Source organism: Papaver somniferum, chromosome 9 (assembly GCF_003573695.1).
Source record: "Papaver somniferum cultivar HN1 chromosome 9, ASM357369v1, whole genome shotgun sequence".
Classification (NCBI taxonomy): domain Eukaryota; kingdom Viridiplantae; phylum Streptophyta; class Magnoliopsida; order Ranunculales; family Papaveraceae; genus Papaver; species Papaver somniferum.
Genome location: NC_039366.1, coordinates 73,325,146 through 73,397,234, shown reverse-complemented (window position 1 = coordinate 73,397,234; position 72,089 = coordinate 73,325,146). Strand labels below are relative to the sequence as shown.

Below are 72,089 nucleotides of genomic sequence, written 5' to 3'. Positions count from 1 at the left end.
TCCATGGAAGCTTCTCTGCTTCTCTGCAAATTATCTCCTCCCCCTCCTCCTTCTGATGAATTCTTAAAAGTTGAAGAAGATGGAAACAAAAGATTCATATCTTTAGCTGAAGTCTGTGAGCCACTATACATCACTACTGCTAGTACTACTAAAACCTTCTCAGTTGATGTGAAACTAGTTGAAAGGATAAAGAAGAAAGATTAGGGATCTTCAACTTTAGCTTTTCTCAACCCAAATCGAATAAAATCTTATCAAAAAGCTTCATTAAAAGTAAAACAGAACAATTCTCTAGATCAAAAACCCATTTTTAACAAAAACCCATAAAAACTATTTCTTCATTTCTAAGTTTTCCCAAAACTTTAAAAAGAAAAATTCCTCTATCCTCCTCTCTCCTTTTTCTCCACCACCATTAAAACAGAGTTCAAATTCACTTGTTATCTTCTTCAAAAACAAGATATATACCCAATCAATCAATCAAAACAACAATATCTTTGAGCCCCAAACGTTATCATCAGCTCTGTCTCTCCTAAAACTCAGCTTCAAAGAGATATAATTTTACCAGAAGAACAAAAACACCAATCTTTTTTCTTCCTTTCTGTTTGTCTCTACTCTCTTTTCTCTATTGTATTTTCTCTACAGACCACCGAAATCAAGGAACAGTATTTTTAGTGTATTAATTTATAAGAATAGAGAGAGAAAGTTGACGACCGTTGTATAAATCTGGTTGGTTATGGTGGATAGAAAAAAAAGCCTACTCCGTCTGTGAAATCCGGCCAATCAGCAATCGCACAAACACTACCAAGCTTTTATATAAATATCCTTAGTTTCCTCCTCTTATTACTGTAATACCACTACGTTTGTCTATGAAGAAGACGTCATAATTGATATGGCCAAAATGACCTAGGAAATAACCTGTTAATTTCTGTGCTTGTATTTGGGCAATGTTTATTTTTATCTATTTTGGGAATAAACAAAGGTTTTTTAACTTCTCTCTTCTTAAACCATGAACAGAAATGAAAAAGTGTAACACAAACGTGAAACCACTTCACCGAAAGATTTGGGTTTTAGCTGAGCCGACACCTCACAAAAAAAAAAAACTTGCCACCAGAGCAATCGGCAGGATTAGGGCTGCACAACGGGTAGGGTGGGTAGGATATGGCATATACCCGCCACCCTACCCGTTTACTGGCGGTTAAGAAAATCTTTACCCGCAACCCTACCCGCCAAATAATGGATAGGGTAGGATACGGTTAAAAAACTGGCGGGTAGGGTAGGGTTGGCGGGTATGGGTAGGGTAGGGTTGGCGGGTATGGGTAGAGTATGTGCACCCCTAGGTAGGGTGGGTAGGATATGGCCTATACCCGCCACCCTACCCGTTTACTGGCGGTTAAGAAAATCTTTACCCGCCACCCTACCCGCCAAATAGTGGATAGGGTAGGATACGGTTAAAAAACTGGCGGGTAGGGTAGGGTTGGCGGGTATGGATAGGGTATGTGCACCCCTAGGCAGGATGCATGGAGCACCGATATTGTTACAGGGACACTGATGCCGAGATATTACAAAACCGACATGTAACCTGCACCGCGATCGATTAGGATATTTGATTTGGTGTGGTGGGACTCGTCGAGATACATTAAACTTTTTTTTTCTGTTAATAAAACTGGAACGTAACCATGCTGCGCACGGGGTTCAATGAGAATGTTTGATTTAGTGAGGATACGTCGAAATTAATCGTCGTACATACCTTCACAGTATCAGATCGCGATCCTTAATCTCGTAATATAATATCAGGTCTCCGGTGGTGTGGAGTTAAGGTTTTTTGATTATCTTCTAAGTCGGTCGAGATTAATGGAGGTTAGAAGAAAATCGAAGAGAGAATAGTGTGAGCTATAATATCAATTGATCAGAATGAGCTTGTTTACATTGTCAGTTTCTGGCTATTTATACATGATATGAACACGAGAATTACATGTAGATAACTAAGCACGTAACAGCTTGGACTTAATAGTCTCCCGCCTTGTGCCTGTCTTGACCTGGGACGGATCTTCATTATGACTACCCATCTTTTTAGGCCTCCACTCAACTGATAGCATAGAGAATCTTCTTAGCTGTGCACCAAGACTCAGGTCTTCCGCGTCTAACTCCGTGTCTCTGTTTTGTTTGGTCGGTTGTGGCTCGATTCTTGGACATCTGGTCCAGTTCTTCGACTTTTGACCTTGAGTCTTATTTCGTGTCTCAATTGTATTACTATTCAGTTATCAGTTTTCAGGTAGATGATATATTTTGTCATCTACATAATCGCCCCCAGTTTAAGTAACGTAAGCTCGTAGACTTCTTTTATTAAACTTTAGTCCATTTTTGCTTTAATAGCTCATAGATCTACTTAATAGATCAAAGCTTTCTTTGTCGAACTGTGACAGTTCGATTTATTTCAGCTTACAACTAGTATTCTTAGTAGCTCATAGCTTTCTGTGCCGAGCTGTGTCTGTCTGTTTCTTAAGTTGGATGGGCACTTGTGCGTTTCTTCAAGTGTTACCTCCCCTTTGAATTAACTCGAATGGGACTCCCCCCTTTTTTAGTTATTCCTGGGAATTCTGAATTTTTCTAAGTTATACACCTTTCCTCGTTTCCATTCAAAATCCAATTACCTTTTCAAAAATACTATAAATCTGATCTTATATGATCAATATTATGTCTTGTCATGCCAGACTAGGTATTTTATACCGCCTTAAAGACTTCATTGCTTTCTGCAACTTTGTAACATGCCTTGCTATTAAGTAGTTGAAAAAGCGGGGGTCTAACAACCACACCCAATATTTCGATTAGCAATATGTATGGACTAACTCCAATATACTTTTAAGAGAATCAACTAGACAGTCAGACTCAATCTTAATAAAAGTATATCAAAGAGTTATATCTCTCTTTCTTGATCCAATGCTTACTCAAGCAAATAGAAATCTGCGAGTCTAATTGAATACAAGAGAAATCACTTGAACGGTACCAAAGACCAATGATCAGGTATCAATCAATTTAAATCAATAACCGAAGGTTGGATTTCCCAATTGATTGATTCAAACGCACAACCTGTGATATTTCAATTATACAACAAAATATAATGCGGAAAAGAAATAACACAGACACCGGAAGTTTTGTTAACGAGGAAACCACAAATGCAGAAAAACTCCGGGACCTAGTCCAGATTGAACACACATTGTATTAAGCCGCTACAGACACTAGCCTACTACAAACTAACTTCGGCCTGGACTGTAGTTGAACCCCAATCAATCTCACATTGATCCAAGGTATTGTTGCGCTCCTACGTCTCTGATCCCAGCATGATACTACGCACTTGATTTCCTTAGCTGATCTCACGCACAACTAAGAGTTGCTACGACCCAAAGTCGAAGACTTTAATAAACAAATCTGTATCACACAGAAAAGTCTACGGTAATAGATAAATCTGTCTCCCACAGAAATACCTACGAGTTTTTGTTCCATCTTTTGATAAATCAAGGTGAACAGGAACCAATTGATAAACCAGACTTATATTCCCGAAGAACAACTTAGTATTATCAATCACCTCACAATAATCTAAATCGTATGATGGCAAAACTAGATATTGTGGAATCACAAACGATCAGACGAAGATGTTTGTGACTACTTTTATATCTTGCCTATCGGAGAAAAAAATCTCAAGTCAATCCTTACGATTGTACTTAGTACGATAGAAACAGCAAGATCAGATCACACAACTACGAGAAAGTAGTATCGGTATGGCTTCACAATCCCAATGAAGTCTTCAAGTCGTTAACCTACAGGGTCTCGATAGAAAACTAAGGTTAAAGGAGAATCAACTCTAGCTAATACAACTAGTATCACACAGGAGGTGTGGGGATTAGGTTTCCCAGTTGCTAGAGTTCTCCCTTATATAGTCTTTCAAATCGGGGTTTGCAATCAATGTTAGATTAGTAACAAAGCATTCAATATTCAGCGTTAGATGAAAACCTTATTAGATTCAAACTAATATCTTTCAACCGTTAGATCGAAACTTAGCTTGTTACACACAAATGAAATGCACGTTTGTGTAGACATACCCAAACTTGTACATCTAGTTGGTTCAACAGTAGTTAACCAAATGGTTAGCCATAATCATATTAACCATATTCTTCTTTACCACAACTAGTTCAAATGACTCAAATGAACTAGTTAGAGAGTTGTTCAATTGCTTTGATCTTTATAATAGACACAATTGAAACCAAAACGATTTGATTCACTCGAATCGATTCATGAACTTTATAGCCACGGTTTTCAAACTTGCATTCCTTAGTTTATATAAGTTTAAGTTCACGAATAATCGTTTTTAGAAAATAACCAACTTAAGTACGCGGACTTAAGTACCCGGAATAAGTTTGTAAATAGTTCACAAACTCCAGCAGATTTTCTCGGGAAGAGAACGCATACTTTGGTTCAAGGAATAATGACTTATACATTTATGAGTTATCATACAATGCTTATATCCAACAATGGTTATATAATCTAAACTCTCATTTCAATCAGTGAAACATTCTTAGAGGATGTTATATAGTTGTTGTTCACAAACCATTTTTCGTCAAAGCCATTTTCAAGTGATTGAGACTTAACATGATTTCGTCGCTAGTAAAGATGAACTTAGCCAAAGCGAAAGCTTACCAACACATATTTCGAGAAATAGATAAGCGAGATAAACTCGGCTCGAAATAGCAAATGTGTATAATCAAAGTCTATATAGCAAAACGACTTTTGTCTCAAGATAGGAGATAGAGTAGATAGAATTTTGAGTGATAGATAAGTTCAAGTCTCCACAGACCTTTTAGTCGATGAAGTTCCACCAGTTTCTTGAGTAGTTCTTCGTCTTTGTATGATGATCGCCATGGAGTCTTGAGCTCAACTACACTTTTTATCCTAGTCCGAGACTTAGCTAATAGTAGACTAGAAATCAAGACTTATAGTTTGATCACTAACATTGACAAACATGCTTGAGATAGCAACGCATGCGAGTTCGACCGAGCAGTTCTTTAACAATCTCCCTGAAAAAGTGGGGGTACAACAACCACACCCAACAATTCGATTAGCAATCTGTATGGACAAACTCCGATATACTTTCTAGAGAATCAACTAGACAGTCAGAATCAATCTAGATAAAAAGTATATCAAAGAGTTTATATCTCAATCTCTCTATTTGATCTTTACTCAAGCAAATAGAAATCTGCGAGTCTTTATCAAAGAGAGATAACTTGGATGGTAACAAAGACCAATATCCAAGTGTCAATCAATTTAAATCAACAACCAAGAGGTCGGATATTCTAATTGATTGAATAACGCACAACCTGTGATATTTCAATTATATAAACAAATATAATGCGGAATAGAAATAACACAGACACCAGAATTTTGTTAACGAGGAAACCGCAAATGCAGAATAACCCCGGGACCTAGTCCAGATTGAACACACACTGTTTTAAGCCGCTACATACACTAGCCTACTCCAAATTAACTTCGGTCTGGACTGTAGTTCAACCCCAATCCATCTCACACTGATCCAAGGTACATTTATGCTCCTACGTCTCTGATCCCAGCATGATGCTATGTACTTGATTCCCTTAGCTGATCTCACCCACAACTAAGAGTTGGTACGACCCAAAGTCGAAGATTTTAATAAACAAATTTGTATCACACAGAAAAGTCTACGGTAATAGATAAATCCTTCTCCCACGAATATACCTACGAGTTTTGTTCCGTCTTTTGATAAATCAAGGTGAACATGAACCAATTGATAAACCGGACTTATATTCCCGAAGAACAACCTAGTATTATCAATCACCTCACAATAATCCTAATCGACGCAGCGAAAAAAGATATTGTGGAATCACAAACGATGAGACGAAGTGTTTGTGATTACTTTTCTATCTTGCCTATCGGAGATATAAATCTCAAGCCAATTATTACAATTGTACTCGTAACGATAGAAGATGCAATATCAGATCACACAACTACAAGAAAAGTAGTATCGGTCTGCCTTCACAATCTCAATGAAGTCTTTAAGTCATTAACCTGGTTTTAGAAGAAGAAACCAAAGTTTAAGGGAGAATCGACTCTAGATATGCAACTAGTATCACACGTAAGGTGTAGGGATTAGGTTTCCCAATTGCTAGAGTTCTCCCTTATATAGTCTTTCAAATCAGGGTTTGCAATCAATGTTAGCTTGGTAACAAAGCATTCAACATTCACCGTTAGATGAAAACCTGATTAGATTCAAGCTAATATTTCTCAACAGTTGGATCGAAAACTTAGCTTGTTACACACACATGAAATGTTTGGGTTTATGTAGCCGTTCCTAAACATTAACATTTGTTGGTTCAACAATAGTTAACCAAACGGTTAGCCATATGATCACATTCATATCCACCATATTCTTCTTCACCATAACTAGTTCAAATGACTCAAATGAACTAGTTAGAGAGTTGTTCAATTGCTTAGATCTTTTGTAACTACACAAGACACAATCGATGCAAAAACGTTTTGATTCACTCAAATCGGTTCATGAACTTTATAGCCACGGTTTGCAAAAGCATTCCTTAGTTTATATAAACATGAGTTCAAGAACAACCGATTTTAGATATAACCTGCTCAAGTTCGCGGACTTAAACTCACGGAAGGAGTTCACAAACTCCAGCAGAAATTCTCGGATCGAGAACTTCCGCCAGTTCGCGGACTTGGCTCACGCTACATTCCGTTTCTCTTGATCAACAAAGTTCGCAAACTTTGGTTCAAGGAATAAGGACTTATACATATATGTGTTTTCACAACAATGCTTATATCCTACCAATAGTTATGTAATCTGAACTCTCATTTCAATCATTGAAACATTCTCAGAGGACGTTATACAGCCGTTATTCAAAGACCATTTTTCGTCAGAGCAATTTCTAAAGTGATTGAAACATAACATGACATTCATCACTAGGTAAAGATGAATTTGGCTAAAGTGAAAGCTTACCAACACATATTTCGAGAAATAGATAGGCGAGTTACACTCGGCTCGAAATAGCAGTCTATATATCAAAACGACTTTATCTCAAGAGTAGGGGATAGAGTAGATAGACTTTTGAGTGACATATAAGTTCAAGTCTCCACATACCTTTTAGTCGATGAAGATCCACCAGTTCCTTGAGTAGTCCTTCGTCTTATATGATGATTGCCATGGAGTCTTGAGCTCAACTACACTTTCTATCCTAGTCTGAGACCTTTAGCTATATAGGCTAGAAATCAAGACTTATAGTTTTGACCACTAAAATTGACAAACATGCTTGAGATAGCAACGCATGCAAGTTCGACCGAGCAATGCTCTAACAATCTCCCCGTTTGTCAATTTTAGTGGCAAAACTATTAATACATATAGAATACAGAAAACAAATAAATTAACTTTTGTAGCTCCTATTCCACATGTCTAATCTTCAACATTACTTGAAATCTTTGTCACTTCCAAGTACTCCAATGATCCCAAAGGTTTAAGTTTAGCATCATCGTTGTTGAAAATCCGTAGCTATAACAACAAGAAAACAAAAGTTCTTAATCATTGTTATACAGTGTCATAGTATCATTACAAAGCGTCAAATTCCAATTGTATCACAACTTCAACAACAATACTATGGTGATATGTATCACTCCCCCTTAATCAATACTCCATATCACATGGAAACCACTCTCCCTTACATAATGATCCGAAAACTATATGTATTTGTAGTGTAAACTACATATTAATTCTCCCCCTTTTTGTCAATAAAATTGGCAAAGGTATGAAAACTAGTGGGATCCTAATGAAATTTCCATAGAGACATTTCATGACCAAAAGCAAGCACATATCAACTTTTTAGATGCCATCATATAGTCGAAGCTAAATGCACTTGTTAGAGCATAGCTCGGTCGACCTCGCATGCGTTGCTATCTCAAGCATATTTGTCAATGTTAATGATCAAAACTATGAGTCTTGATTTCTAGCCTACATAGGTAAGTCTCATACTAGGATAGAAAAGTGTAGTTGAGCTCAAGGACTTCATGGAGATTCATCATACAACGACGAAGATCTACTCAAGGAACCGTGGAACTTCATCAACAAAAAGGTATGTGGAGACTTGAACTTATCTATCACTCAAAAGTCTATCTCTTCTATCTCCTACTTCATATGAGACAAAAGTCGTATGCTATATAGACTGGATCATACACATTTGATATTTCGAGCCAAGTATATCTCGTCTATCTATATCTCGAAATCATGTGTTGGTAAAGCGTTTTGCTTTGATCAAGTTTATCTTTACCTAGTGACGAAAGTCATGAAAAGTTTCAATTACTTTGAGAATTGCTCTGACGCGAAACGGTCTGTGGATAACGGATATATAACGTCCTCTAAGAATGTCTCAATGATTGGAATTAGAGTTTAGATTACATAACCATGTATTCCTTAATCCGAAGTTTTCGAACTTTGTTGATTGAGAGAAACCGGAGGAATTGGCTTTGCCAAGTCCGCGAACCCAGTCCGCGAACTGACGGAAGTTCTTGTACCGAGAATTTCTGCTGGGATTTTCCAAAAACTCGTTTGCGTGTAAGTCTGCGAACTCAGTCCGCGAACTGGCGAAAGACTCTTTGCCGAGATTTTCTGCTGAGTTTGGAAAACTCCACCGGTTGTCTTAAGTCCGCGAACTTGTTTGTGAGCTTAAGAGGTTATGATCTAAATATGTGCTCTGAACATGAAACTTAAATTACTAAGGAATGCTTTATGAAAACCGTGGCTATAAAGTTCATGAGCCGATTCAATCGAATCGAATCATCTTTGTTTCAATTGTGTCTTGTGTAGTTACATAAGATCTCATAGCAATTGTACAACTCTCTAACTAGTTCATTTGAGTCAATTGAACTAGTTATGGTGAAGAAGAACAAGGTTAATATGAAATGCTCATATGGTTAACCTTTTGGGTTACTATGTTGAACCAACATACACGTACACGTTTGGGCATGGTTTTCTCAAACCCAGTAAACGTCTACCCAAGTGTGTGTGACAATCTAAGTTTTCGATCTAACGGTTGAGAAATATTAGCTTGAATATAAATCAGGTTTTCATCTAACGGTGAATATGGATTTCTTTGTAACTAAGGAAAATCCCTGATTTGAAGGCTATATAAAGGAGACATCTAGCATTGTGCAAAACTAATCCCCACACGTCTGTGTGATACTAGTGCGCTCGCTAGAGTCGATTCTCCATTAACCTTTGGTTTTCTTCTCTAAAACCAGGTTAACGACTTAAAGACTTCATTGGGATTGTGAAGCCAGACCGATACTACTTTTATCATAGTTGTGTGATCTGATCTTGCATCTTCTATCGTACGAGTACAATCTTTGATTGTCTTGAGATCGTGAGAGTTCTCCGATAGGAAAGATAAAGAAGTCACAAACATCTTCGTCTCACTGTTTGTGATTCCTCGACAAACCTCCTGTGTAGTCAGGAAGGATTGTAGAGAGGTGATTGATTAATCTAGGCTGTTCTTCGGGAATATAAGACCGGATTATCAATTGGTTCCTGTTCACCTTGATTTCATATCTTAATACGGAACAAAACCTAGGGTTTATCTGTGGGAGACAGATTTATCCTTTGATCTGTATGAGACAGATTTGTTTATTATCAAGTCTGCGATTTTGGGTTGCAGCAACTCTTGGTTGTGGGTGAGATCGGCTAAGGGAATCAAGTGCGCAGTATCCTGCTGGGATCAGAGGCGTAAGAGTACAACTGTACCTTGGATCGGTGGGAGACTGATTGAAATTTAACTATAGTCCAGTCCGAAGTTGGCTTGTAGTGGGCTAGTGTCTGTAGCGGCTTAATACAATGTGTATTCAATCTGGACTAGGTCCCGAGGTTTTTCTGCATTTGCGGTTTCCTCGTTAACAAAACTTATGGTGTTTGTATTATTTCTTTCCCGCATTATATTTTATATAATTGAAATAATACAGGTTGTGCGTTCATGATCATCAATTGGAAATCCAACCTTTGGTTGTTGATTGATATTGATTTATCCTTGGACATTGGTCTTTGGTACCGTCCAAGTTATTCCTTGTATTTTATAAAGACTCGCTATTGATTTTAGCTTGAGTAAAAATCAAATCAAGAGAGAGATATTAACTCCTTGAGATACTTTTATCTAGATTGAGTCTGACTGTCTAGTTGATTCTATAGCAAAGTATTTCGGAGTTAGTCCATACAGATTGCTAAGCGAAATATTGGGTGGTGTTGCTAGACCCCCACTTTTTCAATTGGTATCAGAGCAGTCAAACACGTTTAAGACCTAACAAGTCCGTGTTTGTAGCGATCTGACTCTATGGACAGAGGTGTTATCTCTATTAACGTACCACCAATCTTCGATGGATCCAATTACTTATGGTGGAAAATTGCTATGCGAGCTTTTCTTCAATCGCGTGATTTTCAATCATGGGTGTATGTTGTTAATGGCTATGATGTTCCCGTTGTGGCAGTCGGTTATGTAAACGTTCCCAAACCTATTGGTGAATACACCACTGTTGAGATAACTGCTGCAAAGCAAAATTCCAACGGTTTGAATGCTATCATACATGCCATTACCCCAAATCTTCAGCATCATGTGACAAACTGCACTAGATCTAAAGATACTTGGGATATCTTAGAAACCGTATTTGAAGGCAACTCCAGTGAAAAGGATGCTAGGCTTCAAAACCTTAATTCCGACTGGGAGAACCTTCGTATGGAAGATGAAGAAACATTTGATAAGTTTAATCACAAAGTGTCTGAAATTGTTAATGCATCTTTTGCATTGGGTAAGACTATTCCTGAAAATGACATTGTGATGAAAATTCTCAGATCGCTGCCATCTAGATACGAGTCTAAGAAGCATGCCATCGTTGAGGGGAATAACCTTGATAATCTTTCCAGAAACACCTTGGTTGGAAAGCTTAAGATCTTTGACCATGAGCATACATCCAAAGTCGGTAAGGATGTTGCCTTTAAAGCACAGAAGAACACTAAATTACTGGTCAAAGGTAAGAGTGTACATGTCTCTGAGGATGATCAATCTGAGGATGATTTTTCGGATGAAGATCTTGACAAATCAGTCTCCTTGATCACAAGACATTTTAGGGATCTTCTGTTGAAGAAAAGTAAACGGTTTTCAAGAGACAAACCTAAGTCATCAGACAAACCTCACGGTCGCGTACCTCCTAAAAACAGGGATGCTGACGAGGCTGATGACGAGGACGTGCCTCAGTGCTTTAAGTGTAAGGGTTTTGGCCATTTTGTTAACGAATGCCCAAATCGTAGATAATACACTGGGAAAAAAGGTCTAGCTGTAACACTTGATTGATGGAATTTTATATAGTGGTAAATAGAGTTGTCGTTCACTCGGACTTGATGGATTGATTTTAAGAATTAATAAACTAAACTAAAAGAAAAAATATACACAAAATATTATCACAGGATGAAGAGGGACCGAGACTCGGGATTCCACTACTTTTCATGTTCATGGGATTCATAAATTTATCCAAGACATTTATAGCTCAAAACAAAAGAAACAATGACTCTATTCTTTTCCAAAGTAGATTTCGTAAAACATCAATTGTAAATTACAAGCACAATGTATCTAAAGCACCTAAGACTAAGCATACACTATATAACAAGATAACAATTGATTAATAGAAATCATAAATCATTTAAAATCGGTGCAAAAAGTAAATAAGGAATTAATTAAATTACCCCAAGGATGAAATCCAGCTTCCTCCGTTGTCCCAGTGATGGGTTTTAGCTCATTAGGTTGGAAACACACTCAAAATATGGATTCATAGCTCAAAAAGGTGTTACAAAGGTGAAAAGGATAAAAAGCAGCGAGTTTGCAACGCCGACAGACTGTTACAGACTCACTGTCACAACTGTTACAAAGAACTATTGCTTCTTGGGGTCGCAGAAGAACTATCGTTTAAAGATACAAAATGTGACGGTTAAGAAAGACAGTCCTAGTTGGTTTAATGTTCTTCGTTCTCTTCCTTCAATGGCAGTAGCAGAGACAAGCTCTGCAACTTTAATTTCTCACCCTTTTTCGTCCCCTAACTCTTCATCCTCTCTCTATGAGTCCTGTATCACCCTTATATACTATCAGGATCACCAAAATCACTGTAATAACTCCCGAATCCTCCTCCAAAACTCTGCCATACACGGAAATATATTCTTGCCTTTTTCTTCTCCTGCACGCGTTTCACAGCTGGTAAATCTTCTTAATTATCTCTGTCGCCTTCTGAATGGTTGTTAGAGTCATCCTAGCATGCGCAAACTCGGTCCAACTCAAGCAAATCCCGTAAATATCTCCATCCATGACGTGCTCCCTGTCTGACAAGATTACGTGAAATCTTCCCATTTAGTCGAATTGAAAGCACTTACCAATCTTGTTGTGACATAACAGGCTGGTACATATCCAAATCAAGAGAAAAATCCGACCAAATCTCCATGAGTTTAATGGATAATATCCTCCCATACACGTACGCCCCTGTCCTCTTCAACACTAGTTAACTGGCCAAATTCAAGCGATCCAGAGACCCATACCAAGCCTGTTAGGATAATTCAAGTCTTCCCGAAGAATATCAGCCATTGAATCTCCTTCTAGCACGCTAAAAAGTCCAACCCTAATTCTGCCTGCGTCTGAATTATTTTCCCGCCAATTTTGAAATTCAAAATGTAGATGATGACCTCCCCCTAACAGAGACGGGGGTGCGAATAGTAGTTGGCCAACTGAGGTGCCCCTTAGACAAATCTGGACGTCCGTATAGCAACTGTACTTTGAGGGTTCCCCGAGCAACTTTTCGAGCCGAATTTTCCAAAAATGCCTACAAACACATAAAACACCAAAATTAGTACAAAATCGAGTGCCAACAATATATAGTATTGAGAACAAATTAGACACAAAATGTGTCTATCAAATACCCCCAAACTTATTATTTGCTAGTCCTCGAGCAAAACTAATGAAAAATAAAACCGAGTTAATCTCGGGAGGGTTTACCAGAGGTGTACCCACAAAACCATGACTTCTAATTGGTCACAAGTATCCAAAGAGCTATGAGGACATACATATTCTCAACATATCTCCAAGTAACTAGAATGCCAGAGAAATTAAAGGTGCCAGCTCTAAAGCCGACTAAAGAAAAGGGGAGACACATCCGCAACACTGCTAGATAAAGGGATATCCGCTACACAGCTAGATAAACATTGTAAGATGCGTCCGTTGATTTATAGCTGGATAAGATTAGGAGAGAGATAAAAATGAGAGGGACATCTGCTACACAACTGGACTAATTACGTGTGATGAGTTAAACCAGTGCTAGAAAGATCTTGTGCCAGATTGAAAGCAGTCTAACAAAGCAACCAAATGTATCTTTCTTCGACTCTCTCATAGTGCTCAGTAGAAATGACGTCTTCTTCGGTCTTTAACTGTTGATGATAAACTATCGAACCTCATAGAACCTTGACAATTAACTCTTCTCTTCGATTTCTTGCTTGACTTAAAAATTTCTACTTCCTTATGGCCTTATTGAACAAAGAAAACGTAATGATGACTTTTTTTTTATTTTCTTTTTCTTTTTCTTTTTCTTCATTTTTTTTCTATTTTCTTTTTATTTTTTTTTTCTTCTTTTTTTTTCATCTCATTTTTTTTGACACAAAAATTACAAGACAAAAATTTACATGGCCATGAGAGAAGGACTTTAAAAACTTGGATCTTCACAACTTGTGATGTCTTGGTATCATGAATTCCAACAACTTATATCATTTTCTCTTATAACTTCTTGTAACTAAGTCTTCAACTTTGATTTTTGAATTATTCTTTTCTATTGTTGCTTCTAAACCTTAAACGTCTTCAACTTTTTTCATAGATTTTGATGTCGCTCCGCTTGTTAATGATGATAAGTTTCTACTGAGAGAGAGTCGTAATCCAGTAACTAAGACTACATTGTGAGATTGATTTGTCTTTCTGGCATTTCCTGACCTACTTGCCTTTCCATCATGGATGGTTAGGTCCATCACGGTTACCCACTAAAAGGAACAAGTTCTCTCCTGAATTTCAAAGATCTCAATGTCTTTTTCTCTAATGTCTCAAAAGATTGTTATCTCTAGCATCCCAATTTCTATCTTTTCGGTGAGAAACAATATGTAAACTTAGCTAACCGGATACTATGTGACGCTAGAAGTTTCAAAAATGCGACTAAAAAGTTTCTCCCATACCCCCAAACTTAAATCTAACATTGTCCTTAATGTTCTAAAGATGAAATTAAAAGCATGAACAAGGAGAAACTGTTACCAATTGAACCAAAAGAGATAAGGAAAGATATTACCTTGTCGCATGAATATTGGGTTACCTTATAGAGTTAGTCACCTTATGAATATTGGGTTACCTTCTTCTCCCAAGAAGTGCTAAGTTTAAAGTCTTCAGCCAGACAAAGAAAGGATTAGTCACCTTATAGAATCATAAAGTAATAGCCGGAATAACTGCGGATCACCAAAACCAAATATGGCTATCACAAGTAGAAGGAATCTGCAACATGCCAAGAAAATAAACGGATAAAGCACGCCCTTGTCTAGTTTCCTGTTTAAGACAACTACATCTAACTGTGGTTCAGGTTCAGTTCTATAACTGGGTCTAGATAAAATATTTTCATGGACTGCATTTCCTCATAAGTTAGATCTGAATGTTCAGGTTCTAGAGTCTGGAAATACTCAACTAAGAATTTAGAAGCACATAAAATTAACCTGAATAACTGGGGAACCTCTAAGTCAATCAAATTTGACTTACGCAGCTGACCACAATGAGAGTGGTGGTGTTCCTTAAACAAATTTGTCGACCCTAATCTCCTAAAGTAATTAGGTTTAGTCTCAAAACTCAATAACTGACAATTTCAAATTCAAACGTTCCCACAATTGGAATAAAAGTTTTTGGTGGGAAAACAAAATCAATCTGGGTATCATAGCCTGGGTCAACCACATCAACCAGAGGATGGGTTTCTAACAACTGAAATTCCTTATGGACAACATGAGGTTCGGGAAAAAGTGTATGAAGATATTCTTGTAAAATGGTTGAGGCATATATGTTAAGTCCCAAGTGAGGGACCTTTCTAAGAGTTAAAGCACATGGATAATAATCACCCCTAAACTTAGAGTTTTCAGTATCTCTAGAAAGACTAGTCACAACTTTCCTAATTTCAAGGTCATCAGATTCCTGAAAATGGTCAATTGATTCTTCTAAGTCGGGTTCATCCTCACTCATCTCATCGAGTTCATTTTATTTTTCTAATTCTAATGTTTCTAAATCGCTAGACTCTAAATCAATATTCTCAGAATAAACTCGTTCCTCAAGACTATCATTGGCTTCGTAAAAAGGAAATATTACATCGTCTAAAACGGGGATACTTCTAGTCAAATCCTCATCCTTTTGAATAGGTGAATAATTATTAAAATTATTTGGATTTGAACCAGAAATATTACTGTCATTATAAAGCTCAATTGGGGTAACAAATTCCTGATCACTATGCCTGAAAACTTCAGATTCTTCATCAACACTATCCACATCATAATCATTATAATAATATAAAAATGGTTGAACCTCATCTAAACAAGTAGTGTTACCAATTCTAACCTCGTGATCTTGATTATGTGAATAACTATGTTCATTCTCAAGGGTATTATTGGATACACTATATTGGCAATTCAAGTTATTTCGAGCAATACTTTCGTTCGTATCTAACTCAAGTCTACGTGTCGACTCAGCTATCCTCTCAAGGGTCTCTTCCAAAGAAAGTTCCCTTAGTGTTGGATCTAAGTTTTGATTTAATCTATTGAGGATATCTTCTAAAGATTCAGTTGTTGTTGCAGTCCTTTCGTCCATAACTACGTTATTCACCTCAGCTAACTTATAAGTCGATTCAGCTAACTTACGTGTCGACTCAGCTAAATCCCTGAGGGACTCTTCTAGATAAGGAATAGGAACAGAAGGATCATAAAAAGGACTACTTTTCAAAAGTTTGATTGTATCCTCTAGAGACGAATAACTATTACTATAATTTTCTTGCTCGAATGACCGATGCACGTGTGGATAATAGTTGGGCTCACCATGGTATGACCCATAACCTTGAAAAGGTTGGCGTTCCCAACCACTATTTACACTATGGTCATAAAAAAAGTGATGTCCATATTGTTCAGTTTGATATTCATATTCATTGTGATGGCTATTATAATACCAGTTTGACATCCTAACTGCAAGGGAATTCTACACAAGCACAAACAAGGATGACTCGACCACAACAAGCCTATTTTATTTAGCAAACAAAAAGCATGATGACTCTCATAAATTGTTTCTAGACCAGCTTCTAATCCTTCGAAAGGGAATTCGTTACAATATGAGCAAACCCTTCTGGAATCAATCCGAGTTAAAGTAAGTTGAGTAGAGGCAAGGGAAGCTCAGTGGAGCTTTGATACCCAAGACGTCACCGACATTACAAGGCGGCGCAGTCACGCATTCAACTCACAGAAACCATCATGAACTTCGAAGTATGCTTAAAATAGTAACCAATATTTTTCGAATGACTTTCCTATTAAGCTCGTTACCCTATCGGTCTCGTTCTAATCAGTATTTTAAGGCTTAGGTTCGCGTAGGTTACGTGTTCCTAAGGCGGGCAAGAAGGAAACGGTTATGAAATCCGAGTCCTTATCTTGATTTGGCAAGGCCTTGCCCTTTACTAGAAAATTAAATCCCATTTCAGGTCCTCAACATATATGCATACAAAATCATCCAGTAAACCCGCTGACAGGGGATTCGCGGGTGTTTAGAATTCTTACTTCCCGTTCCAGACTGGGGATGAACCGTTGAAGTCGACTCGGGCCACGACTCCTATGTCATGTACGAACCCGAGGGGCCGAGGCGATATCGTAATCGCCGTCCTTCTCTGCACAAAGTTTATATTTAAAACTAACCTTCCGTAGGGTTTTAAAAAAAAAATAAAGTCCCAAAGTTCAATGTCCGAAAGAAAAGAAAAAATAAATGTCCAAAAATAAAATATTACAAAAATAAAAACCTTAATTACATTTTCTAAAAAAAATAAAATAAAATAATATACGAAATCTTCTTCTTCACTCCTTTTGGATTCCTCTTTTCTTTCCTTCTTTGGCTTCGCTTTTGTTTTCAGCACTTTCTCCCTTTTTCTTTAGCTCAACTCCGAATCTGAAAACAAATAAGAAATACCAAAAGGCGTAAAAAAGAACAAAAATAATAAAAATAAAACCAAAAAACAAATCTATACACAAGTCCGCGTCGGCGGCGCAAAAAATTGATGGAATTTTATATAGTGGTAAATAGAGTTGTCGTTTACTCGGACTTGATGGATTGATTTTAAGAATTAATAAACTAAAAGAAAAGAAAAATATATACACAAAATATTGTCACAGGATAAAGAGGGACCGGGACTCGGGATTCACTGCTTTTCATGTTCATGGGATTCATAAATTTATCTTAGACATTTGTAGCTCAAAACAAAAGAAACAATGACTCTAATCTTTGCCAAAGTATATTTCATAAAACATCAATTGTAAATTACAAGCATAGTGTATCTAAAGCACCTAAGACTAAGCATACACTATCTAACAAGATAACAATTGATTAATAGAAATCATAAATCATTTAAAATCGGTGCAAAAAGTAAATAAGGAATTAATTAAATTACCCCAAGGATGAAATCCAGCTTCCTCCGTTGTCCCAGTGATGGGTTTTAGCTCATTAGGTTGGAAACATACTCAAAATATGGATTCATAGCTCAAAAAGGTGTTACAAAGGTGAAAAGGATAAAAAGCAGCAAGTTTGCAACGCCGATAGACTGTTACAGACTCACTGTCACAACTGTTACAAAGAACTATTGCTTCTTGGGGTCGCAGAAGAACTATCATTTAAAGATACAAAATGTGACGGTTAAGAAAGACAGTCCTAGTTGGTTTAATGTTCTTCGTTCTCTTCCTTCAATGGCAGTAGCAGAGACAAGCTCTGCAACTTTAATTTCTCACCCTTTTTCGTCCCCTAACTCTCCATCCTCTCTCTATGAGTCCTGTATCACCCTTATATACTATCAGGATCACCAAAATCACTGTAATAACTCCCGAATCCTCCTCCAAAACTCTGCCATACACGGAAATATATTCTTGCCTTTTTCTTCTCCTGCACGCGTTTCACAGCTGGTAAATCTTCTTAATTATCTATGTCGCCTTCCGAATGGTTGTTAGAGTCATCCTAGCATGCGCAAACTCGGTCCAACTCAAGCAAATCCCGTGAATATCTCCATCCATGACGTGCTCCCTGTCTGACAAGATTACGTGAAATCTTCCCATTTAGTCGAATTGAAATCACTTACCAATCCTGTTGTGATATAACAGGCTGGTACATATCCAAATCATGAGAAAAATCCGACCAAATCTCCATGAGTTTAATGGAGAATATCCTCCCATACACGTACGCCCCTGTCCTCTTCAATACTAGTTAACTGGCCAAATTCAAGCGATCCAGAGACCCATACCAAGCCTGTTAGGATAATTCAAGTCTTCCCGAAGAATATCAGCCATTGAATCTCCTTCTAGCACGCTAAAAAGTCCAACCCTAATTCTGCCTGCGTCTGAATTATTTTCCCGCCAATTTTGAAATTCAAAATGTGGATGATGACCTCCCCCTAACAGAGACGGGGGGTGCGAATAGTAGTTGGCCAACTGAGGTGCCCCTTAGCCAAATCTGGGGGTCCGTATAGCAACTGTCCTTTTGAGGGTGCCCCGAGCAACTTTTCGAGCCGAATTTTCCAAAAATGTTTATTTCCCAAAAATGCCTACAAACATATAAAACACCAAAATTAGTACAAAATCGAGTGCCAACAATATATAGTATTGAGAACAAATTAGACACAAAATGTGTCTATCAATGAAATGTCTGAAACCTATGATTCCGATGAAGATAGGAAATCAAGTGTAGGGCTTCTTTGTGAAAACATCGATTTGATACTTGTGGCAATACATATATCAACCTCAATGGGTTCGGAGAAGAGGGAAACCCAATCAAGCTGGAAGATTCTTTGAATCCGATAACTGGAAACCCTTTCAGTGATGTTTCAGGATCAACTGGACACGAACTATCAAGTTGTTACAAATACTAGCACCAAATAAGGCACGCCAGAAAACTTCAACGAAGAGCAGATCGATTAGCAAGGAAGCTGAAACTTGCTCAAAAGACCGCCGAGGTATGTAGGATCTTATCTTCGTCTAAGAAGTTAGTTTCCAAGGATAGAATAAGACCATTTGAAAAGAAAATATGGTCAAATCGTTTTGATAGACAAAGATCAGAGGATTCCTCCCATGAGGAAAAAGATAGACAAATCGTTGTTCATCGCAAAACAACTTGATTGTGTTGTTGGGAAAATCTTGTCTCATGTGCCTGTTCGAAAAGATACAAGATTGAGTGTTGATCCAGGCTTCAGAAGAGTTTTTCCTTCTTTTCTTAGTTTTGTTATTTTTTGTCTATCAAATAAAATAAAGGGTTATTATCGACAAATCTACTCTTTATAGGGTTTTAGAGTTGGGCGTATACGAACCTGTCAATAGGTTTCAAACCCTACATTCCTTTTTCCTCTTGACATCCTATATAAGACTGCTTGTTGAGTTAAGTGATTCAATCATACAAATCTAGTTGTTTATAACTGTTCTCAAAGCACTATGTTGTCAGATGGAAAGGATTTCAACATGATTGTTAAGTCTTCAATCAAGGAAAAAGAAAAATCTCCTGTCTCTAAGTTCCTGAAAAGAAAAAGAAGGAATACAAGAAAACCCAGGGTTGTTCCTTCTAACTCTCAGAAGTTTTCTGATGTTCTTGATGAGTTAAAGGAAATAAGAAGGGAGATTTATGAAATAAAGACGTTCGTGTCTAAATCTTTGGAAATTCAGAGGACCCTAATTCAACCTCTTCAGCCAAGACAGTTCGTGGGTATTGACACTTATCTCCGTGAACCTTATGTATTGATGGTTGTCGATAACAAGGAGTTCGGGAATGATAAAGAATTTCTCAAAGGAATTGTTGCCTAGTATGTCTTCTTTTTGGATTAGTTGGAAGAATAACTAGTGTTTTGAATAGCGATGATTGTGACTACACATAGCTATTTTTTGTTTTCATCTTCTTATGTTATCTTTTAGGTTTATTGGTTTTTAAATTCTAAAAATATTTGGAGGATGATGTTATTGCAGTATTGATCGTTATGATTTTGTGATATTGCAATTTGATTATGGGATGTGTATTGTTTGTGTCCGTGAACTTGAAGGTCCCATATGCTGTCAAAAGTAAAGTCATTCATGAATTGGTATTCGTATTAATGAAAGGACGAATGGACTTTTGACAATTACAAAAGTTATGCCTATGCAGTCATGTATTTGATGGAAAATAGGATAAAATCTTTTGTTTGACAAGGATAAAGTCTATTATGTCATTATGATGGAAAATATAATAGATCCTTGTATGTTATCCACGGTATTGATTTTCATTGATCCATTTTGTTATGTTTTACCGTGAAGGCTCCATTGTGTGTCTTATGTTGAGCACGATACAACTAAGTCGATTATTCTTATTGGCTTTGTTGGTTGTTCCATAAGATGATATATGTTGAGCATTATGAACTAAATTAATCTTCTTGGTTGGTTATTTAGTTATTTGCTCCGAAAGTCTTCTTTTGTCGAGCAAATCTTTTGACAATTAAATTGATTACTTTTGTGATTAGTTTGGTTGTTTGTATTCCAATTAGATTAATTATAAGTTCTCTTGTAATTAGTCTAGTTGAGTTTTCATATATTCTACAAGTTCTTGTGTTGAGTATATGGACGTCTATACTAATCATGTTCTATTGGTTGATGTAGTCGTATATTCCGTAAGGTTTTTCCTTATGTTGAGTATGTGAACGATTAAGTTAGTCGTCTTCGTATGATTACCTTAGTCGTAGCTCCGTAAGTTTACTTATGTTGAGCACCTTCAATTAAATTGATCACTTTTGTGGTTTGATTTAGTTGCATATTCCAATTAAATTAATCATGGTTTTTCTTGTGATTAATTTGGTTGAGTTTTGGATATAGAAAATCATTTCTATGGTTTTTGGTGTCCAATTTAAAAATCCTTCTTTTCTTTCGAAATTAAGGTCGCTCTTGTTGTTCTTTCGGGAATGACATCAAATGGGGGAGAATTCTTTTGAACTTGTGCTTAATGGTAATATCTTGCGGGATGTGCGGCTGTGGAATTTTATAGGGGTTATCTTGTATCTTAAAACTTCTTGATGAATGCATTTAGCTTCGACTTTACGATTGCATCTAAATTAAGTTGGCATGTATTTTTCTTTTAGTCTATGAAATGTCTCTTGTGGAAATTTCATTATGATCCCGTTCTTGTACCTTTGCCAATTTTATTGACAAAAAGGGGGAGAAATATTGTAGTTCACACTACAAATACATATGGTTTTTGGATCATTGTGTAAGGGGGAGTGGTTTCCATGATCGAGATGGAGTATTGACTAAGGGGGAGTGATACATATCACCATAGTATTATTGTTAAAGTCGTGATACAATTGGACTTTGATGTTACATAATATTACTATGACACTGTATAATAATGATCGAGAATCTCGATTTCTCTCATTGTTATACCTACGGATCTTCAACAACGGTGATGCTAAACATACAACCTTTGGGATCATTGGATTACTTGGAAGGACGAAGATTTCAGGGAACGTTGAAGATTAGACTATGGAATAGGAGCCACTAAAGATTATCTTTTTTGTATTCCATTGTCACTAAAATTGACAAAGGGGGAGATTGTTAGAGCATAGCTCGGTCGACCTCGCATGCGTTGCTATCTCAAGCATGTTTGTCAATGTTAGTGATCAAAACTATGAGTCTTGATTTCTAGCCTCCATAGCTAAGTCTCAAACTAGGATAGAAAAGTGTAGTTGAGCTCAAGGACTTCATGGCGATTCATCATACAACGACGAAGATCTACTCAAGGAACCGTGGAACTTCATCAACAAAAAGGTATGTGGAGACTTGAACTTATCTATCGCTCAAAAGTCTATCTCTTCTATCTCCTACTTCTTATGAGACAAAAGTCGTATGCTATATAGACTGGATCATACACATTTGATATTTCGAGCCGAGTATATCTCGCCTATCTATATCTCGAAATCATGTGTTGGTAGCGTTTCGATTTGATCAAGTTTATCTTCACCTAGTGACGAAAGTCATGAAAAGTTTCAATTACTTTGAGAATTGCTCTGACGCGAAACGGTATGTGAATAACGGATATATAACGTCCTCTGAGAATGTCTCAATGATTGGAATTAGAGTTTAGATTACATAACCATGTATTCCTTAATTCGAAGTTTTCGAACTTTGTTGATTGAGAGAAACCGGAGGAATTGGATTTGCCATGTCCGCGAACCCAGTCCGCGAACTGACGGAAGTTCTTGTACCAAGAATTTCTGCTGGGATTTTCCAAAAACTCGTTTGCGTATAAGTCTGCGAACTCAGTCCGCGAACCTAGTCCGCAAACTGGCGAAAGACTCTTTGCCGAGATTTTCTGCTGAGTTTGGAAAACTCCACCGGTTGTCTTAAGTCCGCGAACTTGTTTGTGAGCTTAAGAGGTTATGATCTAAATATGTGCTCTGAACATGAAACTTAAATTACTAAGGAATGCTTTATGCAAACCGTGGCTATAAAGTTCATGAGCCGATTCAATCGAATCGAATCATCTTTGTTTCAATTGTGTCTTGTGTAGTTACATAAGATCTCATAGCAATTGAACAACTCTCTAACTAGTTCATTTGAGTCAATTGAACTAGTTATGGTGAAGAAGAACAAGGTTAATATGAAATGCTCATATGGTTAACCTTTTTGGTTACTATGTTGAACCAACATACACGTACACGTTTGGGCATGGTTTTCTCAAACCCAGTAAACGTCTACCCAAGTGTGTGTGACAAGCTAAGTTTTCGATCTAACGGTTGAGAAATATTAGCTTGAATCTAAATCAGGTTTTCATCTAACGGTGAATATGGATTGCTTTGTAACTAAGGAAAAACCCTGATTTGAAGGCTATATAAAGGAGACATCTAGCATTGTGTAAAACTAATCCCCACACGTCTGTGTGATACTAGTGCGCTCGCTAGAGTCGATTCTCCTTTAACCTTTGGTTTTCTTCTCTAAAACCAGGTTAACGACTTAAAGACTTCATTGGGATTGTGAAGCCAGACCGATACTACTTTTATCATAGTTGTGTGATCTGATCTTGCATCTTCTATCGTACGAGTACAATCTTTGATTGTCTTGAGATCGTGAGAGTTCTCCGATAGGAAAGATAAAGAAGTCACAAACATCTTCGTCTCACTGTTTGTGATTCCTCGACAAACCTCCTGTGTAGTCAGGAAGGATTGTAGAGAGGTGATTGATTAATCTAGGTTGTTCTTCGGGAATATAAGACCGGATTATCAATTGGTTCCTGTTCACCTTGATTTCATATCTTAAGACGGAACAAAACCTAGGGTTTATCTGTGGGAGACAAATTTATCCTTTGATAGACTTTTCTGTGTGAGACGGATTTTTTTATTATCAAGTCTGCGATTTTGGGTTGCAGCAACTCTTGGTTGTGGGTGAGATCAGCTAAGGGAATCAAGTGCGCAGTATCCTGCTGGGATCAGAGGCGTAGGAGTACAAATGTACCTTGGATCCGTGGGAGACTGATTGGGGTTCAACTATAGTCCAGTCTGAAGTTAGCTTGTAGTAGGCTAGTGTCTGTGGTGGCTTAATACAGTGTGTATTCAATGTGGACTAGGTCCCGGGGTTTTTCTGCATTTGCGGTTTCCTCGTTAACAAAGCTTCTGGTGTCTGTGTTATTTCTTTTCCGCATTATATTTTATATAATTGAAATAATGCAGGTTGTGCGTTCGTGATCATCAATTGGAAATCCAACCTCTGGTTGTTGATTGATATTGATTGATCCTTGGACATTGGTCTTTGGTACCGTCCAACTTATTCCTTGTATTTGATAAAGACTCGCTATTGATTTTAGCTTGAGTAAAAATAAAATCAAGAGAGTGATATTAACTCCTTGAGATACTTTTATCTAGATTGAGTCTGACTGTCTAGTTGATTCTCTAGCAAAGTATTTCGGAGTTAGTCCATACAGATTGTTAAGCGAAATATTAGGTGGTGTTGTTAGACCCCCGCTTTTTCAGCATTCATCAAGGAGTTTATAAAGATACAAGATAACCCCTATAGTATTCCACAGCCGCACTCCCCACAAAGATTTGGCAATTAATCACAAGTTCAATTAAGAACTCTCCCCCATAAAATGTCATTCCCGAAAGAACAACAAGAGCGACCTTACTTTCACAATAAAAGAAGGATTTCTTTGGACATAACAAATCACATACAAATATGAATTTGAATCCAAAAATCTCAATTAAATTAATCACAAGAAAACCCATGATTAATTCAATCGGAATACACAACTAAATTACCACAAGAGTGTGATCAATTCAATTGGTCATGCTCGACATAAGAGAACTTACGGAGCTGCACAATATATACATAAAATATGGATTAGGGAAGATCAATACTGCGGAATAGACAAGGATTCATTCTATTTTCCATCACTATTTGCACAATGACATACAATAGACATAATCATCGTAAACAAAAGTTTTATCCTTTCTTCCATCAAAATATGACATAAAAGGCTTTAAATTTTGTAATGTCAAAAGTTCATTCATTCTTTTATCAATACATGCATATCGACATATGAACAACTTAACTTTTGACAAAGTATGGAACAATCATAGTTCACGGGCGCAAACACAGGTATCCAATAACAAGTTTGCAATATATAAAACCATAAAGATTAATACTACAAAAATCATCTTCCAAACAATTTTTTAGAATTTAAACAAATAAATCTAAAAACAATAAAGATGAAAACGTTGGACATAGATATGTGTAATCACAATAATGGCTATTCCAAAATCTAGTTATTCTTCCTAAAAACACAAGAATAAAATTCTCATAAGAAGATTTACTAGACAAAATAAAATCAACAAGCTAAAGACAAAGTGGACTCCTATGCCGAAGGCGAAGATGAACTAGATAGACAATTCGACATCCTCACGAGCCTTAAGGTCTTTGAGCTTGTGATTGACAACGTCAACTGCTTCTTCAGAGAAGATATCATCATTGAGAAGTTCTTTAACATGTGTCTTCATGAGAACAAGGTCAGAGTTAACCTTTCTCAACTCAGTTTTTAACACATCAAGACTCTTCAAAGTATCAACGAGCTGCAGTTTTGCTTCCTCAAAATATTTAAGAAAATCATGAACCACTTCACCAGAAACCATGTCCTCATTCTCAACATCCTGATGTGTATAGGCATAGTAACATGAGGCATTAGGATGATCATCTTCTACTAGGGTTCTTTTCTTCCTTCCCTTGGACTCTAAACCAATACCTTTGTCAAGAAACCCTTTTGCAAAACCGCTAGAGTTAGAAGAAGTCATTCTTGGAAGACCACGAAAATACAGAGTATGCGTACTAGACTCAAGGTTTTTGGTATTTAAATGGTTTCTTAGGGAAGGTAACTTTTAGGGTTTCTAAAAATTGATTCGTGACAGTAACACGGGTACTCGTACGAACACAATCTTGACCCAACACAAAAGGTGCGCAACCAGTCATAAATTTACGACAAGACAGAGTTTCTGCTATGTGAAAAATATCACAAGATTTTTGGCTCAACAAATGTTATATCTCAGTAGAGAAACAATGTTAGAGCACAAAAGTAGCAAGCAACATGGTTGCAAATAAAAAAAAACTTCTTCGAAAAAGAGAAGGAAAAACGAAGAATCACATTAGAGACATTTAATACTTTAGGCAAAGTTGTCTGCAGTTAATAGTTGAGTCATAAACGATAAGAAGACAACCCAACTAATCAGAAAACAATTTTGACAGAAGTATACCCGATTATTAACACGAATTACCCAATAGGATTTTTATGAGTAAGTTCTCAACCCTTGTGATTAATTAGCACAAGAATGAGCTTTCAGCTCATTAGATGAACGAAGTTCATGGTTAAGTTTCTTTTTCCTTTCAAATCTAGGAAAAAATCTCCTTTGATGTGAAAAATTATCATAAAACTTACTGTCATCAAAATATGAGACATAGTTTGAGTTCTTACCAGAAGAATTTTGACTTGGGGAGGATGACAACCTGTTGACAATTTCTTTATGGCCTTCAATTATATCCTTCAGGTTATTTCTCATATCATCAATTTTTCTTCTCTCTCCTGGGATTTCGTTCACATCAAAGGTAATGTTATTTCTAGAGGAAACGACTTGATATTTACTTAGACGATTTTTGTTAAGACATCTGTTCTGATTTTGAGCATTCGAGGAACTCATTGAACTGACTCTCCTGGTAGCAAACATAGGGTAAGTACTAAAACCAATTGGTTTAGACATGCGAATGTCAGTTACACCTTTGAGAATTAAGTCTAAGGTGTGTTGAAGTTGAACAATGGAATTGTTATTCAACCTAGAGTTTCTCTTTAGCTTAACAGGCCCTTTTGAATCATAAAAGAGACATACTTTCTGATCATGAGGATGATTAGAAGGTTTCGTCTTAACATCATCGTTTGAAGATTTCTTCCTTACATTTGATGTGCAACATCCTTGATTAATGGAGATTTCAGGCACATCCTTTTTAATAGGAAGGGATTCTGATTTTACTTCTAAACCCGGAGCTTCGGTTTCAATAGAAGTAGATGGTGTAGAGGACTTTTTGACACGAACTTGAATAGAGAGTTTATTCAAGCGATGATCAATTCCAAAACATCCTTTTCAAGACTTGCCTCAAGTAGGATACGTGAAGACTGATCTTCAGCGTTTTTGGAATTGCAGTCTCTTACTACACCAAGAAGGACATTGACATGGTTTTTCAACCGATTAAATCTATCATCTTGGATTTTAACAAGATTTACTCTCTTCAGTTGTTTTCCTTCATTAAAGGAGATAGACTTTTTTGAAGGATAATCGGAACAACACCTGTCAGTGTTTGTCTGTCTCATCATAACACTAGGTTCGTCTATATTTGAGATTGAAGAATCTTTCTCTTTAATAGATATAATAGAGACAGAACTTTTATTTCTGGTGATGCGTTTATCAGAGATAGCACGCTTGTCCATAGAGTCGGATCGCTACAAACACAGATTTATAAGGTCTTTAAACGTGTTTGCCTGCTCTGATACCAATTGAAAAAGCAGGGGTCTAACAACCACACCCAATATTTCGATTAGCAATCTGTATGGACTTACTCCAATATACTTTTAAGAGAATCAACTAGACAGTCAGACTCAATCTTAATAAAAGTATATCAAAGAGTTATATCTCTCTTTCTTGATTCAATACTTACTCAAGCAAATAGAAATCACTTGAACAGTACCAAAGACCAATGTTCAAGTATCAATCAATTTCAATCAACAACCAAAGGTTGGATTTCCCAATTGATTGATTCAAACGCACAACCTGTGATATTTCAATTATATTACAAAACATAATACGGAAAAGAAATAACACAGACACCAGAAGTTTTGTTAACGAGGAAACCGCAAATGCAGAAAAATCCCGAGACCTAGTCCAGATTGAACACACAATGTATTAAGCCTCTACAGACACTGGCCTACTACAAATTAACTTCGGTTTGGACTGTAGTTGAACCCCAATCAATCTCACACTGATCCAAGGTACAGTTGCGCTCCTACGTCTCTGATCCCAGTAGGATACTACGCACTTGATTCCCTTAGCTGATCTCACCCATAACTAAGAGTTGCTACGACCCAAAGTCGAAGACTTTAATAAAAAAATCTGTATCACACAGAAAAGTTTACGGTAATAGATAAATCTGTCTCCCACAGAAATACCTACGAGTTTTTGTTCCGTATTTTGATAAATCAAGGTGAACAGGAACAAATTGATAAACCGGACTTATATTCCCGAAGAACAGCTTAGTATTATCAATCACCTCACAGTAATCTAAATCGTATGAGACGAAGATGTTTGTGACTACTTTTATATCTTGCCCATCGGAGAAATCAATCTCAAGTCAATTCTTACGATTGTACTTAGTATGATAGAAACAGCAAGATCAGATCACACAACTACGAGAAAGTAGTATCGGTCTAGCTTCACAATCCCAATGAAGTCTTCAAGTCGTTAACCTACAGGGTCTCGCTAGAAACCTAAGGTTAAAGGAGAATCGACTCTATCTAATACAACTAGTATCACACAGGAGGTGTGGGGATTAGTCTTTCAAATCAGGGTTTGCAATCAATGTAGCTTAGTAACAAACCATTCAATATTCGCCGTTAGATGAAAACCTGATTAGATTCAAGCTAATATATTTCACCGTTAGATCGAAACTTAGCTTGTTACACACAAATGAAATGCACGTTTGTGTAGCCGTCCCCAAACTTGTACATCTAGTTGGTTCAACAGTAGTTAACCAAACGGTTAGCCATATGAGCACTTTCATATCAACCATATTCTTCTTTACCACAACTAGTTAAAGTGACTCAAATGAACTAGTTAGAGAGTTTTTCAATTGCTTAGATCTTTATAATAGACACAATTGAAACAAAAATGATTTGAATCACTCGAATCGATTCATGAACTTTATAGCCATGGTTTGCAAACTTGCATTCCCTAGTTTATATAAGTTTAAGTTCATGAATAATCGCTTTTAGAAAATAACCAACTTAAGTACGCGGACTGGTACGCGGACTTAAGTACCCGTAATAAGTTTGTAAATAGTTCACAAACTCCAGCATATTTTCTCGGGAAGAGAACCTCCGAAAGTACGCGGACTGGGTTCGCGGACTCTGTTCCGGTTTTCCTGATCAACAAAGTACGCATAATTTGGTTCAAGGAATAAGGACTTATACATGTATGAGTTATCACACAATGCTTATATCCAACAATGATTATATAATCTAAACTCTCATTTCAATCATTGAAACATTGTTATAGGACTTAAGTACCCGTAATAAGTTTGTAAATAGTTCACAAACTCCAGCAGATTTTCTCGGGAAGAGAACCTCCGACAGTACGCGGACTGGGTTCGCGGACTCTGTTCCGGTTTTCCTGATCAACAAAGTACGCATAATTTGGTTCAAGGAATAAGGACTTATACATGTATGAGTTATCACACAATGTTTATATCCAACAATGGTTATATAATCTAAACTGTCATTTCAATCATTGAAACATTATAGGACGTTATATAGTTGTTGTTCACAAACCATTTTTCGTCAAAGCCATTTTCAAGTGATTGAAACTTAACATGACTTCCGCTGCTAGTAAAGATGAACTTGGCCAAAGCGAAATCTTACCAACACATATTTCGAGAAATAGATAAGCGAGATAAACTCGGCTCGAAATAGCAAATGTGTATAATCAAAGTATATATAGAAAAACGACTTTTGTCTCAAGATAGGAGATAGAGTAGATAGACTTTTGAGTGATAGATAAGTTCAAGTCTCTGCAGACCTTTTAGTCGATGAAGTTCCATCAGTTCCTTGAGTAGTTCTTCGTCTTTGTATGATGATCGCCATGGAGTCTTGAGCTCAACTACACTTTCTATCCTAGTCCGAGACTTAGCTAATAGTATACTAGAAATCAAGACTTATAGTTTTGATCACTAACATTGACAAACATGCTTGAGATAGCAACGCATGCGAGTTCGAGACTTATCTAATAGTAGACTAGAAATCAAGACTTATAGTTTTGATCACTAACATTGACAAACATGCTTGAGATAGCAACGCATGCGAGTTCGACCGAGCAGTGCTCTAACAGTAGTATATTGGCTTAGTAACCGAGTTAATCATGAAAAACTGGGGGTCTAACAACCACACCCAATATTTTGCTTAGCAATCTGTATGGACTAACTCCAATATACTTTTAAGAGAATCAACTATTCAGTCATACTCAATCTTAATAAAAGTATATCAAAGAGTTATATCTCACTTTCTCAATTCAATACTCAAGCAAATAGAAATCTGCGAGCCTAATTGAATACAAGAGAAACTACTCGAACGGTACCAAAGACCAATGTTCAAGGATCAATCAACAACCAAAGGTTGGATTTCCCAATTGATCGATTCAACGCACAACCTGTGATATCTCAATTATATATCAAAATATAATGCGGAAAAGAAATAACACAAACACCATAAGTTTCGTTAACGAGGAAACCACAAATGCAGAAAAACCGCGGGACCTAGTCCAGATTGAACACACACTGTATTAAGCCGCTACAGACACTAGCCTACTACAACCTAACTTCGGTCTGGATTGTAGTTGAACCCCAATCAATCCCACACTTATCCAAGGTACAATTGCGCTCATTACATCTCTGATCCCAACAGGATACTACGCACTTGATTCCCTTAGATGATCTCACACACAACTAAGAGTTGCTACGACCCAAAGTCGAAGAATTTAATAAACAAATCTGTATCACACAGAAAAGTCCATGGTAATAGATAAATTTGTCTCCCACATAAATACCTACTAGTTTTTGTTCCGTCTTTTGATAAATCAAGGTGAACAAGAACCAATTGATAACCCTGACTTATATTTCCGAAGAACAACCTAGAATTATCAATCACCTCACAATAATCTTAATCGACTAGCGAAAGAAGATATTGCGGAATCACAAACGATGATGAGAAGGTGTTTGTAACTTCTTTTATATCGTGCCTATCGGAGAAATCAATCTCAATCCAATCTTATGATTGTACTCAAATATGATAGAAACAGCAAGATCAGATCATACAACTACAAAGAGAATAGTTGGGTTTGGCTTCACAATCCCATGAAGTCTTCAAGTCGTTAACCTATAGGGTCTCGAGAAGAAACCTAAGGTTAAAGGAGAATCGACTCTAGCTAATACAACTAGTATCACACACGAGGTGTGGGGATTAGGTTTTCCAGTTGTTAGAGTTCTCCTTTATATAGACTTTCAAATCAGGGTTTGCAATCAATGTTAGCTTGGTAACAAAGCATTCAATATTCACCGTTAGATGAAAACCTGATTAGATTCAAGCTAATATCTTTCAACCGTTAGATCGAACTTAGTATGTTACACACAAATGAATGCACGTTTATTTAGGTTTATGTAACCGTACCCAAACATGCACACTTAGTTGGTTCAACAGTAGTTAACCAAATGCCTAGCCATATGAGCACTTCCATATCAACCATATTCTTCTTTACCACAACTAGTTCAAATGACTCAATGAACTAGTTAGAGAGTTGTTCAATTGCTTAGATCTTATAGAAGTATACAAGACACAATCGAAGCAAAAACGTTTTGATTCACTCGAATCAGTTCATGAACTTTATAGCCACGGTTTGGAAATATGCATTCCTTAGTTTATATAAATTTAAGTTCACGAATAACCGTTTTTAGAAAATAACCAACTTAAGTACGCATAATGCTACGCGGACTTAAGTACCCGGAATAAGTTTGTTTTCCGCCACCAGAAATTCACGGGACGTGAACTTCCGACAGTGCATGTACTGGTACACGGACTTCAGTTCCAGTTTTCCTGAGCAGCAAAGCACACATACTTTGGTTCAAGGAATAAGGACTTACACACATATGTGTTACCACACAATGTTTATATCCTTCCAAGGTTATATATTATAAACTCTCATTTCAATCATTGAAACATTCTTAGAGGACGTTATATAGTTGTTGTTCACAAACCATTTTTCGTCAAAGCCATTTTCAAGTAATTGAAACTAATATGACTTTCGTCATTAGTAAAGATGAACTTGGCCAAAGCGAAAGCTTACCAACACATATTTCTAGAAATAGATAAACCGGCTCGAAATAGCAAATGTGTATAATCAAAGTCTATATAGCAATACGACTTTTGTCTCTAGACATGAGATATAGTAGATAGGCTTTTGAGTGATAGATAAGTTCAAGTCTCCACATACCTTTTAGTCGATGAAGTTCCACCAGTTCCTAGAGTAGTTGTTCGTCTTTGTATAATGATCGCCATGGAGTCTTGAGCTCAACTACACTTTGTATCCTGGTCCGAGACTTAGCTATAAGTAGACTAGAAATCAAGACTGAAAAAGTGGGGGTACAACAACCACACCCAACAATTCGATTAGCAATCTGTATGGACAAACTCTAATATACTTTTTAGAGAATCAACTAGACAGTCAGACTCAATCTAGATAAAAGTATATCAAAGAGTTTATATCTCAATCTCTCGATTTGATCTTTACTCAAGCAAATAGAAATCTGCGAGTCTTTATCAAAGAGAGATAACTTGGATGGTACCAAAGACCAATATCCAAGTGTCAATCAATTTAAATCAACAACCAAAAGGTCGGATATTCTAATTGATTGAACAACGCACAACCTGTGATATATCAATTATATAAACAAATATAATGTGGAATAGAAATAACACAGACACCAAAATTTTTTTAACGAGGAAACCGCAAATGCAGAAAAACCCCGGGACCTAGTCCAGATTGAACACACATTGTATTAAGCCGCTACAGACACTAGCCAACTCCAAATTAACTTCGGTCTGGACTGTAGTTGAACCCCAATCAATTTCACACTGATCCAAGGTACAGTTATGCGCCTACGCCTGTGATCCCAGCATGACACTACGTACTTGATTCTCTTAGCTGATCTCACCCACAACTAAGAGTTGCTACGACCCAAAGTCGAAGACTTTAATAAACTAATTTGTATCACACAGAAAAGTCTACGGTAATAGATAAATCTGTCTTCCACGAATATGCCTACGAGTTTTGTTCTGTCTTTTGATAAATCAAGGTGAACAGGAACCAATCAATAAACCGGTCTTATATTCCCGAAGAACAGCCTAGTATTATTGATCATCTCACAATAATCTTAATCGACGCAACGAAAAAAAGATATTGTGGAATTACAAACGATGAGACGAAGTGTTTGTGATTACTTTTCTATCTTGCCTATCGGAGATATAAAATCTCGAGCCAATTATTACAATTGTACTCGTAAATATATAAGATGCAAGATTAGATCACACAACTACAAGAAAAGTAGTATCGGTCTGGCTTCACAATCCCAATGAATTCTTTAAGTCGTTAACCTGGTTTAGAAGAAGAAACCAAAGGTTAAAGGAGAGTCGACTCTAGCTATGCAATTAGTATCACACGTAAGGTGTGGGGATTAGGTTTCCCAGTTGCTAGAGTTCTCCCTTATATAGTTTTCAAATCAGGGATTGCAATCAATGTTGGCTTGGTAGCAAAGCATTCAATATTCACCATTATATGAAAACCTGATTAGATTCAAGCTAATATTTCTCAATCGTTCGATCGAAAACTTAGCTTGTTACACACAAATGAAATGTCCAATTTGGGTTTACGAACCGCTCCCAAACATTAACACTTGTTGGTTCAACAATAGTTAACCAAATGATTAGCCATTTGATTACTTTCATATCAACAATATTTTTCTTCACCATAACTAGTTCAAATGACTCAAATGAACTAGTTAGAGAGTTGTTCAATTGCTTAGATCTTATGTAACTACACAAGACACAATCGAAGCAAAAACGGTTTGATTCACTCGAATCGGTTCATGAACTTTATAGCCACGGTTTGAAAAAGCATTACTTAGTTTAAATAAACATGAGTTCAAGAACAACCGGTTTTAGATATAACCTTCTTAAGTTCGCGGACTGGGTTCGCGGACTTAAGCTCATGGAAGGAGTTCACAAACTCCGGCAGAAATTCTCGGGTCGAGAACTTCCGCCAGTTCGCAGACTTGGCTCGCGCCACTTCCATTTATCTTGATCAACAAAGTTCGCAAACTTTGGTTCAAGGAAATAAGGACTTATACATATATGTGTTTCCACAACAATGCTTATATCCTACCAATGTTTATGTAATCTAAACTCTCATTTCAATCATTGAAACATTCTCAGAGGACGGATATAGCCGTTATTCACAGACCATTTTTCGTCAGAGCAATTTTCAAAGTGATTGAAACATAACATGACTTTCATCACTAGGTAAAGATGAATTCAGCTAAAGCGAAAGCTTACCAATACATATATCGAGAAATAGATAGGCGAGGTAAACTCGGCTCGAAATAGCAAATGTGCATAATGAAAGTCTATATATCAAAACGACTTTTGTCTCAAGAGTAGGAGATAGAATAGATAGACTTTTGAGTAACATATAAGTTCAAGTCTCCACATACCTTTTAGTCGATGAAGATCCACCAGTTCCTTGAGTAGTCCTTCGTCTTGTATGATGATTGCCATGGAGTTCTTGAGCTCAACTACACTTTCTATCCTAGTTCTATACCTTTAGCTATGTAGGCTAGAAATCAAGACTTATAGTTTTGATCACTAACATTGACAAACATGTTTGAGATAGCAACGCATGCGAGTTCGACCGAGCAATGCTCTAATAAAGACTTATAGTTTTGATCACTAACATTGACAAACATGCTTAAGATAGCTACGCATGCGAGTTCGACCGAGCAGTGCTCTAACAAATCAGTCTCCATGATACTCAATTATTCTCTCAAAATATTATTTTATTGTGTTGCTAATTATTATCCCAATTTACAATTTTTGGTGTATTGTTCACCTTCCTTGAATACCAAAAGTTTGGAAATTTATTGCAGTATTTCTTACCCACTTTTAGTGCACTTTATTGCCTTGTAGTAGTGGATGCGTGGATAAACATGAGAGTAATTTACCATTTTACCGGTTTTCACCTTTTCATTTTCCTTATCTTTTTAGCATAAAAGGAAAGCTATGTGAAACTTACTCATTATTTCTCAGCTTTCAGTTTGCCTTCAGAGGATTTCCTTTTTATCTCCCCTGGATCTTCAAATTCTCCATCTTTTTCTAGATCTTTGAATTCTCATCCTCCAAACCTTATTGACATCTCATTTTTTTTTAATAAAAAAATCGATGGCTTCCAACATTTCCACTTTTGGATGTTACCGAAATTATTTAGGATTACTGCCTTCCTTCTAATATTCTTGTCCGTTCACCTTCTTCTTCTCTGATCCGTGATGTTACAAACTATGGAGAAGATAAACTCCTTATTCCGGAGTCTCATCTGGTATGTGGTTTTAGAATTCATTTTTCTTCTCTAGTCTATTAGTGTCTTCGTCTCATGGACTTTGCTCCAATGTACATGGAATTAGAGTTTTATTCTTTTATGAATAAAATTATTGAAGCCAACAAGGGTTTGGCTAAGAGACAGAAAATTACCACCTTCCAATTAAAATCCCAGTTTTCTTGTTCTGTGAACAAGGACTCTGGCCTGAAGAATGTCTTTTATGTTGGTCCTAGAACCAACCCTGAGTTTCTCCTTGATAAAGAGGTTCTCTTTAATGTCAGGAACGGCGTTACTGATAATGATAAACATCTGCTTACCTTTTCTGACCTTTGGGAGTGTGGTCGTGCTCCTTTGGCTGGTGAACTTCCCCCGAGGACTCATATGTCATGTTCTTTTTCCCTTTACTTTTATTTTTAGAGAGAAAAAAAGTTCTGTTAAAGAGTCCTAGAGCAAGAAAGTCAAAAACTTGTTCAACCGGATACCAGTGACCTCGATTATTGGGATGGATACGGTAGTCTGTACAAGCCTATTACTATCAGCGCTGAAGCTACAAAGTTCGTATTGAGCTTTCCTCGCACTGCTGATGTTAGAGCATTTCTCGGTCGAACTCACAAGTGTTGCTATATCAAGCTTGTTGTCAAATTTAGTTGTCAAAACTATACCTTGATTTCTAGTATACAATTAGTTAAGTCTCATATTAGGATGGAAATGTAGTTGAGAAACGGACATCACGGAAGTCATCATTGCGTTCTACCATTTGAAGGCGAAGATAAACCGAAGCTTTTGGAGAACTTCTTCAACAAAAGGTAAGTGAAGACTGAAACACCTGTTTCTCAAGTTATATTCATCTTTCTATCTCTGAGACATTGTCGCATAACTAATTAGACTATTGTAAGCATATCAAGAATTTTGAGTCAACTTTATCTTGGTAATAGTTCTTGAAATATGACTAAGCTTAATGAACATCTGTTCATACTTGATGAATTTCGGTTAAGAACAATTTATTGTTCATAATCTAAATTATGATTCAAGGTTATCATTCGAAAATAGCCTGGAACAGTGTTATATCTATGTCATTTATGTTATTTGGGAATGTTTCGAATTGATCTAAAGAGAAGTATAGAAGTACTGAAAATCTGGATACATAACAGTATGCATACCAGTTTCACAAACTAGGAAAACTGTTATAGGTACGGAGCCGTGGTACATGTACCCAGTACACATACTGGCGTAGCTATAGTTCGGCAGCGACTTAGTGGTACGCATACCCGGTATCCATACTACAAAAAGTATATGAACTCGTGAACCCGGACTGTACGCATACCTATTATGCATGCCGAAAAAGAACTGTTGGTTCTGAAACCGGTGTGATATCCATAACCGGTACGCAAACCGGAAAAGTTTTGTATGTTCCGGAACTTATATTTGTATTAAGGTTACACATACCTGGTACATATACCATGACAAACATAGTCACAAACAAGGTTGAAGTACACGTACCTGGTACACGTACTTACCTTATCGAATATTTTAATATGCACATAAAATTATTTGTGTGACATAATTAGCATTTGAATAAATTTCTAAGAACACTATATAGACATGATTGATCACATTATAACCTATGGTTGTGATTCAAACTTAAAGCCTTAAGTGTTTATGAAAATGATTAAGCTTATAGTTCAATCGGGTAGTATTGGCTAGTCGTTTATGAACAATGTCTTTGTACACGGTTCGGTTGTGGTTCATCCTTACCAGAGTGTATATCTTAATATGTAAATCAAATTTCAAAGATTCATCTGACGGTGGGCATTGTTTTCTTGGTTCCAAATTTATCTTATCTTAAACCTAAAGCAACATATGCTTTGAAAGTCTATAAAAGGGGAACCTCAAGCCACTGGGATCTTTGAATCCCGACACTAATTTTGTGTGTCCTAGTTGTAAATATCACATTTTCTAGTTGTGAGTATCTTGACTCTGGTGTTGTTAGTGACTTGCTGATGAAATAGATTAGCTTCTCTTTGTTGTCTTCCGCTCTTAGTAATACTTCACTTTGAATGGTTGCAGTATAGAGATAGAGCTCTTCACCTCTTAATGGGGTTGATAATATAGGAGGGGAGGACAAGTAATGTTATCAAGAGCTACCTGACATTGTTCGCTCCAATTGAAGTCTTGCTTCTTGAGAAGTAAGTTGAACAATGATCTGCGCTTGTCTGACAGTCTTGCAATGAATCTGTTCAGTGCGCCAATTTTCCTGCTAATTGGTGTATTTTTTTCAGGTTGGAGGTTTCATATCCATAATTGCTCTGATCTTTGGTGGATGAACTTCTATCCCTTTTCTAGTGACCAACTTCTATCCCTTTTCTAGTGAAGCCTAGGAATTTTCCATTTTGGACCCTTAATACCACATTTTGAAGGATTGTTTCGAAACAATATAGGCCATCGTCTGTGATGAATGCAATATGCTCCTCATGGGTTCATGGGTATCTAATTGTACCCTGAATATCCGTCCATGAAGGAAAATCTTCCATACCCAAGGAAAACTTCTATTGTTTTGTCTATATCTGGTGGAGGATAACTTTGGGGCAAGCCTTATTTAAGTTTATAAAGTCTACGCAGACTCTTATGTTTCCGTTTTCTTTATTACAGCCACAGTGCTCGATATCTATTCTGGATATCTACATTATCTTCTTCCAGCATTCTCTGAACATTGGATTTTATTGCATTATATGGCTTATCTTTAATTTTTATTTTCTTTTGTTTCACTGGTTTGAATTCCAGACTGATGTTCAGTGAGTGACATGTGATGCTTGGATTGATTCCCATCATATCCGACATATTTCAAGCAAAGAGGTCTACATTTTGTTTTACAAATTGTTGTAAACCTATTTTTTCTTTAATCGTGAGATCTTTTCCCATATAAGTTATCTTTGGCTTGTTTTCCGAACCTAGGTTAACGTCTTCCAATAGCTCTACTGCTTGTTGTTTGAATTTTCTGTCTGGTAAATTAACCAAATACTTTTGCATTTCAGGCTTTACAGTCAAGGCCTGCTGACTATATTGCAGTTTGGCTGCCAGGTAATTAAGTTCTGCTTCAGCTTTCAGGAGCTTTGAAATTTTCTTTGGCTACATTAATTGTTAACTTCTATAACCTCCATGGGGGTCTTATTGATGGATGAGAGATGTAACTACTAGATCTTTAAACAGAACTTGGTTTCCTTGGATGATATACTCACCTTGGTTCGTCATAAACTTCATTTTTCGGTGGTAAGTCGAAGGAACAACTTTCTTTATGTGGATCCAATCTCTTCCTAGAATCACATTATATGGGGATTTGGTGTTGAGAACCAAGAATGCCACATTTGTTTTAATTGGTATGGCTTCAACTGTGAGAGTTATCTCTCTCATATGATATAGGGTTAATTTGCGTTACCTTCCCTGGCAAGATTGGTAAATTGAGTTACCTCCCCTACAGAAATAAAATTAGTAAAACCTCCTCTCGTTAGGAATTCCATCCAAATGACAGTTAGTTGAGTCACCAGCTGTGTACAAGTGGACAAAACCAAACACGTGGCACTTATCTACCCAAAATACCCTCATGTTCAATACTCGATATGTTCTTAAAATCACTCGCAGCAGCAGCAACTAAAAGGAAAAAAGGAAAGAAAAATGACCTCATTTGAGTACGATTTTGTCCTATTTCGTTACCAACAAAATCAAATCGAAACTCTTGAAAAATCTATAGCAGAAATTTGTATTTGTCCCTGAAACTGATAAGAGAAAATAAACAGTGGCTGTTGTGATTGTTCAGAGAAATTAACATTGAAATTTCAGATCGAGATGAAGAAACAGAAAAAACAGAGAGAGATACAAGGTTCTGATGAAGATGAATCAAGACGAAATAGGGGTTGAAGCTGTCTCTAGCAGAGAACACGAAGCATATTTGGTTTGAGATCTCAAGAGAGAAGAACATGGATGAAGAGTTGAGGGTTTGTTGAGGGAGACAGAGATGATGTGATTATAGAGAATTGAGAGAAGATATTGATTGATTAATTTTAAAAAATCTAAGAATTTTCGAATCTAGGGTTTGATGGGGTTTTGGTCTCTGCTATTGAATTGAACAAGATTTCAGAGACGATAGAGGAAGAATTGATGTTGTTATAGAAGTGGGTTAAGTTGAATTCAATCTCAAAAGGGTTTTGAATGGAGCGGAGCTAGAAGAAGAGATGGAGAATCTGAAATCTCAAAGAATCAGATTAATCAAACAACCTTTAAGTGAACACTAAAAAATACTCTCACTTTCGGTGTCTGAGAAATCTCAAATCTCAAATTAGCTACTCACAGTAAGTACTCGCTTCACTAATACTTAAATTTGAGTGTTTATTTTAACAATCAAATGAACCCATTTCTGTTAACATTTTGATGTAAATGCTATCAATTGAATGAACCCATTTCTGTTCAGGATTCAACTAACCATTATTTCTGAATTGATACACAAATGGTCGAACGTGATGGTAGATCTCCACCATTGTTTATTTAACTTTATCCATTGCCATTAGATTAAATTGATATGTGAGGGTATTTTTGGTACCTCGCTTAACACTGTGTAATTGTTCCACGTGTATATTCTTGCTGAGTCAGCTAACGTGGAAATAACAGAATATATAATGAGAGGAAGTTCCCCTAATTTTATTTCTGTAGGGGAGGTAACTCAAATTACTGATCTTGCCAGGGGAGGTAACGCAAATTACCCCTATGATATATTTTTGAACCATTAAATCCCACAACATAGCCATTACTATTTAGAACACCATCACATGTCAGTTTTATTTGTTCAGCTACTTGAAGATAGATGACGTTACAAGTGGATCCTTGATCAATTAAGATCTTTTGACAATCCTAGCCGTCTATAATGAGCTCAACCACCAATATGTCAGAATGCTTGAAGGTGACTCCAGCTAGATCATTTTTAGTGAATCTTATGTTATTAGGTGGTAAAAAAAATCCTTGGCATCTAGGATGAAGACATGTGACGTTTATTTCTAAATACTTTTGCTTTCTGTCAGTAGGCTCTGACGATAGGTCTGTCTCAGCTGTGGATGTTGAGTGTATCATATTAATTGTTTATGGGTGAAAACTATTTCTGTTGGTTTTGGTAATTTGGGGTGTGTGGATGAGAAATGAATCTAAACCCTAAACAAATGCACTGCACGGGAGTGCTTGTGATTCGAGAAATCAATCTGTACAACTCCGGCCTAAACCAAGAAATGGCCGTTCCAGACATGCTTCGGTCACAAAGTGAAGGAGATGGGGTTGATCTTAGGGAGGGAAGCGAAGAAGGTGTTGAGATTGTGGAGGTGTTGGCTGTGTATCAGAAAGCTGAACTGGCTTGCAGAATGTAAGCTATCAGTTCTGGTGTTTGGATACAGTTGTATCAACACTTGGTTTCTGTTGTCTTGTTAATAGGGAGGAGAACCTATTTATACAAGTCATTGAGCCTTACCCACGTCTCGTGGGAAGTGGAGGAAGTGGAGTGTTGGAGTAGTGGAGTCGCGTGTGTTAGTGTCAAACGATCAGTCTTGCCCACTTCTCCCATCATCACTAACCGTCCATGTCTTCCTGACACGTTCTTGTGATGGCGCGTTGTGCGCTGCACGCTGTAAACCGCCAGACCAATACCCCGGTATTTATCCCCCAGTTTGTGACATGTTTGACGTCTCTAATGTGTGGATCGTGGGACCCACAGAAAGTAGCATGTGATGCTAGATTAAATAACTAAGTTATTTAGGAAGTCGATATTTATGAAATATCGTTTGTATTATATGCATGTAATGCATCGAATATATTCAGCATGTATGAAGCATCGCTGTTTTGAGGCTTAACGGAGTAAGTCACGAATTAAGCGTCTTAACATAGCATCACGTCCAGCCATCTTCGAGTGATCGTTTGGAGGATGTACAGGTAAGCCTTGACTTGGCCGATCACTCTGTGTGGAAAAGTGGTATACGGTGATCATGGTGATTCCTGACTGGTCGCCTAACTCCTGTCTTAGACTGTCCGTCCAAGCTGGCGAAGTTGGACGGACGAGATGACTTGCGACCCACATCTGAGACCGTCGGATTAGGGTTTAGGAGGTGCGCAAGTACCCCTTTTCAGCTTGGTCGAATCCAAGCATGGGAGAGGCTTTTGGAAAAACTGATCGGGAATGCGTGTAGACGGCTTGTCAGCGTTCGTGTCTGTACCTCACTGTCCCATGGAGATGTGATCTAAGCCACTCAATTTGTCCGGCGAAGTTGAGTGGTCGAGATAGTTTTGCGATTGGGACCGCACGACCATGCCTAGTTTGGGCGCATGAATCGAGGCACCTAGTCATGGTCGGCCTTGGACGATTGGTCACACATGTAGACGGGACCACGGTGATTGTGTTGGCATGATCTGGGCCTGTAGTTGCAGGAAATCCTACACTACACCCCTCACTATATTTCATTAACATTCAACTCATTTTAGATTAACAATCTTAATTTTATTGATCAATCTTTGAACAATCTTACAAGAAAAGATAAAGGAATCAAGAATAATCACTGCTCTAGATTTTCTCTCTCCTATTTACTTGCTTCTCACTCAGAAAAAGATCTCTCCCTTCCTTTACAACTGAGCGGCTATTTATAGGGAATTATATAGTGGATGACAGCTAATATGTCATTTATTTTCGGATATGGATTGCGACATTCTCGCGACCTTACAAATGTTAATCTCACAAACTCTCTAATTTTCGCAAGACCATCACATTTTTCTCATGATTTAGTTGACGTCGTTTACTATTTCGTTTCTGAAGTTATTCTGCGACGCTGCCGTGTTGTGTTGTTAATAATTTCGCTGAGGCATTATTGCTGCGAGATTCTGATCCTACATCTTGTCTCTTCTCATATCTTCTTTGCGAAGTAGAGAATGATGTGAGAAATGCCGCAGCTGTTCATCTCTTCATATTCTGTATTTATCACACGTATTCTTTCTTCCATCTATTTCTTGACACGTCTTCTGTAACCGCTGCTTTTCAACCGCTCACGTCTTTTCGCATTAATGGTGTTTCTTTCTTCGAGTAAAATTTTTTCTTTATATATTCTTTTTACTCTTCTTTCCATTTTCTTTTTACTTTCTCTTCTCTTTTTATTCTCTCATCTCTGCAACTCTGTTGTTCTTCCGTAAGTTCTGCTACTGTAATTCTTCCCTCTTCAATCTTCTTACTTTTTATCCATTCCCATACTTCATATTCAGATATGCCTCCAAGTGGCCATAAACATGAGAAAAATTTAAAAGACATCCAAAAAGATCTTGCTGAGAAAGGTTTCACACTTTCTACCATTCCTGGTGAAAGTGCCAAGTCAATTCTTTCTATCAAACTTTTCTCTGATCAATATTGTGATGATCAATCAATCATAATTTCGCTAGGTCAAATTCTCGCAGGTCTCCCCATTCCTCTTTATGACCCAGATATTCCTATATTCTATGAAATTCTCGCCCACTCGAGATTCTCGCGAGCTATCTTCCAATTGAGTGGGGATTGCATCCGTCTAATGCTGGAGTTCGCTAACCGTGGTGCTGGTAAAGGATCTCTTTATTCCAAAGAAGTTAGGGATCCTAAATTCGTAGACTTGGAAATAATCGCTGAAAAATATACAGTAGCGAGTTTCTTTGAGAATTACGAATTGATCTCCATGAAGAAAGAGAATACTCGCTGGGGTATTCGCTTGAAAAGGAAAGATAACATTGATGAAGCTAAAATACTAATGCAAGACATTGATTGGCACTCTGGTAAGAATACAACTCCTCGCCAATCTAAAGATGATAAATGGTGTGTTTTTCCCTTGATGCTGAAAGGACCTTACATTGTTGGGTCAAATGTTCTTCCTGAGAATCTCGCTTCCTATCAACCTTGGGTATTCTCTTGGCCCGAGAAGGAGAAAGAGGTATGTCTCTTTTAGTTTCACCCACTTTACACTTCTTTATTTATCTTTATTCTTTTGTTCGCTGATTCTTGCGAAATTCTACAGATCCAGAAACTGAAAGATAGCTATCAAAGGACTGGGAAGGCTAGTACCTTGTAAGCTCTTCGCTCATACAAAGATGAGGTAAGAAATATTCTCTTATGATTTTAAAAATTATACTGTTGCCTCTATTTCTTATTTCTATCTGTGTGTGAAGGTTATTGCTGAAATAGAAGAGCCTGCCCATGTTGCGAAGACTGGTGATAAAGGCAAAGGTGCTCTTCGCAGGGAAAAACCAACTGCTCCTCCTTCAAAGAAGAGAAAAATCCGTTCTTCCTCTCCTTCAAATATTGCTTCTCGTGAGAATTCCGAGAGTGATGAGAATGATGAGGATAATGATGATCTTGCTGCAAATGAAGATTCTCCATCTGAATCTTCTATGGCTAAGCTCTCTGGCCTCTTTTCTGATTCTTTGGAAGGAATGAGAGATAGTCAATTCTCTAATACCTGCAAAGATCTCGCTACAATTTGCGATGTTCCTTTACTGGATGGTGATAATTCTCTTCGCGGAGTTTCTAGATCGATTACTCCCAACTTCCTGCATTCTCTCAATAGTATGGTATGCTTTCGTCTTTTTACTTCTTCATTATCGCAACTCAAAACCTCTTTCTATTTTAATACTTTTTACATTTTCTCGCAGGCTGGAAAAGCTTCTTTCGCTGTTGCCTCAGATCTGGAGAGGAGACGCGAAATTCTTGAAAAGAAAAATTTTCAATTTCGTGCAAAGAATGAGGAATTGGAAATTGAAGTCAAAGATCTTCGCGAGAAGAACAAACAACTAGAAATTGATTCTTCTTCGTACAAGAATAAAATCTCTAGTCTTCAACAAGCTAATAATCAACTCTATGGTATATTACTTTTCTCATTTCTCTTCATTCATTCATCCTGTTATTTTTTCTTATTTAATTGATCCTTTTTGCAGACATTTATGGCCTTTCTGATGAAGCCACCATTCTTCGTTCTATCCTAATGCCTTGGATAATGATACTCTTCTTGAGCGTCTTAATAAATCTTTAAATAGTTTCTCAAATGATAGAATTTCATCTCTTTCTTTGAATGAACTGAGATCCAAATTTCGCCTCTTAGAGATTTACCATAGATCTAGTTTAGGCTTAGCCAATCGATTTAAGCGTCTCTTTCTTAATTCTAAAGAGAAAATCAATGAGCTAAGAACCAAAATTAGCGGTCTCATAGATGATAAGGACCGCATCTCTGATCAAGGTGCTAAGGCTCTGGAAAAATTCCAAGAGACCCTTCTTGAAGTTCAACTTGAACGAGATGAAGCTAACCGCAAGAATACCGAGCTCTGCGAAAGAAAAAACCAAATTCGTTCTCGTCTCCTTATAAATAATGAGGATGAATTCGCTTGGGCTGCGAAAATCTTAGACGATGGCAGAAAAGATTTAGGTGTAAATGTTAGTCTCTAAGTTGAGCATACAACCTTGATTAGAGATATGATTTCTGACAGAGAAGGTTATTAACTGTTCTTCTTCGCTAATCTTTTGTTTCTTATGACTTTTCACCAAGTTATTAATTGATTGCCTTTTGCTCGCAGATTCTGAAAGTAGATATTGCGAAAAAATTGAGGAACTTGAAGCTGAAAAAGAGGAACTCACAAAGAATCTTTCTTCTCGCAACGATAAGTATTCTAGATTAAAGAATCAAATCAAGATCACTGTTGCGAACTTTAAGAACGATGCTATGCATTTTCGCAATCAAACTATTCAAATGGTTTGTGATGACCATAATATTCCTTATTCTGATTATCCTTGTCTCTTGGAGGAGATCCCAAAGAACATTCCTAGTCTGACTATTTCTGATAGCGAAGTTGATGATGAAGAATCTGATGGTGAGGAAGGTTTTGATGGAGATAAAAGTTCTGATGCAGATGAAGAAGGGGACAAGTCTGATGAAGATGATGATGGATCAACTAAGAAGTAGTCTTTGTTTATTTCTTTAATCTTCTGTAATACTTGTACATTTATTCCTTCTTTCTGTATATTTGCGAATTCTTTTGGTTCTCTATATTCCTTAATATATGAGTTTCTTTCATTTTGACCTGCATTCATTAAAACAATTCTTCCTTGCAATATGGTTAATCAATATAATCATTAATTTTTTAATTTTTGCATAAATATATTATGTGGAGACAAATAACATTCTATAATTTCATTCATTCCCATACTTGCCTCTGTTATTTGTATCCAAATGAGAGATTTTGCAGATTTTTCTTATTGTGTGCCTCAACTTCGCAGTTGTTTATGTATAATTTCGCAATCATATGCAAAGTGAATTTTGATTCTTTTCAAAATCTCATCCCTGTGTGGTCTTATTTTGCCTTCCTAGTTAAAGGTCTTATTATGCCACCTCTTGTCATTGCGACAAAATCGCAGGACGTCCTTGCACTTTCATGCAAAAACCCATTGATCTTGCCTTAACTTTTTTCTTTTGTATTATGGCCTCTTCAGGAATGTTGCGACAATATAACAAGCCTAAATATTCTTGCGAAAATAAAGCCCCATTACATTGCCGTCTTGCGACGAAATCGCAGGACGTCTTCGCACTTTCATGCGAAAACCCATTGATCTCGTCTTATCTTTTTCTTTAGTATTATTGCCTCTTCAGGATTGTTGCACAAATATGACAAGCCTTAATACCCTTGCGAGTAAAAATCCTCATGACATTTGCGTCTTAAGACACTTATCAGCTCCCTAATGGAGGGTGCCGCCCTTATCTCCCCCCTGGCTGCCCCTTCAAGTAGGAGTACCTCTACCATACAAGGTTGGCTCCTCCATCCGTCTTAACAACAACCATTGTTTTCGCACCTCTTATCCCTTTTACCTATAGGGTTTATGGTTACGAGACTGCACCCTAAGTGGGGTTTTCTTCGGGCCGAGTGCAGTAATCAGAAGACTTGTCAAGAATGGAAAGGTACGCTCCAGACGCCCCTGGCACTCTTGACTCAACCGTGTACCTCGGCTTGATCAGATTCTGCACTCCTTGGGAGAGTCCTTATTACCTTAGTCGCCCAACCTAAGTCATATGCTTAAGCTGAGAATCCAAGGTGCCTCTCCCGGATGGGCTTTATTGACCCCAAATCTCCATGACTCAGGTTCCGGTGGCGGTGTAGCCTTTCCCTGAGCCATGCAACAGGTACCCCCTTATATGACGTACTTTAGGTCTTACATTTGCCTCTTGCGAAATTGTATTCGCGAACTAGGGTGTACGCCATAAAGGTTCGCCCCTTTCTCTTTTGTCATTGTTCTCTGATTGTTTTTGTAGAATTCATTATCTCTGCGAGATTCTTGCACATCATATTGTATTTGCATTTCGCAATCTCAATTTTGTCATTCAATAAAATGTATTTTTGAGAATTTTATTTATTGCGAGAGTGTCGCAACAAATCAATTCATTCATACATTACCTTTGTATCCTCTTTCTTTGTTATTTTCTGCTACTGTTTCCTTGGTAGTGGTATGTTCACCATTTTTTATTCTGAGCTAGCATTAGTTTCGCAACATCTCTTCTTCTTTTCTTTCGATTGCATCCACCATCAACCTCTCACTTCTTTGTGTCTCTTTGATTTTTGTCGCCAACTTCCTTCTTGTTTGCTCTTCCTTCGCAGGATTCTCTCAGTTTCGTAACACCTCTTTCCTTCAACCCAATCTCCCTTTATGATTCCTACCGCGGGGTGAGGGAATTTGATGCACTGTGGAAAGTTGAAGCTACACCTAGAATCCCATGTACCAAGGTCGACCAATTAATGCATTGTAGTCAATGACACAGAATAGGATTTCAGAAGATATTCCCTTCAATGGAATTCGCATAGTAACCTCCCCTTTAGGCTTGTTGGCAGTACCATTAAAACCATATATCTTATATGTTGATGGTATAAGATCATCATCTCTTCCTCCCATAGTTTTATAAGTATGATAAAATAAGATGTTCACAGAGCTTCCAGTATCGATTAGAATCCTATTAATTCCCATGAATCTTCAGCTTCATCATCCTCATCTTCTTTCGGTTTTGGATTAATTTCTAATTTTACCACCAATGGATGTCATGTACCTCTCACCTTCGGGGATTTCTTCTGCGGTAAAAGAAAATCTGTTTTCTGCCATTCCTCTAGTGGCGAGATTTTCGCAATATTCATAATTTCTCTTCCATCATTATCTCTTGCGAACACTCTACTCAAAACATTGTCATGAAAATCTTCAATTGTTTGTATGAATGTATGATAGAGTGACAGAATAGATTCTTTTGCACCAACTTCTATGAAGAATGTTTTTTCTTTTTCATCGTGTTTACTTTGTGATGCTCTGGTGGTGGTAATGGTTGAGATTGGGGTGCCTACCAAAAAGTGGTTTAGTTTTCCTTGATCTATCATTCTCAGAATAATTCTTTTTACATTTCTGCAATCATTTGTAGTATGTCCATGAAAATGATGATAAGAACAAACTCATGACTTCTGTGGTTTGGAGGTGGTTCCGTTCCCATGTTCCATGGTGTTGGTATATTCTCCATCAAAATTATAGCTTCCCATATTTTCTCCACACTTGCATTTAGAGGTGGCATCTTGATTTCTTCCCATACCACTTGTGACCTCCTTGTCCTCTATTATAGTTTTGTCTTTGACCTCCATAAGTTTCTTGCGGCTGATCGAGTCTTTGAATCTTGTTATTTCCACCACGATTGTAGAAATTTCTTTCTCTTTCATACTCCTCTTGATCTCGGCTTCCCATAGCCACCAGTTTCTGTTGATTGTTGCCCGTCACCTTTCTTGTTGTACTTGCGAAGTGCTCGCCACTGTGTTTATTAGTTTGGGTAATAAGCTTGCATTTGTTTGTGAACTGGTGTTCGCAACTGGGTATGATTCCATTTCATTTTGCCTTTCCTCTAGAGCAATATATTCTTCTGAAGTTCTCGCAATTCAGTCATTGTGATCGTATTCTTGACTCTGAAAATTTGGATATACAATAGGTTGGTTGCAAACATAGCATTGATAAATGATAAGATAAGATATCTCTCATCTACACGGCCAGCCATTTCGCTACACATAGTCCTCCATCTTTTAGTTAGGTGCTTCAAACTTTCGCCAATCCTTTGTTTTAATCCAAACACGTCTTCAATACCAGGTCGCGAAGAATTATTACTTATATATGCCCCCAGGAATGTAGTCTGCAAATGATTGAAGGATGTTATTGTATTCTTTGGTAGACCTTCGAACCATTTTAACGCCTCCCCTGTTAAGCTGGATGCGAAAACTTGCATAATACGGCATCATGATTTTCCCATTGCAACATGCACCTCACGTAGGCTTTAATGTGTTGAATTGCACAAGTTGTTCTCAAAAATCTGGTTAATGCGGGAAATTGCATTTCGGTGGTATTCCTCCTAGTTGTACTTCCCTTGTAAATGGAGTTTTCGCAGCTTCTTCTATAGCTTCATCTAATTGTCTTCTGCCTACTTCTCCTCTATTATTTAGCATTCCTCTCATTTCTTCTAATTCTTTTAAGATTTGTTTATTTACACCTGAATTTTGATCCATTGGTCTTTTTAATTTCGCCTCTTCTTCTGCGTTCATGTCTTTCTTCTCTCGCGAAATTTTGCATTTCTTCTTCATCATATTCATCTCGTCTTCTTCTGCGATTCTCTTCCTCATCTCTATCTTGAATTCGCATATGATGATGTCTCTCATTTTCCCCTCCATGATTTTGTTCATTTCTTATCAATTCCATTCGCTGTCTTTCAGCCATCCTCTGTACTCTATCATACTCTTCATTGGTATTATCGTTATTCCGGTTTTGTGTACGCCTTCTTTCTCGATTGTCGTGATTGTTCTGGCGAATTGTCTCCCGAATCTCTTGTTCTTCCATTTCCGCTCTCAATCTTTCACGTTCGCAAATTAAACGTGCTTGTTCAGCATAATGTCTTTCAATTTCTTCTTCAATCGTTTGTTGATTTCTTTGAGCTTCTCTCTCATGTAAAATTCTCCTTCCTTCCTCTCGATTCCCTTCGCCATCTTGATTATTTTGTCCCTGACGTTGTCCATTTTCTTGATTTCTATCATTTTGCCTATCATCAAAAGTTTCATTTTGTGGAACGTAACGTCATCATTCCTTTCTCTATATTCGCGATGTTCTTCATTAGGATTTGATATTTCTTCTTGAATATTATTTCCGGCATTAGTTGTGGGTGAGTTTCTCCTCATCTCTCTTCTAGTCGATCTTGAATATAATTTTGTAATACTTCTCGATCTTCTACTCTGTAGTCTCATATTTTCCATCCTCAATTCGTGATTTTGCCTTGTTAGATACGCACGTTCTTCTGCCTCAGCTCTTCTTTCTTCATGTATTATTCGTCTCAACGTTTCTAATGCTCTAATTTCCTCATCTCCATGAATTATTCCTTCATCTGCTTCTTGATTTCTCTCTACCTGTCTATGATTTCTGGTTTGCTGCTATTCTTCTACTTCTTCTGCTGAATTTGACTGCCAAGTGTGTATACTCACCCTATCATAATCTGTATTCCTTCCTTGTATTAGTGTTTGTTGAACTGGTGGTTGAATTTTATTTTCTCCATTATTTCTCATTCTACTAGATTCTCCCATTTCACTTTTTTCCCTTCCAGCAATTCTCTTGCTTCTTCTAACAGTAGTTGGTTGTTCTGATGTATTTCTTCTTCTAGCCATTTCTTCAATATTAATGAATTGCAAGAGATTATGTAAAATTCTTAATCAATCACTCCAAATCTTCACAAATCTCAATATTAATCTTCAATTTTTTCCAGAATAATCTTCAATCTTCCATCGATCCCTGTTTCTAGCGCCATTATGTAGTTACAGGAAATCCTACACTACACCCCTCACAAGATTTCATTAACATTCAACTCATTTTAGATTAACAATCTTAATTTTATTGATCAATCTTTGAACAATCTTACAAGAAAAGATAAAGGAATCAAGAATAATCACTGCTCTAGATTTTCTCTCTCCTATTTACTTGCTTCTCACTCAGAAAAAGATCTCTCCCTTCCTTTACAACTGAGCGGCTATTTATAGGGAATTATGTAGTGGATGACAGCTAATATGTCATTTATTTTCGGATATGGCTTGAGACATTCTCGCGACCTTACAAATGTTAATCTCACAAACTCTCTAATTTTCGCAAGACCATCACATTTTTCTCATGATTTAGTTGACGTCGTTTATTATTTTGTTTCTGAAGTTATTCTGCGACGCTACCGTGTTGTGTTGTTAATAATTTCCTGAGGCATTATTGCTGCGAGATTATGATCCTACAGGGCCCTTTGAATCTACATCTACACCCTCCATCTATGCCTGCGAAGATGGATGGTGAGACTGATTTGCGACTCATGTGATGTGCCGCAAACCCTAATTAGGGTTTCACGTCCACGCTACTTTGGCTGGACGAATTAGCAAGACACGCTCCTCTTTTGGGGAGGCCGACCATGTGGGGCCCACATTGGGCCGGTGATGAACACATCAATACCTGCCTGACGGCTATGGGTCCGATCTAAGCCATCCAATCATTCCGGTGAAGTTGGATGGTCGTGATCAATTTGAGACCTTTAGTGGAATTTCCTGCGACCCTTTAAGCTTTCACGCCGGCCCAACTTCGGGCAACCGTACATGGTTCTGTGGCTAGGTCATGGGAGGATCGATTATGCAGGCGTGAAGGGGGCCCGCCGGTGTGCAGGAAAAGCTTTGTCCAACAGGTCATGGTATAATCCACGCCTTCCAATCATGCTGGTGAAGTTGGATGGTCGTGATAAATTTGAGACTGCCGCAGGCGGTCTTGTGCGCACAAGCTTTTCCAAGCTGCTCCACACCATCCCAACCATCCCATTCTAGGCTGGTGTTCGGTGGCCGTTTGGGAGGCGTGGTATGTATTCGACCGACAAGGGAATAAATGGGCCCGCTGGTGGTCATTAAGGTGGTATCCTGCTTAGGATCGTCTAGGCTGGTTAAATCATGCGGCCAACTTACGTGGTCGTGATTGTTTCTGAGACTGATATGGACAGTCCAGATTCAAATATGCTCAATCGGGCTAGTATAACACACCGAGAGATGTATCTTGTACTGGTATTTCGTGTATGCTTCATTATTAACACTTGGAGATTCGTGTTACTCTGCTGAGAGCAACACTCAGTCGTCATGCCGCACTAATAATGAGAGTTCTGCAGGAAATACAAGGCTAAGCATGCATTAATAATGCTATAAATTCACATGGTATATGGGATTGTTGCCACATGCTCCATTCTAGGTAAATTAGCGTAGTGAAGAAGTATACATCATTTTATCAGTGGCTTTATCATCTGCAGGATGTCAGCGCATAAATTTGGTTTCACAATTTTAGCCCTGAACTAAAATCCACCATCAACATTAATACATTCCTTGACTTGCACTGTTGGGGATTTTCTAGTGTTCTCTTGCTCTAAGAGTACGAACGCTGTAAGACGTCCTTCTCGTGCCATAATTTATATGAATCTTATCAGATTCTTACAGTTAATGGTGATATATCAATTTGTTTTGTGATAAGAGCAATACTACTTTCCTTTTCCATCCGTACCATCAGCTTCCTAGGCGGCAAGAATAATGGCTTGTCTTTCATGTATTGTAGTATTACTTCAGGTGTGGCATTCAACATTAAGAATCTCATTGACTCTGCTTTCCATTTTAGCTCATATTCTTCTCTGAAGTTTTTCCTCTTTGACTGTTGATTTGGCGACTTGGATGAGTAAGATCTCTTTTCTCCCGAGGTCTGCCAAGCTGAGTATACTTTATGTTCTCAGCTAGAAAAATTCTTATAATCTTGTTCCCTTCTGAAGAACTTCCCTGCTCTGGTGTGTAGACTTCATCTAAAGATTTGAGAAAATGACCTGCGAAGAATCCCGAATCTCTCTGAAAAAGCGGGTGTCTAACAACACCACCCAATATTTCGCTTAGCAATATGTATGGACTAACTCCGAAATACTTTCTACAGAATCAACTAGACAGTCAGACTCAATCTAGGTAAAAGTATCTCAAGGATTTAATATCTCTCTCTTGTTTTTATTTACTCAAGCTAATAGAAATCAGCGAGTCCTAATAAAACACAAGGAATAACTTGGACGGTACCAAAGACCAATGTCCAAGGATCAATCAATGACAATCAAACATCCAAAGGTTGGATTATACCAATTGATGATCTACACGCACAACCTGTATTATTTCAATTATAAAGATAAACAATATAATGTGGAAACTGAAATAACACAGACACCAGAAATTTTGTTAACGAGGAAACCGCAAATGCAGAAAACCCCCGGGACCTAGTCCAGGTTGAATACACACTATATTAAGTCGCTACATACACTAGCCTACTCCAAGCTAATTTCGGACTGGACTATAGTTGAACCCCAATCAGTCTCCCACTGATCCAAGGTACAGTTGTACTCCCTACGCCTCTGATCCCAGCAGGATACTGTGCACTTGATTCCCTTAGCTGATCTCACCCACAACTAAGAGTTGCTACGACCCAAAATCGCAGGCTTTAACAATAAACAAATCTGTCTCACACAGACAAGTCTATCAAAGGATCAATCTGTCTTCCACAGAAAAATCCTACAATTTTTGTTCCGTCTTTTGATAATAATCAAGGTGAACAGGAACCAATTGATAATCCGGTCTTATATTCCCGAAGAACAGGCTAGATTAATCAATCACCTCACAACAATCTTAATCGTATGGTAGCGAAACAAGATGTCGTAGAATCACAAACAATGAGACGAAGATGTTTGTGATTACTTTTATATCTTGCCTATCGGAGAAATCAAACAATCTCTAGCCAATCAATATGATTGTACTATTACGATATAAGATGCAAGATCAGATCACACAACTACGATAAAAGTAGTATCGGTCTGGCTTCACAATCCCAATGAAGTATTCAAGTCGTTAACCTGGTTTTAGAAGAAGAAAACCAAAGGTTAAAGGAGAACCGACTCTAGCACGCAAACTAGTAGCACACATAAGGTGTGGGGATTAGTTTTTCAGAGTTGCTAGATGTCCCCTTATACAGTTTTTCAAATCAGGGGTTTGCCTTAGTTACAAAGCAATCAATATCCACCGTTAGATGAAAACCTGATTTAGATTCAAGCTAATATTTCTCAACCGTTAGATCTAAAACTTAGCTTGTCATACACAAATGATTGTACGCTTCTAGGTTTGTTAACCGCACCCAAACGTATACATTGTTGGTTCAACAATAGTTTAACCAAAAAGGTTAACCATAAGAGCATTTCATACCAACCATGTTCTTCTTCACCATAACTAGTTCAAATGACTCAAATGAACTAGTTAAGAGAGTTGTTCAATTGCAATGAAATCTTATGTAACTATACAAGACACAATTGAAGCAAAGATGATTAGATTCACAAGAATTGGTTCATGAACTTTAATAGCCACGGTTTGCAAAAGCATTCCTTAGTCTTTTAAGATTAAGTTCAAAGATCATCTTTAGATATATAACCTTCTCAAGTTTGCAGACTAGGTTCGCAGACGTAAGACACCGGATAGAGTTTACAAACTCCAGCAGAAATTCTCGGGTTTGAGAACTTCGCCGGTTCGCGGACTTGGATCACGCAAGTAGTTTGTCAACTCCAGCATAAATTCTCGGGTTTGAGAACTTCGGAAGTTCACGGACTGATTTCGCGGACTTGGCACTTGCCATACTTCCGGTTCTCTTGATCAACAAATTTCGAGAACTTTGGTTCAAGGAATACATTGGTTATGTAATCTAAACTCTCATTCCAATCATTGAAACATTCTTAGAGGACGTTATATAGTTGTTACACCATTTCTCGTCAAAGCAATTTTCAAAGTGATTGAAACATTCATGACTTTCATCACTAGGTAAAGATAAACTTGGTTGAAGCGAAAAGTTTACCAACACATATTTTGAGATAAGGATAGGCGAGGTATACTCGGCTCGAAATAGAAAATGTGTATAGTCTAGTCTATATATATAGCATACGACTTTTGTCTCAAAGAGTAGGAGATAGAATAGATATACTTTTGAGTGACAGATAAGTTTAAGTCTCCACATAGCTTTTTGTCGAGAAGTTCCGCCAGTTTCTTGAGTAGTCCTTCTACTTGTATGATGAATCTCCATGAAGTCCTTGAGCTCAACTACACTTACTATCCTAGTCCGAGACTTAGCTATAAGAGACTAGAACTCAAGACTTATAGTTTTGATCACTAAAATTGACAAACATGCTTGAGATAGCAACGAATGAGAGTTTGACCGAGAAGTGCTCTAACAATCCCCCCCTTTGTCAATTTTAGTGACAAAACTATCAATACATATGGAATACAAAAAAGATAATGAAACTTTAGTAGCTCCTATTCCACATGTCTAATCTTCAACATTCCTCAAAATCTTCTTCACTTCCAAGTATTCCAATGATCCCAAAGGTTGTAAGTTTAGCACCATCGTTGTTGAAGATCCGTAGCTATAACAATGAGAAAGCATCGGTCTCGATCATTGTTATACAGTGTCATAGTATTATTACACAGTGTCAAAGCTCAATTGTATCACAACTTCAACAATAATACTATGGTGATATGTATCACTCCCCCTTAGTCAATACTCCATCTCAAATGAAAACCACTCCCCCTTACACAATGATCTGAAAACCATATGTATTTGTAGTGTGAACTACATATTAATTCTCCCCATTTTTGTCAATAAAATTGGCAAAGGTACAAGAACGGGTTCATAATGAAATTCCGTAAGAGACATTTCATGACTGAGAGAAAGAAACACACATCATCTTATTTAGATGCAATCATATAGCCGAAGCTAACATCATTCATCAAGGAGTTTAAAGATACAAGATAACCCCTCTAAAATTCCACAGCCGCACACCCCTCAAGATATGACCATTAAGAACAATTTCAAAAGAACTCTCCCCCATTTGATGTCATTCCCGAAATAACAACAATGAGCGACCTTAATTTCAAGAGAAATGAAGGATTTTTATTGTACGCCAAAACCATGAGAATGATTTTTATATCCAAAACTCAATCAAATTAATCATAAGTAAATCCATGATTAATTTAATCGGAATACATAATCAAATTAAACACAAAAGTGATCAATTTAATTCATTATGCTCAACATAAGTAAACTTACGGAGCAACGACTAAGTTAACCATACAAGAGAGTGATTGGCTTAATCGTATATATACTCAACACAAGAGAAACTTGTGGAGTAATAACTAAATAACCAACAAGATGATTAATTTAGTTCTAATATGCTCAACATAAAGTATCTTACGGAACAACCAACAAGGCTAATCAAAAATAATCAACTTTGTCGTATCGTGCTCAACATAAGACACATTACGGAGCCTCACGGTAATACAAAAAGGATGGATCAATGAAAATCAATACCGTGAGATACACAAGGATTCATTCTTTTGCACATGCATATACAATAGTAATAATCCTTGGATACAAAAGATTTTAACCTATCTTCCGTCAAAGATTGACAATATAGGCTTAACTTTTGTAAATGCCAAAAGTCTATTCATTCTTAAACCAATAAACAAATACCGATCATGAACGACTTTACTTTTGCCAAAATATGGGACAACATAGTTCACGGACGTAAACACCAATATCCCATAAAAAATTGCAATATAAAAAATCATAAAGATTAAATACTGCAAAACATCATCCTCCAAAAAGTTTTAGAATTTAAACCAAAAACCTAAAAACAAGAAGATGAAAATAATAGCTATATGTAGTCACAATCATCGCTATTCAAAGCACTAGTTATTCTTCCAACTAAGCCAAAAAGAAAACATATTAGGTAACAATATCTTTGAGAAATTCTTTATCATTCACGAACTCCTTGTCGTCAACAGCCATAGGAACATAAGGTTCGTTGAGATAGGAGTTGATATCAACAAACCGTCTTGGCTGAATATGTCGAACCAGGGCTTTCTGAATTTCCAAAGATCTTAAAACGCAAGCCTTTATATCACGAATCTCCTTTCTTACTTCCTTCAACTCATCAAGAACATCAGAAAACTTTTGAGAGTTAGAAGGGACAGCCCTTGGCTTTCTTGTATTCCTCCTTTTCATTTTTAAGGACGGAATAACTGGAGATTTTTCTTTTTCCTTGATTGATGGATTAACAATCATGTTGACATCCTTTCCATCCAAAGACATGATGCTTATGAGAACAACTATAACCAACTGATTTTTGTGATTGGAATTCACACTCTCAACAAGCGGTCTTGAGATATAAAGAATATCAAAGAGGAAGAAGGAATGTAGAGTTCGAAACCTTTAAACAGGTTCGTGGACGTTCAACTCTAAACCCTATAAAGAGTAGAATTTTCGAAAATAACCCTTCTTTATTTGATAGACAGAAAAGAATAAACCTAAAACAACTTTTCGTAAAGCTTGTGCGTTCACAACCTTGTCTCTTTTGATCAGGCACATGAGATAAGATTTACCAATCAACACAATTAATTTGTGCTGTGGTGAACAACGATTTGTCCACCATTTTCATCTTGAGAGGAATCCTCTGACCTCTGTCTATCAAAACGATTTGACCATACTTTCTTCTCAAATAGTCTTGTTTTGTCTTTGGAAACAGACTTCTTAAACGAAGATAAATTCTTACATACCTCAGCAGTCTTCTGAGCAAGTTTAAGTTTCCTTGCTAATTGATTCGCTCTTCGTTGAAGATTGTTGGCGTGCCTCAATTTATGTTTGTACTTGTAACATCTTGATAGTTCATGACCCTTTTGAGAACAAAACGAGCACATCAATCTTGGATAATAATCAGGCATCTGTGGTGCGACTGCATCTAAACACAAGGTAGATCCTGAAACATTACAGACAGAGTTTCCAAAGGATGGGTCAATTGAATATTCCAACTTGATTGGGTTCTCTTCTTCACCGAAACCATCAAGATTGATATATGTATTGCTACAGTTATCAAAATCAATGTTTTCACATAGAAGACCGACACTTGATTTCCTGTCTTCATCATAATCATAAATCTCCGACATCTCATCAAGTGTTACAACAAGATCTTTGTTCCCAGTGTACTTTCTACGATTTGGGCACTCATTTGCAAAATGACCAAAACCTTTACACTTAAAGCACTGTGGCATATCCTCGTCATCGGCCTCGTCAGCATCCCTGTTTTTAGGAGGAATGCGATTGTGAGGTTTATCTGAAGACTTAGGTTTGTCTCTTAAAAACCGTTTACTTCTCTTCAATAGAAGATCCCTAAACTGTCTTGTGATCAAGGAGACTGATTTGTCAAGATCTTCATCCGAAAAATTACCCTCAGACTGATCATCCTCAGAGACATAGACACTTTTACTCTTATCAAGTAATTTAGTGTTCCTATGTGCTTTGAAGGCAACATCCTTACTGATTTTGGATGTATGCTCATGATCAAAGATCTTTAGATTTCCAACCAAGGTATTTCTGGAAAGATTATCAAGGTTATTTCCCTCAACGATGGCATGCTTCTTAGACTCGTATCTAGATGGCAGCGATTTGAGAATTTTCATCACAATGTCCTTTTCAGGAATAGTCTTACCCAATGCAAAAGATGCATTAACAATTTCAGACACTCTGTGATTAAACTCATCAAATGTATCTTCATCTGCCATACGAAGGTTCTCCCAATCGGAATTAAGGATTTGAAGCCTAGCTTCCTTTTCACTGGAGTTACCTTCAAATACGGTTTCTAAGATATCCCAAGCATCTTTAGACCGAGTGCAATTAGACACATGGTGCCGAAGATTTGGGGTAATGGCATGTACAATAGCATTCAAACCGTTGGAATTTTGCTTTGCAGCATTTATCTCAGCAGGAGTATATTCACCAATAGGTTTGGGAACGCTTTCATCTCCAACTGCAACAACGGGAGCATTATAGCCATTAACAACATATACCCAGTATTGAAAATAACGTGCTTGGAGAAAAGCTCGCGTAGCAATTTTCCACCATAGGTAATTAGAGCCATCGAAGGCTGGTGGTACGTTAATCGAGATAACACCTCTGCCCATAGAGTCAGATCGCTACATACACAGACTTGTAAGGTCTTGAACGTGTTTCCCTGCTCTGATACCAATTGAAAAAGCGGGGGGCTAACAACACCACCCAATATTTCGCTTAGAAATCTGTATGGACTAACTCCGAAATATTTTCTAGATAATCAACTAGACAGTCAGAATCAATCTAGGTAAAAGTATCTCAAGGAGTTAATATCTCTCTCTTGTTTTGATTTACTCAAGCTAATAGAAATCAGCGAGTCCTAATCAAACACAAGGAATAACTTGGATGGTACCAAAGACCAATGTCCAACGATCAATCAATGACAATCAAACAACCAAAGGTTGGATTATACCAATTGATGATCTACACGCACAACCTGTATTATTTCAATTATAAAGATAAACAATATAATGCGGAAACTGAAATAACACAGACACCAGAAATTTTGTTAACGAGGAAACCGCAAATGCAGAAAAACCCCGGGACCTAGTCAAGATTGAATACACACTGTATTAAGCCGCTACATACACTAGCCTACTCCAAGCTAACTTCGGACTGGACTATAGTTGAACCCCAATCAGTCTCCCACTGATCCAAGGTACAATTATATTCCCTACACCTCTGATCCCAGCAGGATACTGCGCACTTGATTCCCTTAGATGATCTCACACACAACTGAGAGTTGCTACGATCCAAAATCGCAGGCTTTAACAATAAAAAAATTTGTCTCACACAGACAAGTCTATCAAAGGATCAATCTGTCTCCCACAGAAAAACCCGAAAGTTTTTGTTCCGCCTTTTGATAATAATCAAGGTGAACATGAACTAATTGATAATCCGGTCTTATATTCCCGAAGAACAACCTAGATTAATTAATCACCTCACAATAATCTTAATCATATGGTAGCGAAACAAGATGTCGTGGAATCACAAACAATGAGACGAAGATGTTTGTGATTACTTTTATATCTTGCCTATCGGAGAAATCAAACAATATCTATCCAATCAATATGATTGTACTATTACAATAGAAGATGCAAGATCCGATCACACAAATACGATAAAAGTAGTATCGGTTTGGCTTCAAAATCCCAATGAAGTCTTCAAGTCGTTAACCTGGTTTTAGAAGAAGAAAACCAAAGGTTAAAGGAGAACCGACTCTAACATGCAAACTAGTAGCACGCGTAAGGTGTGGGGATTAGTTTTGCAGAGTTGCTAGATGTCTCTTATATAATCTTTCAAATCAGGGTTTTGCCTTAGTTACAAAGCAATCAATATCCACCGTTAGATGAACACCTGGTTTAGATTCAAGCTAATATTTCTCAACTGTCAGATCGAAAACTTAGCTTGTCATACACAAATGACTGTACGCTTCTAGGTTTGTTAATCGCACCCAAACATGTACATTGTTGGTTCAACAATAGTTTAACAAAAAAGGTTAACCATAAGAGCATTTCATACCAACCATGTTCTTCTTCACCATAACTAGTTAAAATGACTCAAATGAACTAGTTAAGAGAGTTGTTCAATTGCAAGGAAATCTTATGTAACTATACAAGACACAATTGAAGCAAAGATGATTTGATTCACAAGAATCGGTTCATGAAATTTAATAGCCACGGTTTGCAAAAGCATTCCTTAGTCTTTTAAGATTAAGTTCAGAGATCATATTTAGATATATGACCTTCTCAAGTTCGCAGACTAGGTTCGCGGACTTAAGATACCGGACAGAGTTTACAAACTCCAGCAGAAATTCTCGGGTTTGAGAACTTTGCCGGTTCGCGGACTGGGTTCGCGGACTTGGCTAACGCAAGTAGTTTGTCAACTCCAGCAGAAATTCCCGGGTTTGAAAACTTTGGCAGTTCGCAGACCGAGTTCGCGGACTTGGCACTTGTCATACTTCTGGTTCTCTTGATCAACAAAGTTCGAGAACTTCCGTTCAAGGAATACATTGGTTATGTAATCTAAACTCTCATTCCAATCATTGAAACATTCTTAGAGGACGTCATATAGTTGTTACACCATTTCTCGTCAAAGCAATTTTCAAAGTGATTGAAACATTCATGACTTTCTTCGCTAGGTAAATATAAACTTGGTTGAAGCGAAAAGCTTACCAACACATATTTCGAGATATAGATAGGCGAGGTATACTCGGCTCAAAATACCAAATGTGTATAATCTAGTCTATATATATAACATACGACTTTTGTCTCAAAGAGTAGGAGATAGAATATATAGACTTTTGAGTGACAGATAAGTTTAAGTCTCCACATAGCTTTTTGTCGAGAAGTTCCACCGGCTCCTTGAGTAGTCCTTCTACTTGTATGATGAATCGCTATGAAGTCCTTGAGCTCAACTACACTTACTATCCTAGTCCGAGACTTAGCTATAAGAGACTAGAAATCAAGACTTATAGTTTTGATCACTAACATTGACAAACATGCTTGAGATAGCAACGCATGCGAGTTTGACCGAGCAGTGCTCTAACACTCTCCTTGATAAAGAGCGTTTCTGAATAACCTACACAACACCTTTTCATGTGCTTTATCAATTGGTGAAGGTGCTCTATTGAAACTTCTTAAGGAAATCAGTGAAGCTTTCGTCACTCTTTTGGCTGATATTTCAGATATCATTCAGAACATCTCATTATTTAATATTACAGGAGTAAATCTTATCATTATCCAATTATTGTTCAGGTATAGAGCCATCATCTACTCGAAGTGAAATATGTGTTCATTCCGGTCTGAATCTCTCTTAAAACCTCTGAAAGTTGATAAATGAAATTTTTCGGGAAACCGAAAATCGCGTATATCTCTTTTGATAGTGGACTTTCCTTGAACATATATATTGGGTCAGCTCTTGATTTTCTAACCATCAATTTCATCCTTTATTCCCGAGCTTTCATCATCCTACCAATATTTGAATCTATAGACTCACAGACCAAGTCAATTGTGACACCTGGTGAAGATTCATAGGTTATGTGACTCGGATTTTGTAATTGACTAGTCAGCGAGTTGTAATTCCTGAGTTCTTTTCTCAGGTCCCTCTATTGTTTACTTGGTGATTGGTTCATCATGGATGATTGATCTGGCAGAGGTGAGATATTTAGATGTAAATATCGGTGTTCCATATGCGTACCTTGTTGTTGCACAACTGGTGTAGTAACGCCTGAGTTGGTGAAAGTGTCAATTGATTGACTTTCTCATCTAGGGTGTTAATTGAACTTTTCAAGTCTTGGAGTGTTAGAGCATTGCTCGGTTGAACCCACCAAGCGTTGGTATGTCAAGTTTGGTTGTCACATTTTAGTGAATCAAAACTCATTTAAAGAGTCGCTTAATTATGTACTAGAGTCAACTTCGTATAGGTTAGCTCGAAAGTATTAGGATATGAGACATTACAAGTGAAAATGCGGGGGTGCAACAACCTCACCTAATGTTTCGATTAGCAATCTGTATGGACTAACTCTAATATACTTTTAAGAGAATCAACTAAACAGTCAGACTCAATCTTAATAAAAAAGTATATCAAGGAGTTAATATCTCTATCTCTCGATTTGATCTATACTCAAACAAATAGAAACTTGTGAGTCTTTATCAAATACAAGAGATATAAACTTGGATGGTACCAAAGACCAATATCCAAGGATCAATCAATTTCCAATCAACAACCAAAGGTTGGATGGTACCAAAGACACCAGAAGTTTTGTTAACCAGGAAACCGCAAATGCAGAAAAACCCCGGGACCTAGTCCAAATTGAACACCACACTGTATTAAGCCGCTACAGACACTAGCCTACTACAAACTAACTTCGGTATGGATTGTAGTTGAACCCTTATCAATCTCACACTGATTCAAGGTACAGTTGCGCTCCTTACGTCTCTGATCCCAACAGGACACTACACACTTGATTCCCTTAGATGATCTCACCCACAACTAAGAGTTGCTACGACCCAAAGTCGAAGACTTTAATAAACAAATCTGTATCACACAGAAAAGTCTATGATAATAGATAATCTGTCTCCCTCAGATAAACCTATGAGTTTTGTTCCGTATTTTGATAAATCAAGGTGAACAAGAACTAATTGATAACCCGGACTTATATTCCCGAAGAACGGCTTAGTATTATCAATCACCTCACAATAATCTAAATCGTATGGTAGCGAAACTAGATATTGCGGAATCACAAACGATGAGACGAAGATGTTGGCGATTTTTTTTGTCTTACCCTATCAGAGATATAATCTCAAGTAAATTATTCAGTTGAACTCGTACGATAGAAAATGGCAAGATCAGATCACTCAACTACAAAAGAAGTAGTTTCGTATGGCTTCACAATCCAAATGAAGTCTTTCAGTCGTTAACCAACAGGGTCTCGAGAAGAAACCTAAGGTTAAAGGAGAATCGACTCTAGCAAAACCAACTAGTATCACACAGGAGGTGTGGGGATTAGTTTTTCCAGTTGCTAGATGTCTCCTTTATATAGTTTTCAAATCAGGGTTTGCAATCCAAATTACCTTGGTAACAAAGCATTCAATATTCACTGTTAGATGAAAAACCTGATTTATTCAAGCTAATATCTTTCAACTGTTAGATCGAAAATTAGCTTATCACACACAAATGAAATGTATTCATTTAGGCTTGAGTAACCGTACCTAAACGTGTACACTTAGTTGGTTCACAAATAGTTAACCAATGGTTAGCCATATGAGCACTTTCACACTAACCGTATTCATCTTCTTCACATAACTAATTCAAATGACTCATAAGAACTAGTTGAAGAGTTGTTCAATTGCTTAGGCCTTTATTCATAGAAACAATCGGAAAAAAATCGGTTTGATCCATTTGAATCAATTCATGAACAATATACCAACGGTTTGCAAAATTGCGCATTCCTTATAATTTATTGTTTTAAGTTCATGAACTACCGAATTGAGAAATACCCAGATTGGGTACGCGTACGGTATACTATCTTAGCTACCGGATTTGAGTTTACAAACTCAGCAGAAATTTTCGGTTCGAAAACTTCCGTGGGTACGCGTACCTAAGGTGAATGGTTTACTAGTTTGCAAACTACAAACTCAGCAGAAATTTTCGGTTGAAAACTTCCGCTGGTACGCGTACTCAACCTGTCTCCTTCACCAATACCGTATGCACACATATGCACATACTTGGTTTCCGGCACAAGGATTTATACACTAATGTGCGAACACACTATATATGCTTATATCCATAGTTGGTAATCTCAACTCTACATTTCAATCATTGAAACATTCTTCTATAATGTTATAACAATCATTATTCACGACTATCGTCATCAAATCTATTTTCAAGATTGAAACGTCATCATGACTTTCGTCACGGGTAAAGATGAAAGTGGTTAAAGCAAAAGCTTACCAACACATATTTCGAGAAAAATATAGGCGAGTAAACTCGACTCGAAATAGAAATGTGTATGTATGAAAACTATCATACTTATATGACTATTGTCTCAAGAGTAGGAGATATAGTATACTTTTGAGTGATAGATAAGTTCAAGTCTCCACATACCTTTTTAGTCGGATGAAGTTCCACTGGTTCCTTGAGTAGTTCTTCGTCTTCGTAAGATGATCGCCATGGAGTCTGGAGCTCAACTACACTTAACTATCCTAGACCGAGACTTAGTCATAAGTAAACTAGAAATCAAGACATATAGTTTTGATCACTAATATTGACAAACATGCTTGAGATAGCAACGCATGCGAGTTCTACCGAGCAATGCTCTAACAACAAGTATTGCGAAGACTTGAAGAAGTTAAGAAGTAAGAAGCTACAACGACAACATCATCCTTCCACTTGAGGTTAGTGATATTTGACTTGAACTGTTTCATTCCCTAACGTATCTTTAAAGTCGTGCATATTGAAAACAAAACTGTGAAGCATGAACACTCTAGATAGACATAGTATTAAGGAAAACAATACGAGGCTTATTGTTTAACTATTAAACTTTGTAGATAAGACATCGACATAATCGTTTAAATGCTATTGTGATTATGTATGGGTATGAGGTGAGGATTTCATCCTAGGAAACAATGTTTTACATGTGCTTTAAGGAAGTAAATTCATGAACTTGTTTTGTGAATCGAAAAGGAAACCTCCAGGCGTTATTGGTATTGTTATTCATTGCATATCTTGTGAACAACCAATATGTGTGATTAGTATAACATCTCATGACTTGTTTTTGTTCTTGGTAAAACTATTCACAAATGCCTGACTTTTGTATTGGTATGACTTTTATTAGTGAAACCGATCTTAAGTAATCACCTGAGATGGTACGATCGAGTTTGTTATTTTGTGTAAGACCGAGTAAAGGGGAAACGATCCTAGTAAGAGGTGCAACACATCACAAAGGGGAATCGATCCTTGTATGAGGTGCACAATGTTTTAGCAGAAAGGGAATTCTAAACTTGTTTGGAAGTGTGGCAAATCGATTTCAAGATTGTAAGTATGAAAGAGGACTTACAGAGTAAGGATGTCGACATACTTTGAACATGTGCAGTAATGCTAATCTTTAATTGTTCAAAGTTATTCCTTAATAGCTAAAGGAAGAAAATCCCAGAATCGAAACATAAATAAGTTAAGAATCTTTTACTTAAGGTTTTTAATTTTATTTTAGGAAAATGAGAATTATTAATGTGCATTTACTAGTTGAAGATTTTTCAAAGAGATTTTCGGTCATTATTTTGGACAGAGCATTTCCAGGAATTATGGAAACCGAATTTGGAATATATTGCATATCTTGAGAATATTTTCGATTTTGGAAATTCCTTGGTGTCCAAACTTCCTTGTCTATAAATACTTGAAGTTTGCATTTCTAGTAAACTAATCCTTCATGACAGCAAACTTCCTCGGTTCTGTTGTTACTGGTGAAGCCGCCTATCCGGATAGGAGAGTAACCTAATTAGGTGAAATCTCTTACGGCCGCTCAGTTTAAAGTCCGCTTTGGGATTGAGAAGCTCTATTGGTACCGTCGGTGGGAAACTAGATAATTCCGGTTTATCTTGTGTTTTCGATTGATTTGATTGACTAACGGTGCTTGAACTTTGATTGCACCAAGTTTGTTTATGCTTGAGAATCTTCTCTTCTGATATAAGATTCACTCAAACTAGATCAAAGTTTCGACAGGGATCTTTAGACTGTTTGTAGATCTAAAGACTTCTTGTGATAATCCATTGTTAACATACTCCGTTCTGTGCGTGATTGATCACAAGAGATTCAAGTTGTTGTGTGCGGGTGCTTATTGAAGATCTAAGAAGATTTGAAGACAAAGAAGATATTGAAGATTTCTGATTTTGGGTTCATAATCTTTGGTGTGCACAATACTTGTTTCGGTATAGAGGATCCAAGTATAATCGGTTTATCCTTATGGTAGATTAGATTGATTAGTTGTGTAGATCGGAATCAATACAATTCTTTGTGATTAAAAGTATTGATTGCAAAATATTAAAAATTACCTTTGGTGGTTGAGAATAAGATAGATCTAAGAACCTGACGAAGGAGTTTATTGATATAAACAGAAGAGCCTTTGTCGAACTCACATCACTTGGTTTAAAAGAGTTGCTACCAAAAAGATTTGTTCTTCCTTTACTGTTTGGAATACGAACCAAAAGAATTGTTCCAAGTACGTGACTTATTCATAAGTTGGAGGCGTAGGAATATAGACGGAACTAGGTGAACTATAGGTTTAGTTGATTGGTCTCAACTATACGAAGTTGGTTTGATTTTGTATAGCGGCTTAATCTTGAGAGTATTCAATTCTGGACAAGGTCCCGAGGTTTTTCTGCATTTGCGGTTTCCTCGTTAACAAAATCTTGCCGTGTCATTTACTTTTATTTGCCGCAATTATAATTTAAAGTAAATTACACAAACATTAATTCCTATTTTACTTGATAGTAATCCTATTGTGTTTGGTTAAGTCCGAACCTCTTATCAAGTAAACATACTTCGTTGTTGTATTGTCTCGATCTCGTATCCATAGACGATAACATGAAGTGTGAACGTATTAGTTGTATTGTCTCGACTCAGTCCATAGACAATCACTTTCGAAGAAAGGACTTATAGGTAGGAAAAGTTTTAGCTTGAGGTATATTTGGGTACCCTAGCCTTTTTAATTGGTATCAGAGCAGGCAAACACGAAAAGATTTAACAATCTATGTTTGGTGCAATCCAACCTATAAGAATGAATCTAATGAGTGATTCAGTTAACGTACTACCATGATTTAATGGGACATACTATCCATTATGGAAATCGGCTATGAAAGATTTTCTTCAATCCCGAGATTTTAATACATGGTTATTAATCGAAGACGGTTACCAGCGACCGATGGATTATTTGGAGTCAGAGTTTAAACGTTTATCGTCTTATACTCTTGAAGAAAGAGTTCTTGCAAAGCAGAATTCGGATGGTTTGAATGCCATCATACATGTTGTTAGTCATGATCTTCTACATCATGTGCTGACCTGTAGAACTTATAAAGAGGCATGGGATATTCTTGAGAGCGTATTTGAGGGAGATGAGTCCGAAAAAGAAGCTAGACTTCTTTCCCTTTCATCTGAATGGGAACATCTCAAAATGGATGATGACGATACATTCGAGGAGTTTAATTTTAAACTTTCTGAGATTGTCAATGCATCGTTCTTTCTTGGAAAGGCTATACCTGAAAAGGAAATAGTATGCAAAATTCTCAGATCGTTACTATCTAGATACGAGTCTAAGAAACATGCCATAATAGAAGGTAATGATCTTTCTATACTTTCTCGGAGCTCTCTCGTAGAAAAGTTAAAGATCTTTGATAAAGAAATTTTGCTGAAGAATGGAACTAAGAAACGTTGCCAAGAGGACAAGGTATATGTTGAAGAAGAGCTTGACTCAATTATTATGCTTCTAGCGCAACAAATGAAGGACATCTTATCTATTGATAAAGTGTTCCTGATACACTATCGTTTTGCCATAAAAGGGGTAATGATGAAGCTACGACGAAAGCATCATCCTTCCACTTGAGGTTAGTGATATTTGACTTGAACTGTTTCATTCCCTAATGTATCTTTCAAGTCGTGCATATTGAAAACATAACTGTGAAGCATGAACACTCTAGATAGACATAGTATTAAGGAATACAATACGAGGTTTATTGCTTAATTTTAAACTTTGTAGATAAGACATCGACATAATCGTTTAAATGCTATTGTGATTATGTATGGGTATGAGGTGAGGATTTCATTCTAGGAAACAATGTTTTACATGTGTTTTAAGGAAGTAAATTCATGAACTTGTTTTGTGAATCGAAAAGGAAATCGCCAGGCGATATTGGTATTGTCATTCATCGGATATCTTGTGAACAACTAATATGTGTGATTAGTATAATCGCTCATGACTTGTTTGTGTTCTTGGTAAAACTATTCACAAAGGCCTGACTTTTTTATTTGATTGGTGTTATTATTTTTGTTGATTCATTTACTTATTATGTCTGAAAATCCAATATCAAGTGGATCTGGTTTTCGATCCAATACAGAAAATTTGAGCTCTAATTTTAGTTCTTCATCAATGAACCCTGAAGATCCTCCATCTCTGTTTATTCCAGATGAGATTATTGATGAAAGTTTAAACGAATGGAAATTTAGTTTAATTGGTAGACTTGATTTTGTTAAATTGAAGATGAATGTTGCAGCTACTTCTCTAAACAACAATGGGCTATTAAGGGGTCGCTGCAATTCATCCCTCTAGGTAAAGGGTTCTTTATCATCAAATTGGATAATGAAGAAGATAGAAGCCTAATTTGGAAGGGTCTATGGATGGCTGAATCTCAAACTTTGAAACTCAGGGCATGGGAACCTAATTTCAATCCTGAGACTCAGAAAACCTCTTCAACCTTTATATGGATTTCTTTTCCTGGTCTGAGTATAAAATACTGGAAGGAAAGCATTCTTCTACAGATGGATAGTAAACTGGGAAGAGCCATTAAAGTAGATGAAGTTACTCTCAAAAGAGAAATTGATTATTATGCCAGTGTTCTAGTAGAAGTTGATTTTGATAAATTTATACCAAGTAAGGTGGTAGTTGAATACAAGTATGGAAAATTTGAGCAACCTGTGCAAATCTTAAAAAAGCCAAAATTTTGTAATCAATGCTCAATTGTGGGTCATTTGACAGCTGAATGTAGAGCTAAAAGAAATAACTATCCAAATATAGAAAGTATTCAAGAAGTTGTGGTAGATAAGCCAAAGAAGCAATAGAGACAAAAACAGGTTCAACCTCCCAAAAGGTTTGATATATGTTTCTCCCCAGTTGAAAAAGAAAATGAGCATATAATAGATCAGATTGATGATCATTTATTGAGTGATAATGAGATGATTGATGAAATTATTCCTCCCATCCAAGGTAAAACTTCTTCTGGGAGATTTCATATCCTACAAGATAAAACTGAGGAATTCAGGGGATCTCTTAATTCACGTGAAGAATTCCCATTACTTCATGTTGACAAAATTATTACAATGGTTTCAAGTGCTCCATCTATAAATAATGTGGTAAATATTCAGCCTCCCATTGGACCTACAAAGACACATTCTACTTCAGCTATAAATGATATTTCAAATACAAAGGAGGAGGATGTGATTATTCAAGTGAAACATTCTGAGTCAACATCATTTCACAGTAGTGAGTCCTCAACTGCTTCAAAGGAGTGTGAATTTATTGTTCAAGAGAAGCATACTGATACAGTTTCACTTCATTCTAGTATTGATACTTCAACTTCAAGTTCAAAGAATGGTGAAAATTTTATTCAAGTCAGGCCTAAAGCTAGCAAAAAGACAAATGTAACAACAAGAAATCAGGCTGCTAATCCAAATGCAAATTTGAGTAAAAATGGGCAAGGTAAGAGAAGTACCTCTCCTTCTCATCCTCCCTTTTCTAAATGAAAGTAGTTTACTGGAACATAAGAGGCCTGAGGAGACTTAAGGCCAAGGACAAGCTAAGAAGCATAGTAAAAAAAAATTGTCTTTAGTTATTTTAGCTGAACCAAAAGTATGGGCTACCACTGAGTTTATCAAGAAATTAAGACTACCAGGTATGCATTCTAAACTTATTGATAATTCTGTTGATGAAAACAAAGGTAACATTTGGATCTTGTGGAGTGACTCAATAAATGCTCCTTCAATAATATCAAACACCAAACAAGAAATAACAGTAGAAGTGGGATAAATTATTGTTACTGGAGTTCATGCTGCTACTCTCATAGTTAATAGAAGAGAACTATGGGAAGATCTGGTGGACATCAATGATCTAAATAAGCCTTGGCTAGTAATTGGTGATTTCAACATTGTTCTAAATGTGGAGGAAAAAGAGGAGGATTAGAGCCTTTAAAAATATCAATGATGGAATTCAGAAACTGTCTAAATGCTTGTGGTCTTATTCAATCTCCAAGCACTGGTCCAGAATTTTCATGGTGTAACAACAGAGCAGGGAAGAAAATAATAGTTTCTAATTTGGACAGGGCAGTTTATGATGATAAATGGTTGGAGTTGTTCCCTAGTTGTAGGTATAAAGTTGGAGCAAGAGGAATATCAGATCATGGAGTTTTATATGGTGCAAATGTTGAGCTTACAAAACCAAAAAATGTTTCATTCAGAGCATTGAAAGTATGGATGAGCCATCCTGACTTCCATCATCAAATACAAAAGAGCTGGGAGATTAATATTGCAGGTAATCCCATTTTTGTCTTCATGAAGAAGCTAAAAATACTCAAGCAAGAAATACAAAAATGGAATTGGAGTGTTTTTGGAGATATCACAAAGCAATTCAAAGCTGCAGAAGACAAAGTTCTACATGCTGCTATAATATCAGATAAAAATCCAAGGGACTTAAATCTATTGAATAACCTAGTGACTGCAAGAGGAGAACTTAAAGTTCTGTCAGATAAACAAAAAGAGACACTGCAACAAAAATCCAGAGTGATATGGTTAAAAGAAGGAGGATCTAACTCAAGATTTTTTCATGTAAATCTGAAGATTAGGCAAGCCCAAAATGCTATAGTGGAGTTGGAGAATTCAGAGGGTAACATTATCTCCAATCAAAACCTCATAGCTGAAACTTTAATATCTCATTTTGAAGACAAGTTCAAGTTTCAAGAAGTACATTTTTCTCCAGTAATTTTTCAAGATATTCCCAAATTAATTACTGATGAAGAGGACCAATTTTTGGATGTTGTTCCAACCTATGAGGAAATTAAAAAAGCAATTTATGATCTTGATCCTGATAGTGCTCTAGGACCTGATGGCTCTGCTGGATGGTTTTACATATTTGCTTGGGATATAATTGGAAAAGATTTAGTTGATGCAATCAAGTACTGTTGGAGGGGTGGTTTTAGTCCTCAAGGCTTCAATGCAAACTTCCTGCTTCTTCTGCCAAAGGTGAAAAATGCAAAAAAAGCTCAACAATTCAGGCCTATTGGCCTAATGAATTTCAGTTTTAAAGTGATAACAAAAATCATAACAACAAGATTTGGTAGTGTGATTAAAAAAGTTATATCTCCTAAACATGGTGCTTTTATAAGAGGCAGAAATAACCAAGAACAGATAGTCCTTGCTTTTGAATTAATAAATGAACTTGATGTTAAAAGAAGGGGTGGAATTTGGGACTAAAATTAGACATAACTCAAGCATATGATTCTTTAAGCTGGGATTTTCTACTACAGGTCATGAGAAATTTTTGTTTTTCAGAAAAATGAACCAAATGGATACATACATTACTACAATCAGCTAGAATATCAATTCTTCTTAATGGTGGTCATGTTGGATATTTTAAAGTTTGAAGAGGTCTGAGACAAGGGGATCCCCTGTCTCCTCTTCTTTTTGTTATTGTTGAAGATTTGTTGAGAAGAACATTATCAAGAATGATTCAAGAGAGAGTAATACAACCAATGGTGTCAAGAAATGGAGTACAACCTTCTCACATTCTTTTTGCAGATGATATCTTCTTATTCTGTAATGGAGACAAGAGGAACATTAGAAAACTGCTTAACTTTCTCACAGATTACCAAATGTCATCTGGTCAAAGAATCAATTTTGAAAAAAGCAAATGTTTCATTGGAGGAACTAGTGAACTTAGAAAAGTTCAACTAGCAAATGAGTGCAACATGCCTTTATCAACATTTCCTTGATAAGTTTTTTAGGTGTTTTTTTAATATCTGGAAGTATCAAATCAGCTCATGTATGGGGGTGTGTGGAGAAAATTCAAGAAAATCTTGCTGGTCGGAAGGGTAAGCTTCTTTCATTTCAATAAAGGTTAATTCTAGTGAAACATGTACTCTGCAGTATACCTATATACAACATGTCTGTCTACAAATGGCCCAAGAAAATTATTCAAGTTTTTCAAAGAGTTATAAGAAACTTCTTATGGACTGGAGATCCTTCAACAAAAAAATGCATTACTCTGAAATGGGACTATGTGTGTGCTCCAATGGATGAAGGTGGATTAGGGCTGAGAAGATTAGAAATAATAAATAAAGCTTTACTTATGAAGCTCCTCTGGAAAATTCAGAATGGAACAGATGAATGGGCAAAATACTTCCAAGAGAAATTT

At 37.0% G+C, this 72,089-nt stretch overlaps 1 protein-coding gene across 1 annotated transcript in view; it reads right to left on the bottom strand.

Annotated features, from left to right (window-relative positions):
• LOC113310101 (transcription factor bHLH130-like) overlaps window positions 1-662 on the bottom strand; it is a 3,420-nt gene extending 2,758 nt beyond the window's left edge. The window contains exon 1 of the mRNA XM_026558667.1: window positions 1-662. This exon is cut by the window's left edge and continues 566 nt beyond it. Coding sequence (XP_026414452.1) covers window positions 1-131 — 131 coding nt within the window. The 5' untranslated portion in view covers window positions 132-662.
• Between the last annotated feature and the right edge of the window lie 71,427 nt (window positions 663-72,089).